We start from the raw sequence: 72089 nt of genomic DNA, 5'->3' as shown, positions 1-72089 counted from the left end.
TACCATATCTCGGAACCATCCCATAATCAGCTTCTAAATGCTGACACTATTGCATACACTAGCAAGATTTTGCTGAAAGGGCCCAGATATAGCTGTCCCTTGTGAGACTATGCAGGGGACTAGCAAACACAGAAGTGGATGCTCACAGTCAGCTATTGGATGGAACACAGGGCTCCCAATGGAGGAGCTAGAGAAAGTACCCAAGGAGCTAAAGGGGTCTGCAACCCTATAGGTGGAACAACAATATGAACTAACCAGTACCCCCCGGCCAGAGCTCGTGTCTCTAGCTGCATATGAATCAGAAGATGGCCTAGTCGGCCATCAGTGGAAAGAGAGGCCCATTGGTTGTGCAAACTTTATATGCCTCAATACAGGGGAACGCCAGGGCCAAGAAGTGGGAGTGGGTGTGTGTGGAAGTGGGTGGGGGAACATGTGGGGGACTCTTGGGATAGCATTAGAAATGTAAATGAAATAAATATCCAATAAAAAATATTTTTAAAAAAAGAAACACTCCTGGACAGTTTAGACTGACCCCCTATGGATTACTCTATGGGGAATCCCCTCCACTGGTAAAAAGAGCCACTGTACATAGTGCTGATTTGCTGTATCCCCAGGCTTTGTTCTCTTGGCTCAAGGTGCTCAAATGGATGAGACAGCAAGCATGGAAGTAGCTCCAAGAGGCCTACTCAAGAGAAGGAGACCTGAAAGCCCCACATCTCTTCCAAGTTAGAGATTCTGTCTATGTTAGATGTCTCTATGCAGAAAACCTTGAGACTTGGTGGAAAGGACCTTATTTTGTACTCTTGACCACCCTACTTTCTACTCTTATGGGACTCCTTTTCATTTTGCTTCTGCTTTTTAATTATGGGTCCATGTGTGTTAGATAGGCTAGTCGCCTTTATTAGAGCAAGACTTAGTACAGTGCAGATTTTAGTTTTGAGACAACAGTACCTTGCCCTAAAGGAAGAATGTTGCTTCTATATTGACCATTCAGGGGCAATTAGAGAGACTCTATGGCCAAATTCAGAGAAAGGTTAGAAAAATGAAAAGGAGAGTAAGAATCTAATGAAGGATTGCTTGAAGATTTGTTCACAAAATCCCCATGGATGACGACTTTACTATCTACCCTCATGGGCCCCTTATTAGTTTTGCTTCTTTTATTTACTATAGGCCCCTACATAATTAACAAGATAATTAGGCTTTCAACTGACAGCTGGTCAGTGCTGAACAGGTCCCTATGCTGTGCCAACAATATAAAAAATTAGAACAGGCTGATAAGGGCTGTACTGAGTCAGAGGTTTAATTTTTCTAGTTCTATGACAAAAGTGCTCAGAGAGTCTCTGATCTCCTCCTCCTCTGAGAGACCATCCCCCAGTTTGGTGTCCCAGCCTCTCTCTAATCATACAATGATCCTGAATTTACTTACCAAGTTTCTCAAATCATATCTAAGTCCCTAGACATCCCCTGGCATTTTCATATTTCCTAACACCCTCAATCTTCAGGTAAGGTATAAAGAACTAACTGCTCTTTAAAAAATACACTCCTGTTAAGCTGTCACAAGAACTTCACCTTTATTGGGTAAAACTCCAACCACTGGCTCTTTTTAAGCTATGAGCTCTCCACAAAGTCCAGAAGCTATGACTTCTCCTCATCTTACCCTTTGAACTCATGTATGGACATCCTTTCCTAATTCCTGGTCTTTCACCTAAATGTTCTCCACTCCCAGACCATCTATTCACCCCATACTTTTCCATCTCTGCTCTCTCCTATGAAACTTTGCTGACCACCATCTACTGTGGCCATACACTGTCTCCTGTCCACTTCTTGTCAACATTGAAGACCAAGTCCTTCTATCCCCTACAGATCATTGGCATCACATCACTCTCCCAAATGGCAGGGCCTTTTTAAGGTAATCCTTGTGACCCCTAGAGCTGCTAAACCCAAGGGTCTCTCTCATTGGATCCATTTGTCTCACCTCAAACCTTTCATTCCTCCACGTAAAAATGATCCTTTTTCATACACATTCACCCTAACAGGACCATGCTCTATTAAATTTCAGAGGACATCGAGACCACTCATCAGGCTCCCAGTCCCAGAAAATGAGACTCAACTCTGGCAGTCAAGCTTGACCTCACTGGATGAGACATGGGTTTCTTATCCTCCCCCTGATGTTAATTTCCATCCAGGGTAGCCCTGACATCTGGAGGGTCAAAGTCCAAGAAATCCCCACAGATAACAAACATTCTTTCCAAATAGGGTCAGGAAACTGCTCCATAGCTGGATGCCAAGAAATGATCCAAATTGCTATCATCCCTGTATCTGTTATCCCATCTAAATATTATGATCTCTATACTTGCTTTCATTTTGACCAGACAAAAGATTATTTTAGAACACTGCCAGATGAATATGGGGGCTGCCCATATTGGTCATGTCAGATACATATATTAGGATCAGGAACAAATCATTTCTTCTATCAACACCACAAGACAATCTTTTTCTACATATAAGACTCATGGGATTCCAGGTGGGAGGTAGGAGTTGTTGGTAAGCTCTACAGAAAAAAATCAACCCAGTTCCCTAGTAAGTACCATCCATATCCAAAGAAAATGTGTCTCAATTGCCCAACCCCTAGGTATTGGAAAAGTAGGGCAAAAGTTGTCATTTTGCCTTTTGCTTCAAACTTGACCTCAGCATACCAACACCTTAATGTCACCAGCCTCAACACTTTAAAGACTGTTGGTTATGTGTATCCCCTGGAGTTAACTCACAATTGTCACTTACAGCATCTCTGGTGATACTTCGAAGTAAGTTTACCTCAGCCTTTGTCAGCTGCCTTGACTCCAATGTTGCTGTGACTCCATACCTTACCTCTATCACTCTCTTTGGCATGGCAAACTGTTTTAAGACCTCCGGGACATGTCCTGTAGGAACACTAAGTTCCTTAGACTTCAATAAAACCATATCCCTCAATATATCATCCCTGCCACAATGCCATGTAGTCATGAACATGTCAATTCTTTGTGGAACTCAGGCATATCATTGCCTACCCATCAGCTGGTCAGGACTTTGCACATTGGTACTCCTTTCCCCTGAACAGGGCGTAATCCAGGGAAAGGAGCCCCTGCCAATCCCAGTTGAATATATGATAGCTGGTCAACATAAGAGGGCAGTTCAAGTCGTTTCACTCTTGGTTACTATGAGAAAAGCCATAGGTACTGGTACTGGAATTGCAGGGATAATGACTTCCATGACCCAATATAATACATTCACTTCCCAGTTAAAAAGTTATCCTCAAAAAATGTCTGAAAATGTGCTTAGTATCCAGAAACAGATAGATTCTTTGGCAGTTGTGGTGCTTCAGACTCTATGGGAGGCTAGATATTCTGAAGCTAAAGAAGGTGGTCTTTGCCAGTTCTTCCACTGTAGCCTCCCCCAGGCTTGAAGCAGGCTGATTCAGACTTTGCTGCCACTGAGAATGAGAACACCTGGGTGGAGCCTTCTCACCTAGATGGCTCTATTGTTCTGTCACCTGCCTGCTCTTCTCCAAGACACTGCTACCTGCTGAGAGGCCCTTGAGATATTCCAGAGACAGCAAACAATCCAGTAAATTACACCTACTTGCCAAACCAGTTCTGTCCAACAGATTGCCTACAGGCTGGCAACTGCATCAAGAATGGATTGGCAGGGGACAGGCCTCCCCTACCCCCTTTATAAGCACAGACTCTTACTAAACTTTCAGCCTTGATTAGAAAATATGACTGGTTCTCCATTACTTCTCTCACTGTTCTCTCCCATATAGCTCCGGCCTCCCACTCAGGAAGCCAGTTCGTGTGGGAGCAGGTGGCTACACTCCACGAAGAATGCTGTTTCTATGTCAACCAGTCCTGGATAGTGATAAATAAAATCCAGGAGCTACAGTATGACATCAAGAATTTCAGAGACCATGAGACCTCCAGTTCCAGGATTTTTGAAAATCCTATATGGAAGTGGATATTCCCTTTCATAACACCGTTCCTAGTTATCTTCTTGGCATTATTATTTTCTCCCTGCCTCATTCATCTTGTTTCCATATTTCTTCAACAACAAATACAGAAAGTTTCTAGCCAAACTATTAATCAGTTCATGTTAGAGGATTACCAGCCATTACCCACAGAAGAGCTGCTGTCCACAGAGGAACCTGATGTGAACGTTTACCTAGAGGATCTAGATGGTGAGAGTCAGCTACACCCCAAAATGAGCAACGCTCATAGACAGCAGGAAGCAGCTTAAGAGGCATGATGCCCTCATTTCCCTTTTCATCATTGCCTTTCCCTTTTTCTTTCATTTTCTTTATAATAACAAGAAGGGAGTTATGTTGGCATCAGGACCTCCCAAACCTATGAAATCACATAGGTGACAGAGCAAGGAACTGTTGCCAAGATGAAAGCTACCATGTTCGCAGAATACACTTGGATCACCTCCCACCTTTACCTGCATTACATCACTTTCCATATAAATAAGGGGAACACCCCTCCCTCTCTTTCCTTTCCCCTCTTCTCTGTTACCACCTTGTCTCTCCCTCTCAATAAAACCTCTTCCAGAATGCCATCGGTTCTGGCACATGACTTTAATCCCACCACTTGGGAGGTAGATGCAGGCAGATTTCTGATTTCAAGGCAAGCCTGGTCTACAGATCACTCTGGCACAGCCAAGTTGCCAAGTTTGACAAAAACCCTCTTCCATGTGAAATTGTCTTGGCCTAGTTTGTTGTTGAAATGAGACCTGCTATTCAAACACATAAAGTGTAAGAGACAAACATAGTAATTCTATAGTAATTCTAAACTCAATAATAAAAAAAAAATGAGTCTGGAACAGAGATATCAAGTGATGAAAATATGTCTATGAATAACTCAAAAAAATGTTCATTGTCCCTAGTTTATTGTCCCCAGTAATTAGGAAGTTATATATCAAAACTGTTGTGGGAAATATTTTTTAAAAATAAACCTGCCAACTCTCTGTGGTGCTGGACCACACTTCAGTGCTCCTGCAGGCCTGCCAACTTTCTTGGGCTTGCCTCTGCAGCATCTGGCTCATGTGCCCCTTGAGCCACTAGTTCCCTCTCTGCTATAATCCCTCTAGTCACAATCTCACATTCCAGTAACTAAATGGCACCGCCAACCTCACGGTTGCATCTCACAACACCCAGTAGCCTTGTAGAATCACGACTCTTAAAGCTTAATTAACCAAGCAGATTTATGTATCAATAATATCACAATTTACAAGGTACAATACAATAATTTCAGAAACAATTGATAATGATAAAACCTTTGTCCCAATATTTCTAAACTTGTGAAATCATAGCCACTTGTGGCTACTAAATGCCAGGCAGGTACACATATAAAGCCATCTTGGTTCTCCTCCCTACCCTCTAGGACTCTCCTCCTCTCCATAACTCCTAGCTCTGACCCCTTTTCCCTGTCCAATAACAGACCTCCTCTGTACTAATGTAGTTAGTTGGACAGGATAAAGATTCCATCTGTCTGAGTACTGTTAAAATGGCAAAGATAACCAAAACAACCAAAAATGGAGGCCTGGAGTTGGGGATGTCGAGTAAAGGTAATCCCAACATCTTATTGGGATTTCAAACTGGTGGGGTCATTCTAGAAATCAGTCTGGAGCATTCTGAAAGCTGTAAATGTTAGCAGCAGGACTCTCCAAGCTCCTGCCTAACTATGTGACCCTAGACCTATGTTGCCAGAACAATGGCCCTCAATCCCACAATCCACTTGGCTCAGTTCCCACCCTTACTGGTGTGACATTTTCCATATAAACTAGGGGATCACCCCCTCCTCACTCTCTCTTCTCTTTCTACTCTCCATCCTCTTTTTCTCTTTTTCCTCTTCTCTGCCCTTCTAACCGATTTGTTGCCCCCCATCCCTGCACAATAAACCTCTCCCACCTGGATCCATATTGGCCTCATCTGCTGTTTGGTTTATCTGCTCAAAATATATAGATTAATATTATCTGATGTTAATTAACATATCAATGGTACCGAGACTCAGATAAAGAGCCACCAGCCACCAGTGTCTGGTGTGCCTGAGGGGGCACCCCAGTGGACACAGTGGTGGGCACAGAGCCCAGCATCCATGGTAAGAATCCCACTGCCTTGCAGCCCTGCCCACTTTCACAGTGGTCTGCACTTCCCTTTCCCTCCTTGCTCTAAGCCAGAACTCTTAGGGACCCCACCTCCCGCTGTGTCTTTAAATCCCAGTCATAAGGGGAATAACCTCCTTTGCCTGAGAAATGGCTTGGCACTCACACAAAGACCAGCAGGGGAGGGGTGCCGCTGCCTGCCATTTCCACCACTGCCACAGAACCCACAAAATTTAAACTAAGTGAACTGTGCCACTTCCACACACCTTATAAGCCAGGCTTCCACGCTCCCATTTTACTGGTTTGCTAAAAATTCCCACGGAGACACCAGTATACCATCAGTAGGGCTCATCAGTGGGGAAGGGCCTCCAGTTCCTGGAATAGAGCCTGGCCAGTTCTGCCTGAGAACTAAGGGGCTAATGTTCCAGCTGACATAGAAGTGGAGACATTGCCCATCTGGATCTTGTTCTCCTGGAAGTTGCTCTCTCTCCTCAGGGCCCTAGCAGCTGGTTGAAATCCCTTGCCAGGATGAAGCAGTTTCCACAGTAAGTCCAGGACTTAACTGGGTAGCCACTAGAGGTCCTCATGAAGACTTGTGCACTCTAGCCTAGCTGATTTCCTTTTTGGTTTCTGAACTGTTCTCAGGACGCTGGTACGAACACCAGGAACCTCCAGAATATGGGCAACAATGTGTCTTCAAACGTATCCCCAGATAAAACACTGGGATGTCTCCTAGAAAAACCTTAAGTCTTTGAAGTTGATGCCTCCTTTAAAGGCATCAAAATTAAAATGATCTTAGTACATACTGCCAGCAAACCGGTAAATGGGAAGAGGTTATCTATGTAAAATCTTTCATTCATCTCCATTCCAATCACGCTATATTTTCTTCTTGCTCTCCAACTCAACTTCTGTTAACATAAATCCTGCACAACTTCCACTAAATGATACTACGATACTGGACCCAACATACGAACCGCCTCCTTTTCGCAGTAGGCCTGCTTCTGCGAGATTTATATCCCAAACTGCTGCCTCGGTTTTCCCCCTCCAAGACTCCCCAGGGCCTGCCACCCCAGCTCTCCTCCTTCTGATCCAACTGCAGGTTCCTCCAAATGTTCTACCTTAGCACCTACTTTCATACCACCTATTACTCGCTCTAAGGCTACGACCAAAACTCCAAGCTCTCCACCCCTAGAGGAATCTGACCCAGCAACTGTCCTTCCCTTAAGGGAGGTTGCAGGGGAAGATGCAACCTCCAGATGGTCAGAGTACACGTTTCTTTCTCACTGAGCAAACTTTCTTGGATAGAGAAGAGATTGGGCTCCTCTACTTCTAATTCTTCTAAGAATTTTAGTATATCACTCAGTCATACAGTTTGACTTTTCATGGTATACACATGATATGTACTAACAATTTGCTTCCAGAGGAAAATGGGCAAGTTTGGGAACTAGCGAGAGCATATGTAGATGAGATTCATCAAAAGATAGAGTATATCCAATCAGAGCAGAGACAGTACCTGGCCCAGATCATCAATGGAATTATAATTCTTTAGGTGTTATTCTAGCCAAGGACAAGTGTGTTACATGTCTTTTGGTGCGTCTGAGAAAAACAACTTTATTATTTTTTGTATTATTAGGTATTTATTTCATTTATATTCCCAATGCTACCCCCAAAATTCCCCACAACTTCCCTAACCACTCTCCCAGCCACCCATTCCCATTTCCTGACCCTGGCTTTCCCCTGTACTGAGCCATATAAAGTTTGCACAACCAATGGGCCTCTCTTTCCACTGATGGCTGACTAGGCCATCTTCTGATACATATGCATCTAGAGACATGAGCTCCAAGGGAGGGAGGTTTCTGGTTAGTTCATATTGTTGTTCCACCTATAGGGTTGCAGATCCCCCCAGCTCTTTGGGTACTTTCTCTAGCTCCTCCATTGGGGGCCCTGTGATCCATCCAACAGCTGACTGTGAGCATCCACTTCTGTGTTTGCTAGACCCCGGCACAGTTGCACAAGTGACAGCTATATCAGGGTCCTTTCAGCAAAATCTTGATAGTATATGCAATGGTTTCAGCGTTTGGAAGCTGATTATGGGATGGATTCCTGGATATGGTAGGCTCTAGATGGTCTATCCTTTCATCTCAGCTCCAAACTTTGTCTCTGTAACTCCTTCCATGTGTGTTTTGTTCCCAATTCTAAGAAGGGACAAAGTATCCACACTTTGGTCTTCATTCTTCTTGATTTTCTTGTGTTTCGCAAATTGTATCTTATATCTTCGGTATTCTAAGTTTCTGAGCTAATATCCACTTATCAGTGAGTACATATGTGAGTTCTTTTGTGCCTGAGTTACTTCACTCAGGATGATGCCCTCCAAGTCCATGCATTTGCCTAGGAATTTCATAAATTCATTCTTTTTAATAGCTGAGTTGTACTCCATTGTGTAAATGTACCACATTTTCTGTATACATTCTTCTGTTGAGGGGCATCTGGGTTCTTTCCAGCTTCTGGGTATTATAAGTAAGGCTGCTATGAACATAGTGGAGCATGCGTCCTTCTTACCGGTTGGAACATCTTCTGGATATATGCCCAGGAGAGGTATTGTGGGATGCTCCAGTAGTACTATATCCAATTTTTTGAGGAACCACCAGACTGATTTCCATAGTGGGTGTACAAGCGTGCAATCCCACCAATAATGGAGGAGTGTTCCTCTTTCTCCACATCCACACCAGCATCTGTTGTCACCTGAATTTTTGATCTTAGCCATTCTGACCGGTGTGAGATGGAATCTCAGGGTTGTTTTGATTTGCATTTCCCTGATGATTAAGGATGCTGAACATTTTTTCAGGTGCTTCTCAGCCATTCAGTATTCCTCGGGTGAGAATTCTTTGTTTACCTCTGAGCCCCATTTTTAATGGTGTTATTTGATGGATACTTCAATGCATCTTAGAAGCTGGGAACAAAAGAGCCATGGAAGCAGTTACAGAGACAAAATGTGGAGCGGAGACTGAAGAAATGACCATCCAGAGACTGATTCACCTGTGGATCCATCTGTGATGGTTTGTATATTCTTGGACCAGGGAGTGGCACCATTTGGAGGTGTGGCCTTGTTGGAATAGGTGTGACCTGGTTGGAGTAGGTGTGTCACTGTGGTGTGGGCATAAGATCCTCACCCTAGTTTCCTGGAAGTCAGTCTTCCACTAGTAGCCTTTGGATGAAGATGTAGAACTCTCAGCTCCTCCTGCACCATGCCTGCCTGAATGCTGCCATGCTCCTACTTTGATGGTAATGAATTGAACCTCTGAATCTATAAGCCAGCCCAAATTAAATGTTGGTTTTTTATAAGACTTGCCTTGGTCATGTTTTATGTTCATAGTCGTAAAACCCTAACTAATATACCATCTCATATACAATCAGCAAACCCAGGCACTGTTGTGGATGCCAACAACTGCTTACTGACAGGAGCCTGATATAGCTCTCTCCTGACAGGATCTGCCAGAACCTGACAAATACATAAGTGGATCCTCACAGCCATCCACTGGTCTGCGCATAGGGTCCCCATTAAAGGAGCTAGAGAAAGGACCTAAGAAAAGTAAGCTGAAGAGTTTGAAGACCCATAAGAGGAACAACAATACGAACTAGCCAGTACCCCCAGATCTCCCAGGCACTAAACCACCAACCAAAGAGCACATATGGTGGGACTCATGGTTCCAGCTGCATATACAGCACAGGATGGCCTAGTTAGACATCAATGTGGGGAGAGGCCCTTTGTCCTATGAATGTTCTATGACTCAATGTGGGGGGAATGCCAGGGCCAGGAAGCTGGAGTGGCTGGGTTGATAAGCAAGGGGGAGGGGGCATAAGGGGAGGGTTTTTTTCAGAGAGGGAACCAGGAAAGGGGACAACATTTGAAATGTATATAAAGAAAATATCCAATAAAAATATTAGAAAATTTTCATATTAGCACTTTAAAAGAACACCCATAAACTCTACAACAAAAAGAAAAACATGACACCCAAAAGAAGTGGTGGCAGGAAATAGTAAAACTCAGGGTGGAAATCAATAGAATAGAAAGAGAAAAATATTTTAAAAATCCATGAAATAAGTATTGGTTCTTTGGCAAGATCACTAAGATAAAAATCTCTTATCCAAATTAACTAAAAGACAAAGAAATAATATCCAAATTAGTAAAACCAGAAATCAAGAGCAGGACATAACAGACACCTGATAGTTTGGAAAGATTCCCAAAATGCTTTCATCTTACCATAAGGATACTTGCTCAACCATGTTAATTGCTGCTGTATTCATAATAGTCAGTAATTGGAAACAATCTGTGTGTCCATAAGCTGAAGAATTGGTAAAAATGTGGTATATTTATATAATGGAATATTACTCACCTGTTATGAAAAAATTGACATTAGGAATCTGCAGGCAAATGCATGGAAATAGAAAAAAAAAACTTCCTGAGTAAAATAACCTAGTCCAAGGAAGATAGATATGCTATGTATTGATTTATATGGTGATATTGACTGGGCTGTATTGTTTTTATCAACTTTCCACAAAGTAAACTCATCTGAGAGAAGGAAACCTCAATTGATAAAATGTGTCCAGAAGTCTTGCTGTTCAGGCAAGACTGCAGGGCATTTTCTTAATTATGATTGATGGAGAGGGATCCCACCCATTGTTGGTACTGCCATCAATGTGCTTGTGGTTATGAGTTACCTATGAGAAAGCAGACAGAGCAAATCATGTAGAACCAGCCACTAAGCAGAACCCATCCATGATCTTTGTATCAGTTCCAGCCTACAGGTTTCTGGCCCATTTCAGTTCCTGTTCTGTCTGTCTTCAATGATGAACAACAATGAAGAAGTGTAAGCCAAATAAGTCCTACCCTCTCCAACTTGCTCTTTGGTCATAGTGTTTTGTGACAACAATAGAAACACTAAGACATTCAACATTACATAAGTGATGACCAGTCTATAATTGGTAGATCCACAGAAGTTAGATATAGAGGAAGGGACTGGGGTGAACACATGGATGCCCATGGTATGGGGAAATAGAATGGTTTTATTAGTGGACCAAGGTGGACAAGAAAGAGATCAGAAGACATGGTGGAGGTAGATTGGGTTGAGGAAGGGAATGCAGGGGGAGATAGTTGAAAGAGAGGGGCACTTGATGAATGATGAGAGAAAGGAAGTAGATTTGGAAGGGAGGGCAAGTGGAAAAAGAACTATGGGGAGTAAAATTTGTGGGGACAGTAAGCAGGGTAATATTATATGAGAACTTACTTTACTTTAAATTTTAATAGAAAGAATAATAAATTAAACATGGCAGAGTGGCTCTCAGAACTGTACATTTTAACTCTGAACTACTGGGCTTTGATGGATTCTTGTTGAGGTGAACCATATAAAAATTGAAATGTACACATTCCATGGGTAACAGGGGCAATAGTGATGATATCATGTACATTTGGGAATAAGAGTTTACATAATCCTTTAAGTCCGTTTTACAACACAGTATTGGGACTGGTTAGATAGATAAGTGGTAATTGCAGCTATGCTAACTAATCTGTGTTTTATCCTCAAAATGTGTATGGTAGAAGGAAAGACAAGACATGATGACATGTACTTCTGAATTCCATATGTATGTTATACAACCTGAAGCAACATACTAGATAGATAGATGTTGGGTGCTATGCAAAAGGAACAGCAAAACCATTAGAACTTATGGAATGTTGCCCATCTGTTAGCTCAAACAAGGTGTACCTGAGAGAGGTAGATCACCAAGGACTGTGTCCTCAGGACTTCATGCTGTTGTGGAATTTTGTTCTGCTTGCTATGCTCACCATCACATCCCTTATAGTCTATGAGTTGTATAAAAACTCTAAGCAGGGGTTCCAGCCCCTTACTGGCCAGTGTCATTGTCACCCAAAGTGTCAGTGAGATTGAACATTTTCAAGCATTGCTGCTGGCGCAGATTAATAATTAAATCATTACACTTGGAAAGAATTACTATGAAAAAACATGCCTTTTTTGCAAAATCTGAGATGGTGATCAGGTGATGATTAATTTCTTGTACCCACTTTTCCCCCTCAGTTTCCTGATATGATTTAATAAAAACATGGTTAATGAATACATGTGCACTCTGAGGATTCAAAGTAGAAAGGGCTCATGGTTTTTTTATATAAATGTTTAGTTCTGTGGTTCTATTAAGATTTTTATAGCATTAATTTTTGAGATAAATAATAAAGTAATTGATCCTTTCTTTATAACAGCAAACTGCAGTCTACCAGTAAGAGTAACTGGATGAAAAAAAGTTCTCGATCTCTTGCTTGCTTACACATTGTTAATCTATAACAAGTTGCTTAGATATAAATATATGTATATTCTAGGGGGAAATTTGGTTTTTTTTATTCATAATTTATAAACAGCTTATTGTAGGAGTATATTTGAAAGATGCTTTTCCTTACATATACTCATAATTATTCACGAAAAGAAAATAAAAAGTAATCACCTTGCATTTTATACTACCTGAAAGATTTTGCACAGATAAGTAAGAAGTGTGAGAAAAGTAAAGTTGAAGCTATGTTCCATATCAAATATGAGTATATATGTAAAGTGGTTGAAGAAAGTGTTTGAAGCTTTGCTCTATCCATCAAATATATACATGTAAAATTGCTTGTGATTCTTAAAGCTTGCTTTTTTTTTACCAAGTGTCTAAATATATCAGAAACAAAATCACGGACACTGAAAACAGGGTTATATTTACATTATGCTTCATTAGGGAATTACAACTTCCAGAACTGGACATTGGCCTGGTAACCTCAGCTATCAGGATGACCACCAAGTATAAGGAAAACCCACCTGATACCTAAACCACAAAAAGACCCAACAAAGATAGAAAACTTCAGACCAATATCCCTTATGAATATCGATGCAAAAATCCTCAATAAAGTTCTTGCTAACCGAATCCAAGAACACATCAAAACAATCATCCATCCTGACCAAGTAGGTTTCATCCCAGGGATGCAGGGATGGTTCAATATACGGAAATCCATCAACGTAATCCAGTATATAAACAAACTCAAAGACAAAAACCACATGGTCATCTCGTTAGATGCAGAGAAAGCATTTGACAAAATCCAACACCCATTCATGATAAAAGTCTTGGAAAGATCAGGAATTCAAGGCCCATACCTAAGCATGATGAAAGCAATCTACAGAAAGCCAGTAGCCAACATCAAAGTAGATGGTTAAAAGTTGGAAGCAATCCCACTAAAATCAGGGACTAGACAAGGCTGCCCACTTTCTCCCTAACTATTCCACATTGTACTTGAAGTCCTAGCCAGAGCAATTCGAAAACAAAAGGAGATCAAGGGAAAACAAATTGGAAAAGAAGAAGACAAAATATCACTTTTTGCAGATGATATGATAGTATATATAAGTGACCCTAAAAGTTCCACCAGAGAGCTCCTAAACCTGATAAACAGCTTCGGTGAAGTAGCTGGATATAAAATTAACTCAAACAAGTCAATGGCCTTTCTGTACACAAAGAATAAACAAGCTGATAAAGAAATTAGGGAAACAACTCCCTTCTCAATAGTCACAAATAATATAAAATATCTTGGTGTGACTCTAACTAAGGAAGTGAAAGATCTGTATGATAAGAAATTCTAGTCTCTGTAGAAAGAAATTAAAGATCTCAGAAGATGGAAAGATCTCCCATGCTCATGGATTGGCAGGATCAACATTGTAAAAATGGATATCTTGCCAAAAGCAATCTACAGATTCAATGCAATCCCCATCAAAATTCAAACTCAATTCTGCAACGAATTAGAAAGAACAATCTGCAAATTCATCTGGAATAACAAAAAATTTAGGATAGCCAAAACTCTTCTCAAGGATAAAAGAACCTCTGGTGGAATCATCATGCCTGACCTAATTTTTACTACAGAGCAATTGTGATAAAAAAAACTGCATGGTACTGTTTATAACGACAGAAAACTAGACCAATGGAATAGAATTGAAGACCCAGAAATGAACCCACACTCCTATGGTCACTTTATCTTCGACAAGGGATCTAAAACTATCCAGTGGAAAAAAGACAGCATTTTCAACAAATGGTGCTGGCACAACTGGTGGATATGATATAGAAGAATGGAATTGATCCATTCCCTTCTCCTTGTACTAAGGCCAAATCTAAGTGGATCAAGGAGCTCCACATAAAACCAGAGACACTGAAACTTATAGAGGAGAAAGTGGGGAGAAGCCTGAAAGATATTGGCATAGGGGAAAAATTCCTGAATAGAACAGCAATGGCTTGTGCTTTAAGATAGAGAATTGACAAATGGGACCTCATGAAACTGCAAAGCTTCTTTAAGGCAAAAGACACTGTCAATAAGACAAAAAGGCCACCAACAGATTGGGAAAGGATCTTTACCTATCCTAAATCAGTTAGAGGACTAATATCTAATATATATAAAGAACTCAAGAAGGTGGACCCCAGAAAATCATATAACCCCATTAAAATATGGGGCTCAGAGCTAAACAAAGAATTCTCACCTGAGGAATACCGAATGGCTGAGAAAAACCTGAAAAAATGTTCAGCATCCTTAATCATCAGGTAAATGCAAATCAAAACAACCCTGAGATTCCATCTCACACCAGTCAGAATGGCTAAGATCAAAAATTCAGGTGACAGCAGATGCTGGCAAGGATGTGGAGAAAGAGAAACACTCCTCCACTGTTGGTGGAATTACAAGCTTGTACAACCACTCTGCAAATCAGTCTGGCAGTTTCTCAGAAAATTGGACATGGTACTACCGGAGGATCTCGCAATAACTCTCCTGCAGTTCTACTCAGTTATTAAAACGAAAGAATTTATGAAATTCCTAGGCAAATGGTTGGACCTGGAGGGCATTGTCCTGAGTGAGGTAACCCAATCACAAAAGAACTCAAATGATATGTACTCACTGATAAGTGGATATTAGCCCAGAAACTTAGGATACCCAAGATATAAGTTACAATTTGCAAAACATGAAACTCAAGAAGAACGAAGACCAAAATTTGGAAACTTTGCCCCTTCATAGAATTGGGAACAAAACACCCATGGAAGGAATTACAGAGACAAGTCTGGAGCTGAGACAAAAGGATGGACCAACTAGAGACTGCCATATCCAAGGATCCATCCCATAATCAGCCTCCAAACACCTTAGGAAGATTGTATCATAATACATTGTGACTGGTACAAAAGCTATAAGTGGAATTGGGCTTGGTATAAAATAAAAATAGAAGATAAAAAGACAGTAGGGAATAAAGACGGAGTATCCAAATACCACTCATGCATTTTGCTTACTGAGAGGTTAGACCATGATTGATAGAGATTACACATGGAATGTCAATCTTCTCCAATTGTTAAAAAAAAAAAAAACAGAAATAAGTAGGACTCAGTGGACTACTCATTGATAACCTCTGAGTTTGGAGATTTGATGAAATTCACTTTGGGAGTTGAATGTGTAGTGCACACATGCTAAGTGTATAGTTCCATGAGAGAGAAAACAAGTAATGCAAGAATTAAACCAAAGCTCCTGAAAAACAAACTATATTAACTATTCTGCTTCTAAGTAACTAACAAAGTACACAGGCTGGATCTAGGCCTCTCAGCTTAAAGGTAGTAGATGTACAGCTTTGCCTTCATGTGGATCCTGAAGAACTAGAGTGGGATTTATCTCAAAAGAAACAATTTGAAAATTCATTGATAATAACAAGAAACCTAGGATAGTGAAAACTATTCTCAACAATAAAAGAAGTTCTGGTGGAACCACATTCCCTGACCTCAAGTTGTATTACAGAGCAATTATAATAAAAAAAAAACCACAACCCTGCATGGTATTGGTACAGAGACAGGCATGTAGATCAGTGGAATGAGATTGAATAACCAGAAATGAATCAACACACATGTGGTCACGTGTTTATTGACAAAGGAGCTAAAAATAACCCAGTAGAAAAAAGACAGCATTTTCAACAGATGGTGCTGTTTCAACTAGAAGTTAGCTTGTAGAAAAATGCAAATTGATCCATTCTTATCTCCTTGAACAAAGCTCAATTCCAAATGGATCGAGGACATCCTCATAAAAACAGATACATTGAAACTAATAGAAAAGTACGTGGGGAAGAGCCTTGGGCACATGGGCACAGGGGACAATTTCCTGAACAACAGGAGTTAACAAATGGGACCTCATAAAATTGCAAAGCTTCTGTAAGGCAAAGGACATTGTCAATAGTACAAAATGGAAACCAACAGACTGGGAAAAGAATTTTAACAATCCTACATCCAATAGAAGGCTAATATCCAATATATACAAAGAACTAAAGAAGTTAGATGCCCGAGAAACAATGACCCTATTAAAAATGTGGTACAGAGCTAAACAAACAATTCTCACCTAAGGGATATCTAGTGGCTGAGAAGCGCCTAAAGAAATGTTCAACATCCTTAGTCATCAAGGAATTGGAAATCTAAACAACCCTGATATTCCACCTCACACCATTCATAGTGGCTAAGATCAAAAACTCAGGTGACAGCAGATGCTGGCAAGAATGTGGAGAAAGAGGAATACTCCTCAATTGCTGGTGGGGTTGCAAGCAGGTACAACCACTCTGGGAATCATTTTGGTAGTTCCTCAGAAAATTGGACATAGTACTACCTAAGGACCCAGATATACCACTCCTGGGCATAAACCCAGAAGATGTTCCCATTTGTAATAAGGTCACATGCTCCACTATGTTCATAGCTATCTTATTTGTAATAACCAGAAACTAGAAAGAACCCAGATGTCCTTCAACAGAGTAATGGATAAAGAAAATATGGTATATTTACACAATAGAGTACTACTCAGCTATTTAAAAATGAATTCATTAAATTCTTAGGAAAATGGATGGATCTGGAGGATAACATCTTGAGGGAGGTAACCCAATCACAAAACATATGATATGCACTCACTGATGAGTAGATATTAGCCCAGAAGCTCAGAATGCCCATGAAAAAATTCACAGACCACATAGGTGTAGATGAGAAGGAAGAATTTCAATGTAAAGGTCCAGAAAATATCTTTAACAAAATATATAAGAAAACTTCCCATACCTAAAGAAAGAGATGGCCACGACCATACAAGAAGCATACAAAATTCCAAATAGACTGGACCAGAATAGAAATTCCTCCTGACACATAATAATCAGAAAAACAATTGCACTAAAAAAGAAAAAATATTAAAAGCAGTTAGGGGAAAAGCTCAAGTAACATATACAGGCAGACCTATTAGAATTACTCCAGACTTCTCAGCAGAGACTATGAAAGCCAGAAGATCCTGGACAGATGTTATACAGACATTAAGAGAACACAAATGTCAGCCTAGTCTACTGTACCCAGCAAAACTATCAATTACCATAGATCTAGAAACTAAAGTATTCCATGACAAAAACAAATTCACACAATATCTTTCCACGAATCTAGCCCTTCAAAGGATAATAATGGGAAAACACCAACACAAAGATGGAAACTACACCCTAGAAAAAGCATGAAAGTAATCCTTCAACAAACCTAAAAGAAGACAGCCACAAGAACAAAATCCCAACTTTAACAACAAAAATAATAGGAAGCAATAATTATTTTTCTTTAATTTCTCTTAGCATCAATGGACTAAATTCCCCAATAGGAAGACATAGACTAATAGACTGGCTAAAAAACAGAACCCAACATTTTGCTGCTTGTAGGAAACCCATCTCAGGACAAAGACAGACAGTAATTCAGAGTAAAAGGCTGGAAAATAATTTTCCAAGCAAATGGTCCCAAGAAACATACTGGAGTAGCTATTCTAATATCGAATAAAATTGACTTTCAACCCAAAATTATCAAAAAAGACAAAGGGTGGAAATCATACTCATCAAAGGTAAAATCTACGAAGATGAAATCTCAATTCTGAACATCCATGCTCCAAATGCAAAGGCATCCACATTCATAAAAGAAATTTTAGTAAAGTTCAAAACACATATTGCACTGCACACTATAATAGGGGAAGACTTTAACACCCCTCTCTCATCAATGGATAGATTCTGGAAACAAAACTTAAACAAAGACACAGTGAAACTAACAGAAGTTATAAAACAAATGGATTTAGTTGATATCTATAGAACATTGTATGTTAAACCAAAAGGATATCCCTTCTTCTCAGCACCTCATGATGCCTTCTCCAAAACTGACCATATAATCAGTCACAAAACATGCCTCAACAGATATAAAAATATTGAAATAATTCCATGCATCCTATCAGATTACCACAGACTAAGGCCGATATTCAATAAAAATATAAATAACAGAAAACCCACATACACGTGAAAGGCGAAAAACAATCTACTCTATGATAACTCGGCCAAGGAGGAAATAAAGAATGAAATTAAAGACTTTTTAGAATTTAATGAAAATGAAGCTACAACATACCCAAACTTATGGGACACAATGAAAGCAGTCCTAAGAGGAAAACTCATAGCTTTGAATGCCTCCAAAAAGAAACTGGACAGAGGATACAGAAGCAGCTTGACAGCACAACTAAAAGCTCTAGAACAAAAGGAAGCAAATTCACCCAAGAGGAGTAGAAGGCAGGAAATAATCAAACTCAGGACTGAAATCAACCAAATGGAAACAAAAAGAACTATACAAAGAATCAACCAAACAAGGAGCTGGTGATTTGAGAAAATCAACAAGATAGATAAACCCTTAGCCAGGCTAACTACAGGGCACAGGGACAGTATCCAAATTATCAAAACCAGAAATGAAAAGGGAGACATAACAACAGAAAATTAGGAAATCCAAAAAAATCATCAGATCCTACTACAAAAGCCTATACTCAACAAAACTGGAAAATCTGGATGAATTAGACAAATATCTAGACAGATATCAGGTACCAAATTAAAACCAGGATCAGATAAACCCATGGAAATACACCCATAACCCCTAAAGCGATAGAAGCAGTAATTAATAGTCTCCCAATAACAACAACAACAAAGCCCAGGATCTGATGGGTTTAGTATAAAATTCTATGAGCTCTTCAAAGAAGACCTAATACCAATACTATTCAAAATATTATGCAAAATCAAAAGAGAAGGAACACTATTCAATTTGTTCTATGAAGCCAGAATTACAATTGTACTCAAACCATACAAAGACCCAATGAAAGGAAACTTCCCACCAATTTCCCTTATAAATATCAATGCAAAAATACTCAATAAAATTCATGCAAACTGAATCCAAGAATGTATCATGATCAAGTAGGCTTCATCCCTGAGATGCAGGAATGGTTAAGTATACATAAATCTATCAACTTAATCTACTATAGAAACAAACTCAAAGACAAAAACCACATGATCATCTCATTAGATGCTGAGAAAGCATTTGACAAAATACTACACCATTTATAATAAATGTTGAGGAAAGATCAGGAATTCAAGGCCCATATCTAAACATAATAAAAGCAAGAGACACCAAACCAGTAGCCAACATCAAACCAAATGGTGAGAAACTTGAAGCAATCCTATTAAAATCAGGGACTAAACAAGGCTGCCCACTTTCTCCCTACCTATTCAACATACTACTTGAAGTCCTAGCCAGAGCATTTCGATAACAAAAGGATAACAAATGAATACAAATTAGAAAGGAAGATGGCAAAATATCACTATTTCCAGAAGATATGATAGCATGTATCAGTGACCCCAAAAATTACACCAGAGAAATCCTAAACCTGATACACAACTCAGTGCAGTAGCTGAATATAAAATTAACTCAAACATGTCAGTGGCCTTTCTCTACAGAAAGAATAAAGAGAATGAGAAAGAAAATAGGGATACAACACCATTCACAATAGTCATAAATAATATAAAATACCTTGGTGTGACTGTAACTAAGGAAGTGAAAAATCTGTATGACAAGAACTTCAAGTCTCTGAAGAAAGAAATTGAAGAACTCAGAAGATAAAAAGATCTTCCATATTCATGGATTGGTAGGATTTATATAGTAAAAATGTCTATCTGCCTAAAACAATCTACAGATTCAATGCAATACCCATCAAAATTCTAACTCAATTTTGCACTGAGTTAGAAAGGGCAATTTGCAAATTCATCTGGAATAACAAAATCAAAAACAAAAACAAAAAACAAAAAACAAAAAACACCCAAAAACTAGGATAGCAAAAACTACTCTCAATAATAAAAGAACCTCTTTAGGAATCACCATGGCTGACCTCAAGCTGTACTACATGATAAAAACTGCATGTTACTTGTACTGCAACAGACAGGTAGATCAATGGATTAGAATTGAAGACATAGAAATGAACCCACCCTGAGATTCCAACTCACACAAGTCAGAATGGCTCAAAAATTCAGCTGGCAAGGATGTGGAGAAAGAGGAACACTCCTTCATTGTTGGTGGGATTGCAAGCTTGTGCGACCACTCTGGAAATCAGTCTGGTGGTTTCTCAGAAAATTGGACATAGTACTACCGGAGGATCCCGCAATACCTCTCCTGGGCATATATCAAGAAGATGTTCCAACCGGAAAGTAGGACACATGCTCCACTATGTACACAGGAGCCTTATTTAAAATAGCCAGAAGCTGGAAAGAACCCAGATGCCCCTCAACAGAGGAATGGATAGAGAAAATGTAGTACATTTGCACAATGGAGTACTACTCATCTATTAGAATAAATGAATTGATGAAATTCCTAGGCAAATGGATGGACCTGGAGGGCTTCATCCTGAGTGAGGTAACCCAATCACAAAAAAACTCACACAATATGTACTCACTGATAAGTGGATATTAGCCCAGAAACTTAGAATACCCAAAATATAAGATACAATTCGAGAAACACATGAAACTGAAGAACAAAGACCAAAGTGTGGACACTTTGCCCCTTTTTAGAATTGGGAAGAAAACACCCATGGAAGAAGTTACAGAGGAAAAGTTTGGAGCTGAGACGAAAGGATGGACCATCTAGAGACTGCCATATCCGGGGATCCATCCCATAATCAGCCTCCAAACACTGACACCATTGCATATACCATCAAGATTTTGCTGAAAGACTATGCCCGGGCCTAGCAAACACAGAAATGGATGCTCACAATCAGCTTTTGGATGGATCACAGGGCCCTCATTGGAGGAGCTAGAGAAAGTACACAAGGAGCTAAAGGGATCTGCAACCCTATAGGTGGAACAACAATATGAACTAAACAGTATCCCCCAGAACTCGTGTCTCTAGCTGCATATATATCAGAAGATGGCCTATTTGGCCATCAGTGGAAAGAGAGGCCCATTGGTCGTGTAAACTTTATATGTCTCAGTACAGGGGAATGCCAGGGCCAAGAAGTGGGAGTAGGGGGGTAGTAGGGGGAGCGTGGGGGGACTTTTGGTATAGCATTGGAAATTTAAATGAAATAAATACGTAATAAAATAACAAAATGAACCCACACACCTATGGTCACTTGATCTTTGACAAGGGAGCTAAAACCATCCAGTGGAAAAAAGACAGCATTTTCAACAAATGGTGCTGGCACAACAGGTGGTTATTATGTAGAAGAATGAGAACTGATCCATTCTTATCTCCTTGTACAAAGCTCAAGTCTAAGTGGATCAAAGACCTCCACATAAAATCAGAGACACTGAAATTTATAGAGGAGAAAGTGGGGAAAAGCCTTGAAGATATGGGCACAGGTGAAAATTTCCTGAACAGAACAGCAATGGCTTGTGCTGTAAGATCAAGTATCAACAAATGGGACCAGATAAAATTGCAAAGCTTCTGTAAGGCAAAAGACACTGTCAATAGGACAAAAAGGCCACCAACAGATTGGGAAAGAATTTTTACCAAACCTAAATCTGATTGGGGACTAATATCCAATATATACAAAGATCTCAAGAAGCTGGTTTCCAGACATTCAAATAACCCATTAAAAATGGGGTACAGAGCTAAAAAAGAATTCTCAAACGAGGAATACCGAAGGGTTGAGAAGCACTTGAAAGAAATTTTCAACATCTTTAACCATCAGGGAAATGCAAATCAAAACAACCCTGAGATTCTTCCTCACATCAGTCAGAATGGCTAAGATAAAAAATTCGGGTGACAGCAAATGCTGGCGAGGATGTGGAGAAAGAGGAACACTCCTCCATTGTTCGTGGGATTGCAAGCTTGTACAACCACTCTGGAAATCAGTCTGGCAGTTTCTCAAAAATTTCGATATAGTACTACCTGAAGATTCAGCAATTCCTTTCCTGGGCACATACCCAGAAGATGGTCACACTGGTAATAAGGACACATGCAGTAGTATGTTCATGTCAGCCTTATTTATAATGGAAAGAACCCAGATGTCCCTCAACAGGGGAATGGATACAGAAAATGTGGTACATTTATACAATGGAGTACTGCTCAGCTATTAAAACAATGGATTTATAAAATTCTTAGGCAGATAGATGTATCTGGAAGATATCATCCTGAGTGAGATAACCAAATCACAAAAGAAGTCACTTGAAATGCACTCACTGGTAAGTGGGTACTAACCCAGAAACTTACAATACCCAATATACAATTTGCAAAACACAAGAAAATCAAGAAGGAAAATCAAGGCGTGGATACTTCATATCTCCTTAGAAAAGGGAACAAAATACCCATGGAAAGAGTTACAAAGTTTGGAGCTAAGGTGAAAGGATGGACCATCCTTAGACTATCCCACCTGGGCTTCCATCCCATAATTAGCCACCAAAAGCAGATACTATTGCACATGCCAGCAAGATTTTGCTGAACAGACCCTGATATAGCTGTCTCAGGAGGATATGCCAGTGCCTTGCAAATACAGAAGTGGATGCTCACTGTCATTTATTGGATGGAACACAGGGCCCTAATGGAGGAGCTAGAGAAAGTATCCAAGGAGCAGAAGGAGTCTGCAACCCTATAGGTGGACCAACAATATGAACTAACCAGTATCTCCAGAGCTTGTGTCTCTAGCTTCATATGTAGCAGAAGACGGCCTAGTCGGACATTACTGGGAAGAGAGGCCCCTTGGTCTTGCAAACTTTATATGCTGCAGTACAGGGGCGTGCCAGAGCCAAGAAGTATGAGTGGATGGGTAGGGGAGCAGGACAGGGAGGGGGAGAATATCGGGGACTTTCATGGATAGCATTTGAAATGTACATGAAGAAAATATCTAGTAAAAAATTGAAAACAAACAAACAAAAAACAAAGAAAGAAAAGGAATACACCTCACAATGAAGTTGGACAAGGCATGAAATAGGACAAAAGGAGTTATAGAGAAATATGAAAATTAAAAATTTTCATTGTGTGTGTGTGTGTGTGTGTACAGTGTGTGTGTGTGGGTGTGTGTGGGGGTGTGTTGGTTCAACGTAAATTTAAACACACCAGATGCATGCCTGGTACCTGAAGAAGCCATAGGAGTGCAAATAAGTGCACAAAACAGTGCTTGGAAAAATGACTCAGCTGTTAAAAGCACCTGTTCTATGCAGATGACCGGGCACAAAACACCCATATCGTGGCTCACAATTTATTCACAGCTAGTTTCAGAGAATCAGTGCACACTTCCAGCCTCTGTAGGCAACAGAGGCATAAGTGAGAGAGAGGGCCAGAAGGGTCAGGCACATTCTTGTAATCAAGGTCAGTACTAGGAAGGTGGAGACAGGAGGGTACCAGGGGATATAGGGGGTCTAGATGCTCCCTTCTGATCTCTTAGGACAGAATAAACTATTGTGGTGTGCATATGTACATTCAGAAAAAGTCCACACACATTAAATGTTATGCACATAAATAAATAGAAACCAAAATTGCATACAAGAGCCTCTACAGTTGAAATTAAGTAGTGACGTTTGCAGTGTTTCTTATGTTTCACGTTTGTTCAAGTTTTTCAAGTCTGTATGGACTTATAAACCTAGAAATTGTCTTAAAGCCAGTAGTAGCTCATTCCCACCTCCTGAAAACTCCCTTTGAAGCAATAGTGCCTGGTACTCCATGTACGCATGCGCAGGATATATTCAGCCAATCAGTGCAGTCCCTGGGTGAGACCTGTTTACTCCAGCGTGCGTCACAAAAGGTCCTCAGAACCCTCTGTCCAGGCATCTCTGCTGACAACGGTTTTTTACCGTTGAGGAGCTGAGCACGGAAGGGTGCTGTTGGGAAGGTGTTCACCTCTGAGATAACCTGTAAGTGATAATCGGCTCTGATCAGGGTTGTTGGACAGTTAATCGAGGTGTGACAGGGTGGGGCATATCAGGCCCAGGTGGTCACTATGTGAGGAAAAGCCTCCTGGTCCCCATTTCCTATGGCTTCTGATTGTTAAATGAAAGTGGAGGACCATATTCATGGCAGAGGATTGAATAGGTCAGGGCCTTAGAGGATTGTGAACCCTTGGAGGACACAATCTTGGGGCCTGGGGATAGGATCAGCGAGCTGGCTGCAGGATTGGGGGTCGGGGGAGCATGGGGCTGTGAGTGAGGAGCCTTGGAGCTTGTCCTATGTGCTGTAAGGAGCCTTAGGGTCCAACTTGGCACTTGTCCTGTGTGCTGTCCGGGATCCCTTAGAAATACACTGAGGATTCCTCCCTCTTCATTATCTTCTCTATGGTGTGTTCCTTTGGTTTACACTGTATGGACTTTGCAGAGAAGGGAGTGGTAGAGGAAGAATGAATGAAAAGAAGAAGAGGAGACAAGAGATTAATAAGTAATCTCGGAAGGATTCTGAGCACGGATCCTCCTGTCTCAATTGCCCATGTATTGGGATTAAAGACTTGCATCACCAAGTTCAGCGTTTTCTCTCAGTTTTATTTCTGTAGAAAGGGATCTTCCTTTGTAGCTCAGGCAGGCCTGGCTTGGGCAGGCCTTGAACTTAAAATCTTCAGATGTTTGAAATCCTCGGCTTCCCCCAATCCCATGTTTCTCCAACATAAGGATTTTCTGTGTGGGTGGTGGTGGCGAGTGTTTGTTGTAGACTGAGCATTGGGTCTTCTTGACATGAATATATAGTTACCATGCTCGTTATCTTTCTGAATAGTACTGTGAATTTACTTTAAAACTGAGATACACTGAAAAACAGAATTGCTGATGTTTTGTTTAAAAAGAATCTTTGGGAGATAGGACCAAAATTCAAATGCCTCAAAGTTTAAATGCAAACACATTTGCTCATCATTTTTGGTGGGAAGGGGAGGACTCACATATTAAAGGCTGGCCTGTTTTTTCCTTTTTTTTTAAACTGAGAAATGGCAGATTGTTAACTTGGGCTCCAAAGAAGGTTTTGAAATAAGTAAGTTAAAGAAGATTTTAAAACAAAGTTGGGAGAGAGAGGGACATGATAAATGGGATACATGGAGGAAATTGTAAGGGAAAGCATATATATATGTGTGTGTGTGTGTGTGTGTGTGTGTGTGTGTGTATACATATATATATATATATATATATATATATATATATATAATGTCACTATATTGAATATGTATACAAAACTCTCTGATAAAGACAAATTATTAAAAATATAAGTGTTAAAAAACAAAAGAAACAATCTTTCAATGAGCTAATATAATTATTTGACTTTTTGACATTTTTAACTATTTAAATGATACCTTTGGATTCAGATAGCTATGTTTTTATTCTTTTTTCCTTTTTAATTTTTTAAATGAGAAGACAACTGAGTGCTTAAGGGAAAAATGGCAAAGAAAATGTGGGTGATACCAAAGGACGGTTACTTATTACTTCTTGACTATGATGAAGAAGATGATGACATAAATGTTTTGGAGGAGGCTCGTTCTGAAGGTATAGTATATCAAGTCTTCGTTATTGATTGTGTCCTGCAGTTCGTTAGACTTTTACCAACTCACCTGCAATGGAAGAAGTCTTTTCTAAGAGTTTTCATATACTTCATTTCTAATTTTACCTATATCTATATATTCCTATACCTGAGTTTTAGTAGTGTATATACCTACTCTTGGCACTGTAGTCACAATTTGTTGAGAAAAAATTACTTGCTATGATTTTACCCCAGGAAAAGACCTCAACATTGTTCCTATATGTTAGCAAAACATGAATTTATTTCATATAACCTGCAAATAAATTGTTTCATTCCTTTTTTTCTATTATATATTTTCTTTATTTACATTTCAAATATTATCCCCTTTTCTATTTCCTCTCTGAAAATCCCCTCTCCTCTCCCCTCTCCCCCTGCCCCCAACATGCCCACTCGCAATTCCTGGCCCAGACATTCCTTAATACTGGGCAGAGGACCTTTACAGTACCAAGGGTCTCTCCTCTCATTGATGACCTACTAGGACACCCTCTCCTACATATGCAACTGGAGCCATAAGTCCCACCATCTGTTTTATTTGATTGGTGTTTTAGTCCCAGGGAACTCTGGGGGTACTGCTTAGTTCATATTGTTCCTCCTCCTATGGGGATGCAAACCCCTTATGCTCCTTGGGTACTTTCTCTAGCTCCATCATTGGGGACCCTGTGCTCAGTACAATGGATGTCTGTGAGCATCCACTTCTGTATTTGTCAGGCATTGGGAGATCCTCGCAGGAGACAGCTCTATCAGTCTCCTGTCCCCAAGCTCTTGTTGGCATCTTCAACAGTGTCTGGGTTTGGTGGTTATTTATGGGATTTTTCCCTGAGTGAAGCAGTCTCTGGATTCATTCAGTCTCAGCTCTAATCTTTGCCTCTGTAACTCCTTCCATGGGTATTTTGTTTCCCATTCAAAAAAGGAGCAACATAGCTACAATTTAGTCTTCCTTCTTCTTGAGTTTCATGGGTTTTACAGATTGTATCTTGGTTATTCTGAGCTTCTGGGATAATATCCACTTATCAGTGAATGCATATCATGTGTGTTCTTTTGTGATTGGGTTATCCCCCTTAGGAAGATATCATCCAGATCCATCCATTTGTCTAAGAATTTCATGAATTCATTGTTTTTAATAGCTGTGTAGTAATTCATTATGTAAATGTACCACATTTTCTGTATCCATTCCACTGAAGAGGGACATCTGTGTTCTTTTCAGCTTCTTGCTATTATAAAAAAAGTATGCTATGAACATAGTGAAGCATGTCATTATTACAAGTTGGAATATCTTCTGAGAATATGCTCAGGAGGAGTATTGCTGGATCTTCCAGTAGAACTATGTCCAATTTTCTGAGGAAACACCAGACTGATTTCCAGAGTGGTTGTACCAGCTTGCAATACCACCAGCAATGGAGGAGTGTTCCTATTTCACCACATTCTTCCCAGCATCTGCTCTCATCTGAGTTTTAGATCTTAGCCATTCTGACTGGTGTGAGGTGGAATCGAAGGGTTATTTTGACTTGCACTTCCCTGGTAATTAAGGATGTTGAACCCTTTTTAGGTGCTTCTCAGCCATTTGGTTTTCCTTAGTTGAGAATTCTTTGTTTAGCTCTGTGCCCATTTTTTAATAGGGTTATTTGATTTTCTGGAGTCCAGATTCATGAGTTCTTTATATATATTGGATAATAGTCCCCTATCTTATTTAGGATTGGTAAAGATTTTTTTCCCCATCTATTGGTTGCTGTTTTCTCCTATTGACATTGTCCTTTGACTTACAGAAGCTTTGCAATTTTATAAGGTCACATTTGTCTATTCTTAATCTTACAGCACACGCCATTGCTGTTCTGTTAAGGAATTTTTCCCCTGTGCTCATGTCTTCGAAGCTCTTCCCCACTTCCTCCTCTATAAGTTTCACTGTCTCTAGTTTTACATGGAGTCCCTTGATCTACTCAGACTTGAGCATTGTACAAGGAGATGAAAATAGATCAATTTGCATTCTTCTACATGCTAACTGCCAATTGAGCCAGCACCATTTGTTGAAAATGCTGTCTTCTATCCACTGAATGGTTTTACCTCCTTTGTCAATGATCAAGTGACAGTAGATGTGTAGGTTCATTTATGTGTCTTCAGTTCTATTCCATTTATTTACCTGTCTATCAGTATACCTGTACCATGCAATTTTTATCACAGTTGCACTGTAGTACAGCTTGAGGTCAGGCATGGTGATTCCATGAGAGGTTCTTTTATTGTTGAGAATAGTTTTTGTATCCTAGGTTTTGTTTTTATTCCAGATGAATTTGAAAATTGTCCTTTCTAACTCAGTTAAGAATTGTGTTGGAATTTGATGAGCATTGCATTAAATCTGTAGATTGCTTTCAGCGAGATAGCCATTTTTACTACACTAATCCTGCCAATCCATGAGCATGGGAGATCTTTCCATCTTCTGAGATTTTCTTTGATTTTCCTTCAGAGACTTGACGTTTTTATCATACAGATCTTTCACTTACTCAGTTAGAGTCACACCAAGGTATTTTATATTATTTGTGACTATTGTTTCCCTAATTTCTTTTTCATCCTGTTTATCCTTTGTGTAGAGAAAGGCCACTGATAAGTTTGAGTTAATTTTATATCCAGCTACTGCACTAATGTCGTGTATCAGATTTAGGATTTCTCTGGTGTAATTTTTGGGGTCACTTATATATACTATCATATCTTCTGGAAATAGTGATATTTTTGCCTTCTTCCTTTCCAATTTGTATTCATTTGTTCTCTTTTTGTTGTCTAATTGCTTTGGCTAGAACTTCAAGTACTATGTTGAATAGGTTCAGAGAAAGTGGGCAGCCTTGTTTAGTCTCTGATTTTAGTTGGATTGCTTCAAGTTTCTCACCCTTTAGTTTGATGTTGGCTACTGGTTTGCTGTCTCTTGCTTTTATAATGTTTAGGTATGGGCCTGGAATTCCTGATTTATCCTGAACTTTTATTATGAATGGGTGTTGTATTTTGTCAAATGCTTTCTCAGCATCTAATGAGATGATCATGTGGTTTTTGTCTTTGAGTTTGTTTCTATAGTGGATTAAGTTGATGGATTTCTGTATATTAAACCATCCCTGCATCACAGGGATCAAGTGTACTTGATCATGATGGATGATCATTTTGATGTATTCTTGTATTCGGTTTGCAAGGCTTTTATTGAGTATTTTTGCATCGATTTTCATAAGGGAAATTGGTCTGAAGTTTCCTTTCTTCCTTGGGTCTTTGTATGGTCTGAGTATAATTGTAATTCTGGCTTCATAGAACAAATTGGATAATGTTCCATCTCTTTAGATTTTGCATAATGGTTTGAAGAGTATTGATATTAGGTCTTCATGAAGATCTGATAGAATTCTGTACTAAACCCATCAGATTCTGGGCTTTTTTTGTTTGGGAGACTATTAATGACTGCTTCTATTTCTTTAGGGGTTATGGGAGTATTTCCAGGGTTTATCTGATCCTGATTTATGTTTGGTACCTGATATATGTCTAGATAAGTGTCCATTTCATCCAGATTTTCCAGTGTTGTTGAGTATAGATATTTGTAGTAGGACCTGATAATTTTTTTGGATTTCCAAAGTTTTTGTTGTTATGTCTCCCTTTTCATTTCTGGTTTTGTTAATTAGGATGCTGCCCCTGTGCCCTGTAGTGAGTTTGGCTAAGGGTTTATCTATCTTGTTGATTTTCTCAAAGAACCAGCTCCTGATTTGGTTGATTCTTTGTATAGTTCCTTTGTTTCCACTTGGTTGATTGCAATCCTGAGTTTGATTGTTTCCTGCCTTCTACTCCTCTTGGGAGAATTTGCTTCTTTTTTTTCTAGAGCTTTTAGTTGTGCTGTCAAGCTGCTCCTGTATCCACTCTCCAGTTTCTTTTTAGAGTCATTAAGAGCTATGAATTTTTCTCTTATTACTGTTTTCATTGTGTACCATATTTTGGGTATGTTGTAGCTTCATTTTCATTAAACTCTAAAAAGTCTTTAATTTCCTTCTTTATTTCTTCCTTGACCGAGTTATCATTGAATAGGTTATTGTTTCCCTTCCACGTGTATGTGGCTTTTCTATTATTTATATTATTATTGAAATTCAGCCTTAGTCTGTGGTAATATGATAGGATGCATGGGATTATTTCAACAATTTTATTTCTGTTGAGGCATGTTTTGTGACTGATTATATGGTCAATTTTGGAGAAGGCCTCATGAGGTGCTGAGAAGAAGGGATATAGTTTTGATTTAGGATACAGTGTTCTATATATATCAACAAAATCCATTTGTTTTATAACTTATGCTAGTTTCACTGTGTATCCTTTTAGTTTTTGTTTCCAGGATGTGTCCGTTGATGAAAGTGTGGTGTTGAAATCTCCCACTATTATAATGTGAGGTGCAATGTGTGTTTAGAGGTTTACTAAAGTTTCTTTTATGAATGTGGATGCCCTTGCATTTGGAGCATAGATGTTCAGAATTGGGAGTTCATCTTGGTAAATTTAATTTTGATGAATATGAAGTGTTCCTCCTTGTCTTTTTTGATAACTTTGGGTTGAAATTCGATTTTATTCGATATTAGAATGGCTAATCCAGCCTGTTTCTTGCGACCATCTGCTTGGAAAATTGTTTTTCAGCCTTTTACTCTGAGATAATGTCTGTCTTTGTCTGTGAGGTTTGTTTCTTGCATGAAACAAAATGCTGGGTCTTGCTTACACTTTACGTCTATTAGTCTATGTCTTTTTATTGGGGATTTGAGTCCACTGATATTAAGAGATATTAAGGAAAAGTTGTTGTTGCTTCCTGTTATTTTTGTTTTTAGAGATGGAATTTTTGTTCATGTGGCTATCTTCTTTTAGGTTTGCTGCAAGATTATTTTCTTGCTTTTTCTAGAAAGTATTTTCCCTCCTTGTTTTGGTGTTTTCCCTTTATTATCCTTTGAAGGGCTGGATTTGTTGGAAGATATTGTGTAAAATTGGTTTTGTCATAGAATACCTTGGTTTTTCCATTTATGGTAAAAGAGTTTTACTGCATATAGTAGCTTTGGCTGGCACTTGTGCTCTCTTAGGGTCTATATGATCTTCTGACTTTCATAGTCTCTGGGGAGAAGTTAGTTGTAATTCTGATAGATCTGCCTTTATATATTACTTGACCTTTTTCCCTTACTGCTTTTAATATTCTCTTTGTTGTGTGCATTTGGTGTTTTGATTATTATGTGATAGCAGGAATTTCTTTTCTGGTCTATAGTATTTGGGGATCTGTAGGCTTCTTTTATGTTCATGGGCATCTCTTTCTTTAGGTTAGGGAAGTTTTCTTCTATAATTTTGTTGAAGATATTCACTGGCCCTTTAAGTTGGAAATCTTACTTCTCATCTATCCTTCACTTTTGTCTTCTCCTTGGGTCCTGAATTTCCTTGATGTAATTATTTCATTTATAAAAGCTGTTTCAAAAACTCACATGGGCAGTTTTTCCAGGGAAATGCAAATTGAAAATACTTTATTAACTATTACTTATATAGCATACTTTCAAATGTTTCCATTTTCTATTTTCAATACAGTAAAGAACCCAGCATTTAACAAAGATGAGAACATGTCGCCTCATGGAGAAGCAGATGAAGATATAGGGTAATATTTTCAATTTTTTCCAAGTTCAATACAGTACTTCAAAAGTAGTGTTTTTGATCCCTTCACTGGAGAAGTAGATTCAGGAAGATCAACAATTCATGGTCAGATGCAGCTATTTATTGATTTCAAGCCCAGCTTGGGGTCCTTAAGTCCTTGTCATCACAAACACATAGCAACTAGGACAATAGGACCACCTGCATGGTATCTTCCCAGATATACACACAAAGAAAAGAAAAAACATCATAAAAATAAGAGGGGGACCATCTGGGAAGAAGAAAGGTCTCAGCAAGAGTGGGAGAGTTATGAAGAAAGTACTGTGGGGTGTAAATGTATGAATTGTTAAAAGTAAATAATACAAGTTCAGTTCATTTTGGTTGTCTACCATGTACTTTATATGCATATGACATTTATTCCAAACCAACATTATATTTATTAAAAATAATTAAAAGAAGTTTCTGTGTAAAGTTTTTTGTGTGCTAGGCAAATGCTCTACCAGTCCACTATTTTCTGGCTTTAAAATTCTATGTCCTTTCTTCACAGAGATGAACAAGACAGTATGCTGGATAAATCTGGAGGTATGTGTTTTTGGAGATATTTGCCTATTGTTTGAAGATGACAGAAGAGGGCATCAGATCTCTATAGACCCTATAGCATAGGAGGATAATTTTAGGTTTCACAGTAATTGTAGTTTTCTTTAAAACACATACAGATGACTTCTCACCCAACATTCAGAACTAAAGATTTTCTGAAGATGTAGCTCATTGGTACAGCACCATGTAAAAGCTATGAGTTTCATCTTCAGTTGTGAAAAAAAAAAAAACCCAAGCAACATACCAAATTAACAAAACACCTACCAAATAAACAAAACACAGCAATAAGCCTCGCAAATGAAATATTAGTTTTTCCACATTGCCCAATTAACTGTAAATTTTAAAGTGAGCAAGAAACCCAATTTGCTGTTGTAAGGAAACAAACAAAGCCAGCATTAAGCATTTTAGGAACCTAAACTTAGGCATGGTTAGAGAAATACCAAAAAAAAAAAAAAAAAAAAGAAAACCAGTGGCTACAGCAACATAACAAACCTTGCAGAGGGGCTAGACAGATGCCTCTTTTGGTAAAGTGCTTTCCTTGAAAATATATGGACTTAAGGTGGGGGCCTAGAATCCACTTTAAAAATTCAGGCTGCAGCCCAGTGATGAGTAGGTAGAGACAGCTAGTTGGCTAGCCAGGCTAGTGACATTGGTGAGCTGCAGATTCAGAGAGACCCTGTCTCAAGATTTAAGTTGGGTCAGGCAGTGGTGGCACATGACTTTAATCCCAGCATTTAGGAGGCAGAAGCAGGGGGATTTCTGTGTTTGAGGCTACTCCGGTCTACAGGGGGAGTTCCAGGACAAACAGGGCTATACAGAGAAAACCTGTCTAGAAAAACAAACAAAAATAATGTAAGTTGGAATATGACTGAGAATGCAGACTTCTTATGCACACATATACTGAAATGTATACACATCATTTTTTCTGAATCTCTTTTTATGATTTACACAATCCTTTACAATTATGTTTTTTTTCTTTTTCTGAAAATAGACAATATTAGGAAAGTGTCATATTTCTATAATCTCCACTGTATAGTAAAAATAATCATCTGTCGAGAGAAATGATCCAGCATACCTTAAAACACACACAGGACAGGGATGGAAAGATAGCTTAGAAATTAAGAGCACTTGTTGCTCTTGGGGAGAACAAAGGTTTAGTTCCTAGGACCCACATAATGACTCTCAACCATTTGTAATTCTAGATCCAGGGGATTTGACATCCTATTCTAGTTTCTATGAGCACCAGACATGCATGTTGAACAAATACAAACATGCATTATTAGCATGTTCGTTAAATAAATAAAACAAATCCGATATGCACACAACAGCCCCTTCAACTGAAACAAAGTAGGAGAGTCTTGTTTGGGGTTCGTTTAATTTTAGCTTTCAAGTTAGTATTGCAAACTTGGAAAATGGAAAGCTTCTGGGTAGTAGTGGCAGCTAAAACACTACCTCTTTTCTGCTGCTTGGATGACAGATGATTGATAGAGCCTCTCTCACCCTTAGTACGCATGTGCAAACACGGCCAATCAGCAAGGGTCTTGGCTGAGATTGTTTTCCAGCTGTCCAAACCCTGTTACCCAGTTTGCTTTGTGGTGGCCACGAAGCTGAATTGTTGAGGAAGGGAAGTTCTTCAGGAAGCATGGTAGGGAGAAGTCTCTGTGGAGGTAGTCAGTGACCTGTTGACCGATGGTTAATAATGGTTCAGGTGGGGGTCCAGGTGGGGTGAAGGTGGAGCGGTGGAGGTTTTACTTCAGGAGTAAGGAGAGGAGGTGACCCTCACTGGACTCCTGACAGTACTGCTTCCGGGTTCACAGTCGACTTTACCCACCTGGGCCTCTGCTCAGAAAAATGAAGAACTTCGCTAAGGGCAGGACTACCACCTAGCAGAAAGCAGGAAGGCCAGGGAATTGGAGACTCTGAAAGTCTTCTAGGGCATGGGGATGTGAGGTGTGAGTAAACTGGAGGTCTCTTAGTGGCAGAAACAGACTAGAACCTTTTCTGTGCTGCTGCTACCCGCCAGAAATTCATAAAAACAAACTGAATACCAGTCTTCATTTTCCTCTACCTGGTGTTGAAAGGCAAGATTGCCGAAATTTGTCTATATAGGAACCAACAGCCTCAAAATCCTGAGGCTCCTCTCAGCCTCAGAAGAACTGGGACTTCAGACATAATTCAGGACAGGCTGTGTTTATTTGTGTGTTGTTTTGGTTTAGGGAAGTGAGCTCTACCTCTGTATCTCAGGAGTGTCTGAAACCTCATGTGCAGCTTGGACTCGCCTTGAAACTGAAGTCCTCAGCCTTACAAATATACTGGGGCCTGAGGAAATATGCCTGTTTTATTTTTTATTTTTAAATTTTGGTTTTTTTCATAGTTGAGGATTGAACTCAGAGCTTCTTGCTGTAGCAGTAAAATATATGTCCAGCCAGACAGTTTATAATTTAGATTCGTATTGTGATGAAAAAGATTAAGGAGCTTGGTTGTGATCATAGCAACTATGATTTTATTTGGAGATTGAGATGCAGACACATTTGCTCTAACTTATCAAAAACCTAGCAGGAATGGGACCAAAATGCAGATCCTCCTATGATTAGATATAAACCCACTTGAAGTCACAGTTAAAGCCATCATAGTGTGTGTGTGTGTGTGTCTGTGTGTGTGTGTGTGTGTGAAAGAGAGAGAGAGAGAGAGAGAGAGAGAGAGAGAGAGAGAGAGAGAGAGAGAGAGAGTTTTAAACTGAAAAATAAACTCTTAGTCTTTATAGTAAGGAAGCAAGATACTTTATTCAATTTAAATAATTCTTTTTTTAAATGTATATATATTAAAGTTAAAGTTATTAATGGCTATCTTTGAAGCCAACTATTCTGTTCCATATTTAAATACTTAAAGTCTTTAGTATTAAATCAGAGGGTAATAGAAATATGGTTTTATCTTTAAACCCTTCATGCAATTATGAAGTGCTGCTTTTGTAAAAATCATTCCTTAATGATATTTTATATTTCAATTTTATTAGTTTAAGTGATTTTTTGATTCAAATGGCTTGAGAAAATTTCTTTTTTTATTTTAAATCAGAAAACGTAAGTTTCTCAGTGGAATGGCAGCGTTTTGCACGTTCTGTAGAGACACCAATGCAAAACAGGAATTTGTTAAGTGGTGAACAGCAAGATGGGAATGCTTCAGAATTGGACCTGATGGAAGGTACCAGATATCTAATGTTGGGCATTGATGTTACACTTCCTTTTTTCTCAGTTATTCTTCTTAGGATTGTAATGAAGATCGAAAATCTCATATTGCATCTCTTGTCTTTAATCACAACGTGTAAATAAATAGCTTTAAACATATTTCTAGATGACAATTAGACATTACTTGATTTTGTTTAACTTCTAGACAAATCATAGATCTGCTTTAAAACCTAATGTTGGCACTATGCCTGAATGATCACAAAGTATTTCATTAAAATTTGCAAAATAACATAATTGTTTTAATATCTTGTTTTATTACCAACCCAGTACAGAATCCAGTAACTCATGATGATGGGAATGCAAATCCTGAAGGAATAGTTGGAGATACACGGTAATATGTTCAAACTTATTATTTCCTTCTTAGTGTAAGTACTTCCAGAAAAGTTTAATTGATTGTATAGCAAGTAATCTATATTAATAATTAGAATATGATATATATTATAAACAATATTTCCATAAGATTAATCCTTAATTTGAATGGTTTTCTTGGAGCGTGTAGTGCTGAAGCTCTTGTCGTCCTGCTTGTAGGACAAAAGCTGAGCCATCAAACAGTATCCCCAGCATCCTTACTTTTTAAAGCTTTAATTACTTTACAGATCTCCAGTAAAAATATTCTGGGAAAATTTGAAGGTACATTTTTTGGATATATAATTTATTTAAAACTATATAGTATTAACATAATTTATATATTAGGAAATATTAGTTAATATACTATATGACATCTTAATGAATTATTCCTATTTATATGTAGTATTTTTGAATATTTTTATTTTAATTTATTTATTATTTGATATTATCTTTATTTACATTTCAAATAACAGCCCTTTCCTGGTTTCACTCCAGAAACTGCCTATTCCATAACCCATCCCTGTGCTTCTATGAGGGTGTTCACCCCCCCACACACTCCCACCTCCCCACCCTGGCATTTGCCTACACTGGGGCAGTGAACCTTCACAGGACCAAGGACCTCACCTCCCACTGATGTCTGACAAGGTCATCCTCTGCTATATATGCAACTGGATCCATGGGACCCCCCTCTTTTGTTGTTGGCTTAGTCCCTGGGTGCTCTGGGGGGTCTGGTTCATTCATATTGTTGTTCTTCCTATAAGGTTGCAAATGCCTTCAGATCCTTCAGCCCTTCCTCTAACTCCTCCATTGGTGACACTATGATCAGTCTGATGGTTGGCTCTGAGCATCAGCCTTTGTTCTTGCCAAGCTCTGACAGAGCCTCTCAGGAGAAAGCCATATTAGGCTCCTATCAGCAAGCACTTTTTGGCATCCACAATCGTGACTGTTTTTGGTGTCAGTATATGGGATGTATCCACAGGTTGTGCAGACTCTAGATTTTCATTCCTTCAGTCTCTGCTCTGTACTTTGTCTCCATATTTCCTCCCAGGAGTATTTTGTTCCCCATTCTAAGAAGGACTGAAACACCTACACTTTCGTCTTCCTTCTATGGTCTATGAATTACATTTTGGGTATTCTGAGCTTTTAGGCTAATATCCACTTATCAGTGAGTGCATACCATGTTTGTTCTTTTGGGATTGGGTTACCTCACACAGGATGATAAATTTTAGATCCATCCATTTGCCTGTGAATTTCATGAAGTCATTGTATCTGTACCATTACCATACATTTTTATCATTATTTCTCTATAATACAGCTTGAGGTCGGGGATTATTCCCACTGAAGTTCTTTTATTGTTGAGAATCATTTTTTGATGTCCTGGATTTCTGTTATTCCAAATGATTTTTCAAAATGCTCTTTCTATCTCTAGGAAGAATTGAGTTTGAATTTTGATGGAGATAGCATTGAATCTGTAGATTGCTTTTGCCAATATGGCCATTTTTACTAAATTAATTGTGCCAAACTATGAGCATGGGAGATCTTTCCATCTTTTAAGATATTCAATTTCTTTCTTCAGAGACTTGAAGTTCTTGTCATACAGCTCTTTCGCTTGCTTGGTTCGAGTCACATCGAGGTATTATAACTTGTGACTATTGTGAAGGGTGTTGTTTCTATAATTTCTTTTTCAGCCTGTTTATCCTTTGAGTAGAGGAAAGCTACTGATTTGTTTGAGTTAATTTTATATAAGGCCACTTTGCTGAATTTGTTTATCAGGATTAAGTGTTCTCTGTTGGAATTTTTGGGGTCACTTACATATACTATCATGTCATCTGCAAATAGTGATATTTTGAATTCTTCCTTTCCAATTTTAATCCCTTTGACCTCTTTTCGTTGTCTAGTTGCTATGGATAGAACTTCTAGTACTATAGAATAGTACTATATTATATACTACTGTGAATAGTTAGGGTCAGCCTTATCTAGTCTTGTCTTGTCTGATATTAGTGGGATTGCATCAAGTTTCTCTACATTTATTTTTGATGTTGGATACTGGTTTGCAGTATATTGCATTTAGTATGTTTAGGTATAGGCCTTGAATTCTTGATCTTTCCAAGAATTTTATCATGAAGGGTTGTTGAATTTTTGGAAATGATTTCTCAGCATCTAATGAGATAATACTCTGGGTTTTTTCCTTGAGATTGTTTAAACAGTGGATTACATTGATGGATTTCCATATATTGAACCATCCCTGTATCCCTGGGATGAAGACCACTTGATCATGAAGGATGATCATTTTAACACGTTCTTGGATTGAGTTTACCAAAATTTTATTGAGTATTTTTGCATCAATATTCATAAGTGAAACTGGTCTCAAGTTTCCTTTCTTCATTTGGGTCTTTGTATGTTTTGGGTATAAGTGTAATTGTGGCTTCATATAACAAATTGAATAGTGTTCCTTCTCTTTTGATTTTGTATAATAGTTTGAAGAGTGTTGGTATTAGTTCTTCTTTGAAGGTCTGATAGAATTCTGTACTAAACCCATCAGATCCTGAGCTTTTATTTTTCATGAGGGGGTTGGGAGACTATTAATGACTGCTTCTATTGCTTTAGGGATTATGGTAGTGTACTGGCTATTTTTGTGTCAACTTGACACAGCTGGAGTTATCAGAGAGAAAGGAGCTTTAGTTGAGGAAATGCCTCCATGAGATCCAACTGTAAGGCATTTTCTCAATTAGTGATCAAGGGGGAAAGGCCCCTTGTGGGTGGAACCATCCCTGGGCTGGTAGTCTTGGGTTCTATAAGAGAGTAGGCTGAGCAAGCCAGGCAAGGCAAGCCAGTAAAGAACATTCCTCCATGGCCTCTGCATCAGCTCCTGCTTTCTGACCTGCTTGAGTTCCAGTCCTGACTTCCTTTGGTGATGAACAGCAGTATGGAAGTGTAAGCCGAATAAACCCTTTCCTCCCCAACTTGCTTCTTGGTCATGATGTTTGTGCAGGAATAGAAACCCTGACTAAGACAGTAGTATTTACAGGGTCTATCTGATCCTGATTTAAATTGGTACCTGATATCTGTCTAGATAATTGTCCATTTCATCCAAATTTTCCAGTTTTGTTGAGTATAGGCTTTTATAGTAGGACCTGATCATTTTTTTGGATTTCCTAAGTTTCTGTTGTTATGTCTCCCTTTTCATTTCTGGTTTTGTTAATTTGGATACTGACTCTGTGCCCTCTCTTTAGTCTGGCTAAGGGTTTATATATTTTGTTGATTTTCTCAAAGCACCAGCTCCTGGTTTGGTTGATTCTTTGTATAGTTCTTTTTTTCCACTTGTTTGATTTCAGCCCTGAGTTTGATTATTTCCTGCCTTCTACTCCCCTTGGGTGAATTTGCTTCCTTTTGTTCTAGAGCTTTTAATGGTGCTGTCAGACTGCTAGTGTATGCTCTCTCCAGTTTCTTTTTTTTTTTTTTTTTTTTTTTTTGGTGGCACTCAGGGCTATTAGTTTTTCTTTTAGGAATGCTTTCATTGTGTCCCATAAGTTTGGATATGTTGTAATTTCATTGTCATTAAACTCCAAAAAGTCTTTAATTTCTTTCTTTATTTCTTCCATGACCGAGTTATCACTGAGTAGACTGTTGTTCACCTTCCACGTGTATATGGGTTTTCTATTATTTATATTATTATTATTATTATTATTATTATTATTATTATTATTATTTGGTGGGCTTAAGACAGGGGTTTTCTGTGTATCCCTGGCTGTCGTGGAACTCACTTTGTAGACCAGGCTGGCCTTGAACTCAGAAATCTGCCTGCCTCTGCATCCCGAGTGCTGGAATTAAAGGCATGCGCCACCACGCCTGACTTATTTATATTATTGAAGATCACCCTTAGTCCGTGGTGATTTGATAGGATGCATGGGATTATTTAAATATTTTTATATCTGTTGAAGCCTGATTGTGACCCATTATATGGTCAGTATTGGAGAAGGCATCATGAGGTGTTGAGAAGAAGGGACATCCTTTTGTTTTATGATAAAATGTTCTATGATATCTATAGATATAGACATCTGTTAAATCCATTAGTTTCATAACTTCTGTTAGTTTCAAAGTGTCTCTGTTTTGTTTCTGTTTCCAGGATCTGTCTGTTTCTGAGAGTGGGGTGTTGAATTTTCCCCCTATTATTATAGGGTACAATATGTTCTTTCAGCTTTAGTAAAGTTTCTTTTATGAATTTGGGTGACCTTGCATTTGGGGCATAGATGTTGAGAATTGTGAGTTCATCTTTGTTGACTCATCCTTTGACAAGTAAAGTGACAGTCCTTATTTAAAAAACAAAACCAAAAAAACAAAAACAAAAAAACCTTTTGGTTGTAAATTGAATTTATTCCATAGTAGAATGGCTATTCCAGCTTGTTTCCTGGGAATATTTGCTTGGAAAATTTTTTTCCAGCCTTTTCCTCTGAGGTAGTGTCTGTCTTTGTCACTAAGGTGGGTTTCCTGTATGCAGGAAAATCCTGGGTTCTGTTTATGTATCAAGTCTATTACTCTATGTCTTTTTATTGGGGAATTGAATCCATTGCTATTAAGAAATATTAAACACCAGTGACTGTTGGTTGTTTCCTGTTACTTTTGTTGTTTGAGGTGGAATTATGTTTACGTTGCTATCTTCTTTGGGGTTTGTTGAAAGAAGATTTCTTTCTTGATTTTTGTATGTTGTAGTGTTTCCCTCCTTGTGTTGTAGTTTTCCATCTATTTTTTGAAGGTTTGGATTCATGGAAAGATATTGTGTGAATTTGGTTTTATCGTGGAATACTTTGGTTTCTCCATCTATGGTAATTGAGAGTTTTGCTGGGTATCATAGCCTGGGCTGCATTTGTGTTCTCTCAGGGTCTGTATAACATCTGTCAAGAATCTTCTGGCTTTTATAGTCTCTGGTGAGAAGTCTTGTGTATGTCTAATAAGTAAGTCTGCCTTTTTATGTTATTTGACCTTTTCCATTCTTGCTTTTAATATTCTATCTTTATTTAGTGCATTTGTTGTTCTGATTATTATGTGTCGGCAGGAATTTCTATTCTGGTCCAGTTTATTTGGAGTTCTCTAGGCTTCTTGTATGTTCATATGCATCTCTTTCTTTAGGTTTGGAAAGTTTTCTTCTATTATTTTGTTGAAGATATTTGCTGGCCCTTTGACTTGGGAATCTTTTCTCTTTTCTATACCTATTTTCCTTAGGTTTTGTCATCTCATTGTGTCCTGGATTTCCTGGAAGTTTGGGGTTAGGAGATTTTTGCATTTTGCATTTTCTTTGACTGTTGTGTCAATGTTTTCTATTGTATATTCTGTACCTGAGATTCTCTATTCTATCTCTTGTATTCTGTTGGAGATGCTTGCATCTATGTCTCCTAGGTTTTCTTTCTCCAGGTTCATATCTCTTTGTGAGTTTTTATTCTCTACTTCCATTTTTAGATCCTAGAGGTTTTTTTCAATTCCTTCACCTGTTTGATTGTGTTTTCCTGTAACTCTTTAAGGGATTTTTATGTTTCCTCTTTAAGGGATTCTAGCTGTTTACCTGTGTTCTCCTGTATTTCTTTAAGGGAGGTATTTTTGTTCTTAAAGTCCTCTATCATCATCATGAGATGTGATTTTGAATCTGAATCTTTCCTTTCCAATGTGTTGGGGTATCCAAGACTTGCTGTGGTGGCCAAACTGGGTTCTGATGATGCCTACTAGTTTTGGTTTCTATTGTTTATATTCTTACACTTACCTCTTGCCATCTCGTTTTCTTTGGTGCTACCTTCCCTTGCTGTCTCTGACTGGAGACTGTCCCTCCTGTAATCCTGGTGTGTCAGAACTCATCGGAGTCCAGCTGTCTCTGTGATCCAGCAATCCTGGTTTCCTGATATTCTGGGTGTGTCTGAACTCCTGGAAGTCATGCTGACCCTTGGATCCTGAAATCCTGGTTTGACCAATCTCCTGAGATCCTGCTGTGTCAGAGCTCCTGGGATTTAAGCTTTTTCTTGGTGTTGCAAGATTTGGTGGGGTGCCAGAGCCCTAGGTTTTCTCTAGACACAGTTGTATGTTGCAAGGAACGCGTGCCTCTGACTGGGAAGATGATTTTCTTTCTTGTGGGGGTCCCAGATACACAGGGTGTTGGGAAAGATGTTGTACCCTCAGCTGTGATCTTCTGTCAGAACTCCAGTGTTCCTGGGTGTGTCTGATCTCTTGGGCGTTGAGCTTCCTTTGTGATCCTGTGATCTTGGGTGTTTCAGAATACCTGGGAGTCATGCTCCCACCGGGTGTTTTAAGAGTGCTTGCAGAGCCAGTACGCAGGTCTGATCCAGGTGCAGTTTCAGACCAGAAGGAATCCATGGCACTGGCAAGGCAGGGGTTCCTGTGTCCCCTTACTCCTGATGGTGGGCCCATTCCTATGATCCTGGGAGTGTTAGAGCACCTGGGAGTTGAGCTTCCTCTGGGTATTGTGGGACTTGGTGCAGAGTCAGCACCCAAGGTCTACTCATGACACAGACTCTTGCAAATATTTTTGATTTAGCATCATGGACTTATTTTTTTTCCTGTGGTACAGAAGTGAAAATGGTGCTTTTTGAACAGGTATGACCTTAATGAAACTTAATTTTTATTTTTTCATATGTTTGTGTCTGTGGTGCATATATACAAATGTGGAGGGCAGAGGAGGATGTTGGGTTTTGCTCTATTACTTTCCACCTTATTCTCTTAAGACAGATTCTTTCACTGAACATGCAGCTAGACAAGCAGCCAGCAAGTCCTAGCAATTCTCACTCTACCTACCACAGTGCTGCTATAGTAGAAGCAACCACCCATGTTTGGTTTTCTAGATGGGTACTAGATTCAAATTTGCGAACCTCTTCCTTTCACAGTAAACCCTCTTAACTACTGATGCATCTTCATAATTGCTTTGAAGGGATTTTTAGAGGAAAAAATGATGTAAACATTTTTTTTTTACAATTCCATGTATTCAAAGCTAAGTGATATATATACAAAATTCTGTACATGCAACAGTTTTTCATTGACCCAGTATTAATTTTATATTAAGTCAGTTTCTTTTCTAGGACTCCTCTGTGCTTCTTTCTTTATTTGGCACAGTGCAAAACTGAATTCTTTAATGTAACCCTTATTACTTTTTAAAATTTTTTATTTTATGGATATGTTTGTTTTGCTTGCATGTGTATATGCACACAGCTAGTATGTCTGGTACCTGAGGAGGCCAGATGAAGGCATTGATTACCCTGGAAATGGAGTTATAGGTTGTGAGCCACCTTGGAGATGCTGGGAATCCAATCTTAGATCTCTGGAAGGGAACCACTGCTCTTAACTGATGAATCATCTCTCCAATCCCCTCACTGTTTTTTGCTTTTGCTTTTGTTTTGTTTTGTTATAAAATGAATTAGGTAATTGAAAGTAAAAGACAACTTTAATAATCAGTGAGAGAATGATACTCAGATCCCAAAGAATCTGTTTTAAATTATATGCAATTGAATGTTACATGAGCTTTCTTAGAAGACAATAATTTGTCTTTGAGATATGGTCTCACTATGTAGTTCAGGCTGGCCTGAATTTTGCTATGTAACCTATGTTGTCCTTTACACTGGAAATCTCCTGCTTAAGCTTCCGAGACTAGGATCATATACCCAAAATGTCTTACATGGCTTAGGAAACAATGCTCTTAATACTTATTTTTCAGACATATTTGTGCATTAGTGTTTTGCTTACAGGTATATATATGTACACCACATATGTGTCTGTTACCCATAGATATCAGATGATTATTTCAGATACCTTGGACCTAGAGTCACATAAAGAGAAAACACATGGAAACTTATATCAAAGATTCTTTCAACGAAAGCAACCAGAAATTAGAATGACTTTGGCAAACGAACAAATGGGAGAGGTAGAATTTTTAGTTTTGTAGGGTCACATTTGTATCATTTAAAAAATTATATGTGGCTGAGTTTTTTTTTTTTTTTTTTAAAAAGCCATGTCTGAGCTTTTAGTAAAAATGTGTGGCTTTGATTTTGTGTAAGCAGTTAACACTATACCTTGATGCCTTCAAGGATACTAAATCTAATTCTTAGAAATCTGTAAAAATTTTTATTTTCTACTTTAAGTACCTGTTAATGAGATTTTAAAATTTGATTTACATTCATTGTGGAAACACAGAAGTCTTGCACAAAATCTTAGAAATGTAATTTATGGTTTATTATAACAATATGGAAAAGGATCAATTACATATGCAGACAAATTGTATATTTTAATTGACTTATGTTTTGCACTAAGTCTTAACTGAATCAATATAAGAAAATAAATTAGACCTTATATTTGGTAGAAAATAATGAAAATACTTTGAAATACAATTAATTTTCTAAAATAAGATATATATGTATTAAAACTTCTTTAATTTTGAAAAGCTAAAACATAAAAGAAGTCTTCTCTAATAATCTGTTAGAGAAAAATCTATAATGATTTCCCATTAGATGATTTTGTACTGCTGTTTTTCTTTTTATAGTATGAAATGGTCAATTTAATTTGTTTTGAGTGTTCTTTTTCATATTGGTATGAAATGTGACTGCTTTCATTATTTTGCTTTACAGTGAGATGATCAACAACAAATTGTGTGAGCAGTATAAAACTACATTTCAGAAGTTTGACATGGATACACAGAAATTCAATGAAGAACAAGAAAAATCAGTGGTTGGTATCACAACTAACTTTATAATTAACCTAGTATAACTAAGTATCAAGTAGGAATGGAGAAACTAGCCCTGTGTTGGGGACATGAAACTAAATTAAGTTTCATTATCTATCTATCCTTGGTTCTGTTCTAGACCTACTAAATTGTAAACCAGAGAAGTATGATCACATACTATATCAATGAAAAGCACTAGGTATTTTATGGTAGACCAGATCATAAATTTTCAAGAGACAGACTTTTGCTGAAAGATGAAGAGAGGATTACCAGTTTCTACAATATGTCAGCCTCAGATACAGTTGAAAGGAGAGAGAAAGCTTACTTACTGGTGTCATCTGGACTCTGTTGTTAACATTAGAAAGCCAACTCAAACTGGCAAATCAGTTCTTACAATCATAACTTAGTACAAATTTAGTAACAACAGTGGATGGAAACAACCTGTTTCCATCAGGCTGTTTCAACAGCCCTAGCAGAATATTCCTGTGGAAGAATATCACCAAACTATCTTAGATAATCTCCCCATTTCTGTACCAATGACTGTAGTCATCACATGGTTTCCTAGTAAGATCTGAGATGATGACCATATTAACTAATTTTTTATTTGATTGGTTAATAGTTTGGGAAGTATTAAATTTGAAAGGAACAGGAGATCCATTCCTTCCTGGGAAGGCATTGAGGAAGCTGCCATTATGAGTCAGTTCAGGAAAGAGATAGGGACTAAAGATAAAATAAATAAATAAATACTCCAATTGAAGACAATTTTTAAACCTTGAACTCTGGATGAAATTTCAAGGGGGAGTAATCATCTGTGTAAATGAGGAGTCTAAAGACAGACCCCCAGAGTACTTCAATATTTGTAATTCTGCATGGGGCAAGGGCAGGGTGAGAGGTAACCAGTAAGGGAAAAGAACAATTGGTACAAAGGAAACTACCATGAGTGAAGGAAAACTTTTAAGGAAGAAAAGTTCCCTAACTGAGTCATATGCTGCTAATGGGCCAAATAAGATAGATTTGCAGGGCTGGAAGATGGTTTAGTTTTAATCTTTCTCCTGTGTAGGCATGGAGACCCGAGCTTATATTCCCTGTGCAGGCATGCACGCACACACCACCACCAACAACAACAACACTAGCCCCACCAACAAACTAGCAAAACTAAAACCAAACCACTGCAACAATAAAAGTTCATGTGGTGGTGAGCATTTTAGAACCACCATACTCAGGTTTAGTTCAGAGATAAGATGATTCCCAGAGCTTCCTAGCCACCAGGTGTAGCCTAATGGATGAGCTCTAGGTTCAGTCAGATCCTGTCTCCCAAACAGTAGGGTGCAACCAAAGAAGACACCCAATATTAATCCTTTGTCTCCATATATATGCACGTGTACGTTTTTTAAAGGGGAACTTCGCAAAGTGGATATCATTGTACTTAATCAGGATGATTTGAGTGGAAATGTGAGGTACAAAACTGATCACAATGAATAAAGGACAAAATAGGAATGTAGTAGCCCAAGGAGAAAAGGTGTAAAGGGCTTGCCTTAATTTTTGAAAAATGCAAATTACTATGGTTGTGTGCCAACGTAAAGAATACAAAGAGAAATTTATATTACTATTTCCTGTGTTACTTGAGATTGGAACCTAGAGAAAACCAATCTACCACTAAACTTTGTTCCCAGACATCTGTTTACACTTTATTTTGAGGTAGGATGTCTTTAAGTGATCAAGACTATTCATGATCTTGTGATTATTCTAACTCAAACTTTATAAAAGTTAGTTTTATAGGCATTACACTGATGGTCAGCTAGACTCATAAATTTAAAATAACAGTTACAAATGCTGAAACTCTTGACAATAGTTGAGACAAGTGAAGATGTTGGACTTAGTAAAGAATAAGTATAAGGCACCCTTAAGAAAGGAAGAGAAAGTAGAAGACGTGGCACATACACCTTAGGTGGGGGTAGATACAGAGATGAGGTAGTTAACCACCTCCTGGGATTGCTTCTGCTATTTAGTAAAAGGAGGTCATCGTATGATAAAAACATTAACACTAGCTAGAGTTAAGCTTCCAGGGCTAGGATTTTACCAAGTTCATGTTTACATGGTGCATGCCTATAAACATAAGTACTTGAAAAGCTAAGTCCAGTCTGTGCAGTATGACAAAAACTTTCTCATAAAAAAAAAAAGGTTTATTAACCCACAATTGGTAGTATAATTGCATTTCATGTTACTTAAAAATATAAGTATATTTAGTCATAATAGTTTTTAAAATGTTAAATCACTTGGAAAACTATTCCTTTTAAGTTTCTTATGGAATTATTTTTGTCCACGTAAACATTTTAGTATTGGAGATACATTTAGTGGTTGACTGTTAGCCTAGCATTCATGCTGCATGGCAGTAACAACAAAATAAACAGAATTGTTATAGTAATGCTTTCCTTTTATATTTGTCAAACAATTATCAAAATGAACAACAAGCATTTAAACTGTCCAAATGTAGTCAGAGCCAGACCCTGGAAGCAATTAAATACATGTATGAGAAGTCCATGGAGGTATGTTGCACATGGTGCATAAAATGTCCTTAGGAAACTAAATATGTTTTAGGAATCAAAAAGTTTACGTGCTATTTTGAATTATTTCTGACTGAAGTGACTGATATTATCTGTAAAATCCTAATGACTTTGTAGGAATTACTCAAGACATGAAATGATAAATTGGGAATTTGACCTCAGATGTACCTCATAGTTTATTAACACTATAATTATCCAGCTTAACTAAACATAGCACGTCTATACACCATTTGCACAGAATCTTTCATGTTTGTATGTTTCGGAGTTTGTTTAGTAAGAAGTGCTTTTCTGTTTCAGGGCTTGATGAACTTGGAGACCAACAACTACGATAAGCTTTTTGATGTAGATGGTGAACAGAGAAAATAAACGTCTGTGTTTAAAAGAGACATTATGAAGCATACTCTGAAGTACTCATCTACTTTCCCATCTTCAGACTAATGAAGCATACATATTTTTCACTTGCTGGTACATTTGTAACCAAATTAAAAATTCGCTAACTTTTCTGTCTCCTATGAAACAGGGTTTGAAAGGCTCATTTATCCTTGTTATTCTGATGATTCTAAGAAGGAAGTTAAACCCCACTGATGTGATTATAAAGTCAACTAGGAGGTGTACCTCTAGAATCAAAATAGAACTCCTTTATTTTTAAACATCTTTAATTATTTTCTTGTTTAAGTGTAAAAGCCTCTTTATATTAACTTCCAAACAAAATCTAAATGAATAAGTGAGTGGCAAATAATCCTTTGTACCGAACTTTCACACACTAATGTAGTGAATTATTTAAAATTTATTCTTTAATCTTTTTTTAAAGTCCAGACTTTATCCCCCTCCTTGTTTGCCCTCTGATTGTTCCACATCCCATACCTCCTTCCCCCATGCCCCCATGCCCCCACTCCCCATCTCCACGAGGATGTCCACACCATCCTAACCCCACCCCACCAGACCTCCCTACTCCCTGTGGCCTCAAGTCTCTTGAGGGTTAGATGCACCTTCTCTAACTGTGTCCAAACCCGGCAGTCCTCTGCTGTATATGTGTTGGGGGCTTCATATCAGCTGGTGTATGCTGCCTGGTTGGTGGCTAGGTGTCTGAGAGATCCTGGGAGGTCCAGGTTATTTGAGACTGTTGGTCCTCCTACAGGGTCGCCCTCTTCCTCAGCTTCTTCTAGCTTTTCCCTAATTCAACCACAGGGCCAGCTTCTGTCCATTGGTTGCATGTAAATTTCTGCATCTGACTCTTTCACCTGCTGATTGGGTCTTTCAGAGAGCAGTCATGATAAGCCCATTGTTGTGGTCACACCATAGCATCAGTAATAGCGTCAGGCCTTGATGCCTCTCCTTGAGCTGGATCCCAATTTGGACCTGTCACTGGATCTCCTTTTCTTCTGGCTTTTCTCCATTTTTGTCCCTGTACTTCTTTCAGACAGGAACAATTCTGGGTTAGATCTTTTCACTGTGGGATGGCAACCCCATCTTTCTACTTGATGTCCTGTCTCTCCACTGGAGGAAGACTCTACAAGTTCCCTCTCCCCACTGCAGAGCATTTCATCTAAGGTCCCTCCCTTTGAGTCCTGAGAATCTCTCACCTCCCAGGTCTCTGGTACATTGTAGAGGATTTTCTAACCTCCTACCTATCAAAGATGCCTGTTTCCATTCTTTTTGCTGGTCCTCAGCACTTCAGTCCTGTTCCCCACCCCCACAATACCTGATCATGTTCCTCTCTTCCCCTCCTCATCCCCTTTTCCACCCAGGTCCCTCCCCCCTCCCTGTATTGATTTTTTAACCTTCTTAACATTTCTAATTATTTTTATTCATAAAAATAATTGAAATTTATTTTTTTGATTCATTATCTTATTAGTTCCCGAATGTATGAGATACAAATATAGAAGGTTCATTGGTATGATTTTATTTCATTTCATTTTTGAGATAGGCACTTAGTATGTTATGTATTGTCCAGAAATGTCTAGAATGTTTAGGTTCAAGGTGATCTCAGCATTCCATGTAGGTGCTATCACAGCTATGTGACAACATACCATGCTTACATTGTTCTAAAGATGATAGTCCCACAAAAATCTGCGATAAACACTATAAAATTAACATTGTCAGCTCTGAGAGATGAGAATATTTCCTGTTCACTTACAAAATTCATTGAAAGAAAATACATTTGTTTCTTGAAACAAACTAAACTGCTAACTGTGAGGCAGGATAAAAGGACTGATTAGCCATCTCTCACTGTTCCAGGCCCAGCCCCTTCTCTCTGTTCCCAATGTTCTTGTTTCTGAGCTATCTGTCTGTCTTTGTATCCAGCTTCCCCTCTATCTGTTCTGACCCACTTTTTCTGACCTAATGGCTTTGCTTCTGTCTGTCTGCCTCTTTCCCTTCCCCAGTTCCCCACTCCTCTCCCCTCACCTAAAAAATCCATTTTATACCAGGTCTGTTGCATGGTATAATTTCTCAGGGGCACACTTTGCATGAGCCCACCAAAGGTACTCCTGTGCCATGTTATATTTCATAACACTAACACATTAAATGCAACTGACAAAAATCTATAATTATTAGTTTGAGACATGGATTTTTGTATTCTCAAAAAGGCATCAAAACATTATTTCATTGTGCTTGGCCTTCAGATAAATGACACCTAACCTTACCTAATGATTGAGAATGCTTCACATGTGTCTCAAACATAAATGATCAAGAATGCCTTCTATTTTGATGTTCAGCAAACATATAGACGTTTGACTTTTAGATTCATTATTTTTTTTTAGTATTAGTATTTTATTTATTCAGGCAGATTCAACATATATATTATCCATCATACTATTCTGTGTTTATTGAAAATATATCATAATTAAAACTCACAAATATGCACACTCTGTGTCAGTGGCCTGTTCAATGTGTTTAGATTCATTTTTAAGCTGTTAATCTTTATTCCTCATTATTTCAAATATTCATTTATAGATAGAAAGAATTGAAATATTTGTTTTATCAAATATTCAGGAAACATTTCTTTTAAATCAATCATACTGTTTTTCTAAACTTACTTAAATGAATTAATCATTCCAGATAAGCTGTTGAGTAACTTCCTCTATTTCTGTCCATCTTATTTTGAGATAGTTGTTCTCTTTGAATCTGAAGCTGGCCCTTTCAGCTACACTGATACTTCAGCAAGCCCTGGCATCTATCTCTCTCCACTCCTCCAGGGCTGGGTTACAGACAAGTGCTGGTACACTTAGCATTTACTGTGAGTGTAAACACTTTACCCAGTTAGCCAATTTCCTAGCCCCTATCTAACTATTTTTAATTAACATTAAACAGTTTTTATATCAAAGTAATACCCTACTTTGTGCACTGAATTACGGAATTCTTTTTCTCCTTGCAACAATGTATATCTATCATTGCCCTTTGACACACATAAATCTACAAGCTTGCTCCAGTGGCTAGAGCACTGTTCATTTAATCCAGCGATAACAAAAGCAGATGCAGCAGGAGCAGCAGCTGCCCCAGGTCCTCTCAGGAGCTCTTGCATTTATATCCTCTCAAGAGTCCCTAGAATTTCAAACATAAACTATGTGCAGCTGGGGCACACGTGAGATTAAAACAAATCAAAACAACAAAAAAAGTACTCATATAACATTACTGGGTTTTTAAAGAAAGCAAAATTCTCACACATTCTTTCCTATAAGGAGGATGGAGGATCCTACAACTCAGAACTAAATAAAACTTGCAAGTTTTAGGAAGCTCAGAAAGCTGTAAGGTTTGCTGGGCCCCCCAGAAGGCTGGGGAAGATTAAAACAGTTGCTGGGGAAATAGATTATATCTTTGGTATATCTGCCTGCTGGTTGAGAAGGGAGCTCCTGGGGCCAAAGGTCACATGAGTTAGTACTCATGATGGGATTGCTTCTCTGTGATGCAGCTGCATTTAGAATCAGCCATGTTCCTGTAAAGAAATGCCCCCCCAACACCAAAAAACAAAAAGAAAACCAAAAAAAAAAAAACCCTCACTGTTTCACAAGGTAATATACTTAGGTAGAACTATTTCTGTCATTGTTGCACTACCAGGAGTAAATAGGCAGCTAAGTGGACCTGTTGTGAAAGTTTCTATTAGCATTTCTTTACCTTCTATGGACAGGATACATAGCCACTACTTGCTAGGTCTGACCTGACCCTGCTTTGTGGGCCCAGCCTGCTTATTCTATTATCTACTGTATTTGTCTGACTCAGTTGGGTCAAGGAGTTACTTGGACCCTGCTTTATTTACCACATCCATTTCAAGTGTAACAAAATCACCTACTCCATCTATCAACATGGGAGACACTATGTTTTGATACACAGTGCTCCCCAACAGTGGAATGACAAGAAGACCAAAGCTGTCCCTTAGGACAGGGACAAATGATCCAAACGATTCTATTCTCTAACCTAGGACAACCAGTGTCAATACTTTTATATGTCTGTGCAACCATAGATTATGGCTGATCAACTTCATTGAGCCATTGGCAGGACTCAGAGTGGGAATACAGGCTAAATGATAACTGCATGTCTGAACATCCTTCAACTCTGGACAGATGCACCCCTAAAGCCCTTTTTTTACTGTTCCTACTGGGAGCACATCTTATGAGCCACCTGGCAGGAAAAGTGCAAAAATGGCGCTCCGTCAAAAGGAGCCTGCTGCATCAGACTGTCAACTAAGGACCTGGTAACCTTCTAATTTCAGTATCCCTAACTTAAGAAACCCCTGATGGAAAACTGGCTAGCAGATTGGAAAGGGCATGAACACAGGGACTGTGTTTTATTTCAAGAGAGTTTCTATCATGCACTAAGCCACATCCAGGCCTTCCATTTTTTTTTATGAGAAAATAAAAAGTAGGCCACGTCTCATTGCTACCATAGAAAGAAATCTGTTTTTGGTCCTGGTAGACACTAGAGCCCAGAAGCTAAGGGTCTATTTTGGCCATGTATGTGAAGAAACTAATATGGAAGATCAGTGGCTTAGAGAGACAAAAAAGAACTGGATTCCTGTAATCCTTTGTATGAGACAAGATGCCCCAGTCCTGCTACAAAGGTTTAACTCCCTAAAACTTCAGTTATTGGGGATAGGTGTGCTAGTAGCACTTGCCTTTAAACCTAGCTCCACAGAGTCAGAGGCCTCTGTGAGTTTGAGGCTAGCCTGGTCTACACAGTGTGTTCCAGGTTACTCTGAGCTACATAATGAGACCCTGTCCAAAACTAAAACCAAAACCGAAATAATACTTCAGTTGTTGGGGAAATCTGACCTACCTAGTGGAAGTGTGATTTAAACTTCTGCTGGAAGTCCCACATGCCTGGGCCAACGATTCTATAATGTAGTCACTTAGGAGATCCAAATGTGTGGATCCCCAAACCACTTTGCACAAAACATCTATCCCTTGTCTAGTTTCTCTCATCTCTGACTGGCCTGAAACAGTGTCAATGCAGATATCAGGTACAATGCCCTCTGTAGATTATACTGGATATGTGGGGGACACAGCCTAGATTATACTTCTGCTCAATTCATCAGGATTGTGTGTGTCGGGGTCTAGCTGTACAATTTTCTTCCTGTTCCAACTTACCAGAGGGGACCATTTAGAAATCTTTGATACACAATATTTGCATTTCATGTGTGGTCCCCAGATGAAACTTAATTGCATCAACACACATGGCATAGCATGGAACAGGTATGACTAATATTAAAACAGTAAACAGCTGAATGCAAGAAGTATGCAATACAGAGTTACTAAGTCTTTGGTGGAATACTTTATTTACATGCTCACAACTTACATTAGTGAAAAACTCCTGCTGCAGTAACTTTGCACAAGACTTATTGTCAAACTTGTACTTTTTGTCTGGTGGTCGGTGGTTGGTTACACAAGTTGGTTGTGGTTTGTTAGTAGCCATAATGAAAGAAGAAGATTTTCTAATTCCTTTCTCTAGTCTACCCTTATTTCTGTCCTATCTAGTGTTAGGGGGTATAAAAAGAAGAACCGAGAAAGTATTAAAGACCAGCTATTAAAATGAATCCTTCCTTACCCTCCACAAGAATCCATCAACTGTGAAGAAATACACTTCAGCATTTTTATCATAAATTTTAAGGACACTCTTTAATAGCTTCCTGACTGGACTGTTTCATTTTTTCTGTGTGTGTGTGTGTGTGTGTGTGTCTGTGTCTTTTGGTGTGTGTGTGTGTGTGTGGCTTCCTGTGCATAATACCTTCCTGTGTTGTTATCCATTCATGTTTCTCTGTGGATTTTGTCACAACAAAGCAGATACAGTGCATTATGAGTGTCTTTTATTTTTGTTTTGTTTTTGCTTTTCTGGTGGTGGGGAGTGAATCTATGCTCTTGAAGTTGCAAATCAAACACTACCATTGAGTCACAGTTCTTGCTGAGATAGGGTTTTGAAGTCTTTAACACTAGTTATTTCTCTCCATATTACTATGAAGTTCTAATCTTTTTTTGAATGTACTCATGATCTGTTACTGAAATTTTAGTTCCATTGCTTCCAAATTTATGCAGACACTAAGCAATGTCAGCCCATTGCTGATATTTTTTGTTGATACTGCAGTCTGATCAATAAACAAGTTCTTGTTTCTGCCGTGTGTCAGATTGTGTTTCTTGAAGACTTGTACCTTATGGTTCAGAACAAAAACATGTAATGTACACTTGAGTAGGGTGGTCTGGGGACTCAGAGGGGATTTCCTTGTATTAAATGCATGCCAGGTGCCTGGTGTTCTATCAGGGTAATGGTGCTCCTTAGGCTACTGCTCATCTTTTTGTTCTCATACACGTTTGGGAACAATATTTTTCAGTACCACAGAGCAAATGTTACAGGTGCTTAGCTTTTAAACTGTCAGTTAACACCAAAGTCGCAATTTTGGACCTCAGAGCAGACTGTTCTCTCAAAGCTAGTCAGAGAATGCTTAGCCCTGTGTGCTCAATCCTTGCTTTTTATTCTGAGAGTGGAGGGAAACTGTTCTTTCCTGTAAGGGTTTTGCAGTTAGAGATTCTGGTGTCACCCTATTGAGGTTGCTCATCTGTAATAGCAAGGGAAAGGGGGGAAATCAGTACCCTGATGGCTCAAAAGAAGTCTAGAACACCACTTCATTCTGCCCCCTTGTGGGTGCTATCCCTGTCACATTTTGAAGAGAAGCAGTGCTCCTCCAGGAACTTCTAGGCAATTGGACTGCATTCTTCTTGAACCTCCAGTTCTGGACTGACTGTCCTTAAGGACAGTCACTCACCTTCCAATCCCCAGTCCCTGCTTCTCTCTGTTCTCCACAAAACAGGAGACTCTCTTTAGTTTTGTGCCAAGTGATGTCAGCCCTGCTTCTCATATACTGATAAACTAGACTGATTGGGACTTAGAAGAATTTCTTTCTCTCATCTAGCTGTTTACCAGATAAACTGTCAGTGAGAATGGCTGAGACATCTAGTCTGATCAAGGTTAAGGGCAGGGAATATGAAGATAAGGCAGACTTATCAATATATTTGAAAAGTCTACCTTTAATTGACATCTCTAATGCTGTGCACAAGAAACAGGAGATTGTGAGGTGACTTCAAAGAGTAACATATGAGGTTCATCTAGAAAATCAGGAGATGTCTATTGAGAGCAGCACTGGACTTTAAATAATTTGGTCCTCCATATCTTTCTCACTATGTCCCCATCTTGACAAGTAAGGTATGAAGGAAGGAGGTGGTGGAAGAGTGCTGTCATCAGAGGCTAGATCTCCAGGGATGCTTGTCCACTCTGTGACTTCAAGATATCTGTGTCACAGTGGCACCTGGTTAGCAAAGAAGCCTTTGTAGTGCCTCAAAGCAGGAAGAAGGAGGGATGACCATGGTCCTCCTTTCAGCATTTACACATTAAAGCTGAGACACAATGTAAAAACTCATGTCATTCTGACATATACACCATGGAATGTCCAGAGAATGTCTCAGTCCCTTGCTGTCATGGTTTTAGACATGACTGGACATGCTTTTATGTTAATCTGAGTGTGTTAGTAAGCTTTTGTCAACTTGTCACAAACCTAGAGTCATATAGGTAGAGGGAACCTCAAATAGGATCTGCCTATATTAGATGGGGCTATAGGCATGCTTGTTGGGATTATTTAAAAAAATATTCATTTAATTTTTTTTTCATATATCATGGTTTGAACATATTCTTTCCCTTCTTTATTTCCCTAACATTCAACTCAGAGACACAGTGAAACTTATAGAAATTATGGACCAAATGGATTTAACAGATACCTATATTACATCTCACCCTAAAACATGAACACACATGTTATGTACTCACTGTTAAGTGGATATTTGACAATTAACATGGAATACCCATGATATAACTTATTGGTACTATCCATCACCTCCACCTCTGGTTAGTATTGTCTTTCTGACTCATCTTTGCATAGATTCCTGAACCTTGAAGGGGAGAGCTTGATAAATACATCCTCTTCAAGCCCTAGTGCTCCAAGTCTCTCACTTTCTGTGCATTATTTGGTTGTGGCTCTCTGTGTTTATTACCACCTTCTGTAGGAAAGTCACCTGTGATGAAGGCTGAGTGATATACATTGACATATGAGTAGAGAAATTAGGAGTCATTAGAAGTCATTTTACTGCTGTGTTAATTTAATACAATTGATAATAGCAGATTTTCATCTAGGGTTTTATGTCTTGTCTAGTCTCAGAATCTTGGCCTGAGATCCCCTCCCCATTTAACCCTTCTATATTAGTTTCTTCTTTATTCCTTTATACCACTATATTCTATTTCCCCTTCCTTGGAAGATCTACTCCTCCTTCATAGTCCCTTACTAGATAGCTCCTCTCTGTTATTCTAAATGAAACACACACATATATAATGTTTACAAGCTAACTCCATACATAGATGAAAGAATGCAATTTGCATTTTTCTGGGTCTGGTTTGCCTGTTGGGAATTTTCCTGATTAACAATTGATGAGAGAGGATCCAGTACACAGTGAGTGGTACTATCCCTGCAAAGATGGTGATAAAATATATAATGAAGCAAGCTTAGGGTGGGACTTAAATGAAGACTCAGTGTTTAAGAGGACTGGCTGCTCTTTTAGAATGCCAGGGTGTGAATCCCAGAACTCAGGTGGCAGTTCATAGTCATATATAGTTCCAATATCAAGGGACCAAGTGCCCTCTTCTGTCCTCTGTGAACCCTGGACAAACAAGACCCACAGGCATCCATCTGAGCAAAACACTCTTATAATGTATAACACATATATACATATATATATATATGTATATATATAATGAATGAATATATGTTATTAAAATAAAAGGTAAAAGAAGTTTTAAAATTTTGTAAGACGAAAAGCTGAGAAAACTGCTGAGAAAGCACGCCAATAAGCAGCCTTTCTCCATGTACCCTGCCTATGATCCTACATTGGTTCCTGCCCTGATTTGACTCAGTGATGGAGTGTGATGTGGAAGTATAAAACAAACTATGTCTTTTCCAAGGGGAAGGCAGGAGATGGGGGATGAGATGGGGATTTGGTGAAGGGAAACTGGGAAGGGAGCTATCATTTAAAATGTAAATAAATCCCAAAATGAATGATAAAAAAATATAAGTCCTGTCCAGAACTCCAATGTGACAACATGAAACTGCTCACCTACAATCTCCTAAGCTCACATGGGCAGGGCATGGGCCTGCTTGTCTTCCCATGGCGCCTGCAGGCCACCGAAATCTGCATCAACCCTGTGGAGTTCAACCCTGACTTCAGAGCACAGATGATCCCCAAAGGGAAATGTGCAGCCAGCAGACAACTCAATCTTGGCCAAGGTACCTAAAGAGTGAAGTGACGGCTATGAACAGGACAAGATCTTTTTGAGGAAGATGCACCCACATGTGGCTTGAGATTGATGTACTAGAGGGTAACCTGCAATGCCCAGAATCTGGTTATCTTTTCCCCATCATCAGCAGGATCCCCAATATGCTGTTGAATGATAAGGAGACTGAGATGTAACCTTGGTAGCCATTACACTGGGAGGTGGGAGTGGGTGCTCAGGTCGAGGAACACCCTCATGGATACAGGGAGAGAGGGAATGGGATATGGGGATTCTGGGAGGGTGAGAAACTGTGAAAATGGACATTTGAAATATAAATAAAGAAAATATCCAACAAATAAAAGACCAACCAAAGAGTACACAGGGAGGGACCCATAGCTCCAGCCTAATATGTGGCAAAGGATGGCCTAGGTGAACACCAGTGAGAGGAAAGGCTCCTAGTCCTGAGAAAGCTGGATGCCCCAGTGTAAGGAAATGCCAGGACAGGGAAGCAGGAGTGGGTATGTTGGTGAGTAGGGGGAGGAGAGATGGGATAGGCGCTTTTTGGAGGGGAAACCAGGAAAGGGGATAACATTTGAAATCTAAATAAAGAAATTATCTAATAAAATAAAATAAACCAACTGGGGAACAATAAGTTAATACCAGAATAAAAAAATCCAAGAAGCCATGCGTGGTGGCACATGCCGTTAATTCCCGAATTTGTTAGGCAGAGGCAGGCAAATTTCTGAGTTTGAGGCCAGCCTGGTCTACAGAATAAATTCCATGACAGCCAGGGCTATACAGAGAAACCCTGCCTGGAAAAACCAAAAGAAAAAAAAAAAAAGGAATCAAAGCACACACAGGCATGCAGAAGAACATTGGTCTCAAAGACAGTAGTGTCCTAAAGATACTACTACACATGTTTCACAAAACGGATTCTGAACATGTCCTCACATAAGGCCTTTGACTATACTCTCTAGGTTATCCCCATATGATCACAAGAAACAAAAGGAAGCAAGATGACCAGTGTCAGAAGCAGATCTTAGACTGATGCCAAGACCAGGCTGGGAGGCACACCAGGCTTTCTGTTTTCAAGCTTCCAGTATGTGTTTCTCCACCTTCCTAATGCTGCAAGTCCTTCATATATATACTTCCTTATGCTGTGGGGAGCTCCAACCATAGATTATTTTTTTGCTACTTCATAACTGTAATTTCCTACTGTTATGAATTGTAACATAAATATATGACATATATAGATAGTCTTAGAGAACTTCTGTGAAAGTGTCACAAGGACTCACAACCTACAAGTTGCCAACCAATGTGCCAGGCACTAGTAAAACTAGCCAGCCCCTTGATTTTCACACTTTCTGCCTTCTGGAACTGTACTAGAATAGATGTGCTCTATTTTAGTTGTCTAAGCATGTGATCACCTGTAACACTAACTGGAAACACACCCACCTAAGTGGATGAATGGGTCTATTTTTCCTGCCCTGGGATCATGGCAGATTTGAGTCAGGTCTAATCAAATAGAAGAGAAAGGATGCTGGATGAATCCTTACTCAAAGTCTTTGGAGACAACAGGGATTCCATTGTGTTCTCATGGAAAATGGGGGAGGATTTGTGCTCCATTTAAAAGGTCCTTACATTCACTAATTTGATGGCTGCAGGTCGATCTGAGTGTGTTATGTACTTTCGTTTGCTGTGTATTGTGTTCTGTGTCCTTGATTATTAACTCTAGGGTCCTTACCATATGCCAAAATGAAACTCTTCTCATTTTGAAAACCTTTCATATTTTTCCTCTGTATACAATATGATTCTTTTAAAAAATCAGTTTATGAGTCCTTTGTACCAACATCTACATTTTTGGGAAAATACTTTTTATTGAAAATGCATCTTTTCATTCAGGTCAGAGATAAGTGAGTAAAGTTTTCCAACCTGTTGTAAAGGGGCCCTAGGGATTTAAGGAGATCTGTCCATTTCCCTTCCATAAAGAGGAACACAGTGTCAGCTCACCATGTGTGCTAAAGTCCATTATGGTTCAAAATGGCCACTTTTGAAGTTGTTAGCAAACTAAAGAACTCCTTGATTATACCTTCAATTCTGGAGAAAAAAAAAAAAAGGTGGGGGGCGGGGCGCTGGAAAATATTTACAGGTGGAAAGAAGGGCTAAAAATATTAGATCTTCCCCACCGGAATTTTCTATTGGAGGGCTCCTTTTAAAAATATAATCAACCAATAGTAAAGAAAATTTTAGAGAAGTAATAGCAAAGCACAAATTTGATGAAAATATGAAAAGGTTTTTCCCGAGGCCACTGTGTGTGTACCTTCATCTTTCTGAGATGAAAACACCATCAGACAGTTAGGGGCTTAGAAAGGCTGAGTCTGACCTTTCGTTGACCCCACTAGCTCAGTCCCCTTCAGTGGACATTCACAAGGTTACTTCGGCTACAGAAGACGCATGCGCAATGAGTGACTCCTGAAGTTACGCGGGCTCACTTTTCGCTTCAAATGGCAAGAGAAGCTGAGGAAGCCACATGGAACTCAGTCCAAGCCCGCTTGGATGAGAGCCAGTCACCTTTAAGTAAGTGCAAAGCAGAGATCTGGATGGCTGGATGGCTGGTGGCTGGGAGAGGGACTTCTTTCTATCCTCAGGTGGTAGATCCTTATCAGGAGAGGCTAGGTGATTTTTATTGCTGTACCATAGCTCTGAGCAGACTCAGATTCACACAGGAAAGCTGTTAAGTCTGTGTGACTATTGGGCCAGACCCTTCTCAGCTCCAGGACTCGGACCCCTTTACTGGTGGCGAGGGGAGATATTTCTGGAGAAGTCTTCAAAACCTAATTACTTAATTAGTTTGCCTAGGGGTTAGCTGAAGCCAGCTGGTATATGCCTGGTCTGAGGATCTCTGATGTTCCAGAGCGGAAGGTGACGCACGGGACCAGTCAGGTCTAGGAGGAAAGAAACTAGTTTTTAGCGCCCCACCCCCAGGTGGCCTCAGCTCCTGAGGTGCCCGAGACAGGAGAGTCCCTGTCAGAGTTGAAGCTGGAAGAAGGCTGGGAAGCTGGTGGCTCCTGCCTCTTCCTCATTGCTGAGGACTGAGTGGCGGCGACTGGATGGTGGACAGCGGGTAGGTGTGGTTGCTTCTGGGATTTGGGAAGGAGACTGAGTCGGGAGGCGATGTGTCTAGAGTGGAGTGGAGCGGGTGGAGCGGGTGGAGCGGTGGGGTCGTTTTTTAGTCAGAGAAGGAGCCTAGTAAGCAGGCGGACAGTACTGCGGCATTAAGGTAAACACAGACTTTGACTTAAATGAAGCCTGTGACTTTACTAACTTTAGGATTCAACCTGCACTGTTTCGTAGGTTGAGGTTGCCCAGTAGCCTGGAGATGTCCCAGAGCGTAAAAGCGGCACCTAGGAGAGCCTGACACGAGAACTTCTCTCCCTGGAACCCACCATAGCAGGAAAGAACAAACTGTCTTAGGTAAGTTGTACCCTGATCTCCATGGACACAAGGCTCACCCTTGACAGTGTGGACACACAAGATAACTAAAAATAAAACAAATGGCTAGATCGGGAACACGGAGTGGGCATTAAAAAAATAAAACAAAAACAAAAGGTGCGTGGCCTGGGTGCGAGGTAGCCAAGCTGACCAGCTGCATAAAGATGGGCCAGTTACTTTGTGACTGTGGTTTAGGTGGCCTCAGATCCTAGGTGGGAAGGATCTGGATTTATCACTCTTAACAATCTGATGATTTATAGTTCGTCCAGTTTATTTTTCATATTTTAATTGATTATTTGGAAATTTCATGTCACGAACCCTAAGTAAAGTCTCTTTCTAGTACTCCTAGGTCTGCCCCCACCAATCTGTAGCCTACCCTCCCAAAAAAAGAAAAAAAAAAAAAAGTCCAGTTTGCGTTGCTTGTGTACTTTCTCACTGGAGCATGGTCAAACTCTCGGTGGCCAAACATAAGGACTCAGTGCCATCCAGTTTAATGAAAATTTTATTTCTTTATAGCTGCATGAAACTCCATAGTTTATACATGTGGTGTGTATGTATAAATAGTGAAGAAAATTTATGTATAAATTCACCGGTGTGCCTATTTCTTATGGTAGTTCTAACAGTTTTAAATTTAATATTATTACCTTTTGGTTACTTTTTTAAAAATTTAACCTCCAAAAGAGCAATTTCTATAGCGACTGTACTAGTTTGGTTTCCTTTGGTTGTCTTTTTCTCCTTCTTCCTTTCTTCCTTGAGGCAGGGTTTCTCCTAGTAGCCCTGGCTGTCCAGAACTTTCTCTGTAGGACAGGCTGGCCTGGAACTCACAGAGAGCTAACGGCCTCTGCCTCCCTAGTGGGAGATTAAAGGCATGCGCCACCACTGACCAGAAGTAGTTTGGTTTTTAATCCAGCAATTTATAATGTTTTTCCCACATACTCACCAGTACTTGTTGCTATTTGTTTGATAGTAACTGTTCTGACTGGTGTTAGATCTCAATTTAGCTTTAATTTGTCTCCCTCTGATAGCTAAGGATGTTGAATGTTTTTCATGTATTTATTGGTGACTTATATGTGTCGTTTTGAGTACTATCTATTAACTCATTAATTAATTAGCTCAGTGATTAGATAATTGTCCTTAAGTTTTGAGGTTCGTTATAAATTGTACAGATTAATATTTTTATAAATGTGGTTGGCAAAGTTATTCTTTTTATTTTTTTAATTTTTTCCTCTCCTGTAGGCTGCCTCTTCATTCTCCTTTGCCACTTGTTTCCTTTGGAGACAGGAACCTTTTAATATCATATAATTTCATTTGTCAATTCTTGAATTATTTGTTGAGCTATATGAGACTAATTTAAAGACAGTAAAGAACTAAGCTAACTTCACTTAACATGACCTCCCTCCCTCTCCATCTAGTTTACTGATATGTGGTCCTTTACAGAAACTCCTTGCTTGTGCTTAGTGGGATATTGTAATTTTATTTTCCTCTAGCAGTTTGGGTTTCAAGTGTCATCTTAAGGCCATGGATCCATTTTGACTAGTTTTGGGCAGAGTGAGGGACACAGTTTTAGTTTTGTTCTTCTTTATATAAATACCCATTTTTTTTCCAGCACCATTTATATTTCCACTTTAGTTTGTTTACTTTCCTGTTTGGGGTTTGGGTTTTTGGGACAGGCTATGTATCCAAGAATGATCTTGAATCCCCCTTTCTCCTGCCTCTACCTCCTAAAGTACTGGGATTATCCACATCAACATTTCTGGTTTTATTTTCATTTCTTGAAGAGATTTTCTTTTTCTTCAAAGAATATTTTTAACAGCGATGTCAAAACAAAATGGCTGTAGCTGTGTGAGTTCATCTCTGCATCCTTTATTCTGTTCATGGATTTTTGTGTGTGTGTGTCAGCACATGACTGTTACTATAGCTCTTACTGGATTTGTTGTTGTTGTTGTTCTTTTGTTGTTTTCGAGACAGGGTTTCTCTGTGTAGCCTTGGTTGTCCTGGCACTCACTCTGTAGACCAGGCAGGCCTCGGACTGAGAAATGCACTGGCATCTAACTCCCAAGTGCAGGATTGAAGACATGCACCACCACTGTCTGGGATTTTAGTGGGATTTTAAACTGAGTATTGTGATCCATCTATGCATTGTTTCTCTGTTCAGAATTGCTTTAGAAAATCAGGGATCTTTTGTATTTAAATATCAATTTTGAGTTTTTTCTTTCTAGTTCTGTGAAGAATGGCATTGGAATTTTTGATGGGGATTATATTAACCTTGCAGACTGCTTCTGTCAAAAGTACCATTTTTACAATCTTAATGTGCTAATCTAAGAAGTAGGAAATGTTCCCGTTTTCATGTGTTTGGTTTCTTTTTGCAGTGTTTTTCAGTTTTCATCACCTTGGTTAGATTTATTCTCCGGTATTTTATTTTTAAGACTGGATGGCTTGGTATTCACAATGCAGCCCAGGTTGGCTTCCAAGTCACAGCAGTTTTCCATGTATTGGCTTTCTGAATGCTTCAATTATCACAGCACAAAGCACCATGCCCTGCTCTTCCTTTACCTTTAAGAATCTGGAATGAATGGGGTTATCCCCTCCTGATTTACTTGTCCATTATCATAATATATTTCTGTAATATATTATTAATTATATTATTGGTATAGAAAAACCACTAGTTCTTGCATGCTGACTATACATCCTATTACTTTGTTGAATTTAGACATCAGATCTAAGAGCTTTCTAGAAGGTCTCTAGGGTTTTTGGTTTCAGGATATGCTATCTATGACTAAAATCATGTGACTTCTTCCTTCCCTATTTGTATCATTTTTATTATTTTTTCTTGCCTTACTCTCTAGGCAAGATTCTAATCACTGTATTAAATTCTATTGGAAAGAGTACATAACCTTGTTTTTTATTTTAGAAGAAATGATTTAAGTTTTCCCCCATTTATTATAATTGGCTATAGGTTTGTTACATATAGCCTATATGGAGATTTTATATGGTTTATTATAATATTCTTATATATTATAATTATATTATTAATATATATAATCACACATTTTGATTGTATTATCAATTAATTATTAATTATATATTAATATATTGTAATTTATGTGATTTATTAGAATTGGCTATAGGTTTGCTACATAGCCTATATGGAAATTTTTATATGGTTTATTATAATAGATTTATATATTATAATTATTAATTACATCATCACTATATTATATATCACATATCATAATTATATTATCAATCAATTATTAATTATATATTATCAATATATAAATAGATAATATATAAATATATTGTGATTTATATAATTTATTATAATTGGCTATAGGTTTGTTACATATAGCCTATATGGACATTTTTGTATGGATTATTATAATATGCTTATATATTATTATATTATTAATATATTTTATTATAATCACACTTTATAATTATATCATCAATTAATTATTAAGTTCATGTTATTAATATATTAATATATGATATATTAAATATATTGTGTTTTATATGATTTATTATAATTGGCTATAGGTTTGCTACATATAGCCTATATGGAGATTTTTATATGATTTATCATAATATTATATTATTATTATATTGTTAATTATATTATTAATATATTACATTCTAATCATATAAGTATATAGTCAATTAATCATTATTAATTATGCATTATTAATATATAAATATAATATACATATATTTTAATTTATATGATTTATTTTAATTGGCTATAGGTTTGCTACATATAGCTTATATGGAGATGTTTATGTGAAGATTGTTTTTTCTATCCACATTTTTTTCCAGTGCTCTTACCAAGAAGGGATGTTGAACTTTGTAAAGACATTTACTTCAGCTATTGAGATAATCACAGGATTTCTGTCCCTGGTGTATCTGCTCTAGAAGTATGCTGTTTGGCATCCCTGGGTTAAAGTCAACTTGATAATGGGGCAGGGTGTTTTAATGTGTTCTAAAATTTGGTTATTATATGTTTTGTAGATTATTTTTGCATTTATGTTTATCAGGAAAAATGGTCTAGCTTTTGTTCTGTCCCCTGATTTTTGGTATCATAGTAATACCAGCTTTATACAATGTATTTGGTAGTGGTTCTTTTTTTTCTAGTTTTTGGAAATAGTTTGAGAAGTATTGCTGTTGGTTCTTTAATGGTTTAAGATACTGATAGTGAATCTGTCTGATCTTGTACTTATACACAAACACATACACAAACGCACACGTATACACACACAAACAAACCTCACACATATGCACACACACTCTTATATTTTATATAATATACAACATATATTTAATACATTATTATATATTATTTTATATATAAAATATATATAATATATATTATATATGTGTATATATGTATATGTATGTATATACGTATATATGTATATATGTATGTGTGTATGTATATGTATATATGTATATATCTATATATATGTGTGCATGTGTATATTTGAACACTCTTTTAGTTTAACATAAGCACGCAGAGCTGCCAATGATCATCTTGATTTATGTCTTAGGTTCAAAAACATAAGTGCTTTGATTTTCATTTGGTTCTTAGAGTTTTAAAATTTTTACCCCAATTTCTTTAAAACTATGCAGATTATTCAAGACAGTGTTCAATGCCAGTATAATCGTACAGTATTTTGGGAGGAGTTGAGGAACACTGTAGAAGTCTACATGGGAAGAGTTATCAGGAAGCTTTAACTTTGAATTTATTTTTATTGGTTTTTTTTTTTAGGTATTTTCCTCAATTACATTTCCAATGCTATCCAAAAAGTCCCCAATACACTCCCCCCCAGTCCCCCACCCACCCACCCCAACCCCTTGGCCCTGGCATTCCCCTGTACTGGGGCATATAAAGTTGGCAAGTCCAATGGGCATCTCTTTCCAGTGATGGCCGACTAGGCCATCTTTTGAAACAAATGCAGCTAGAGTCAAGAGCTCTGGGGTACTGGTTAGTTCATAATAATGTTCCACCTATGGGGTTGCAGTTCCCTTTAGCTCCTTGGGTACTTTCTCTAGCTACTCCATTGGGGGCCCTATGATCCATCCAATAGCTGACTGTGAGCATCCACTTCTGTGTTTGCTAGGCCCCAGCATTATCTCACAAGAGACAGCTATATCTGGGTCCTTTCAGCAAAATCTTGCTAGTGTATGCAATGGTGTCAGCGTTTGGAAGCTGATTATGGGATGGATCCCTGGATATGGCAGTCTTTAGATGGTCCATCCTTTCTTCACAGCTCCAAACTTTATCTCTGTAACTCTTTCCATGGGTGTTTTGTTCCCAATTCCAAGAAGGGGCACAGTGTCCACACTTTGGTCTTTGTTCTTCTTGAGTTTCATGCTTTTAACAAATTGTATCTTATATCTTGGGTATCCTAAGTTTTTGGGCTAATATCCACTTATCAGTGAGTACATATTGAGTGAGTTCCTTTGTGAATATGTTACCTCACACAGGATGATGCCCTCCAGATCCATCCATTTGCCTAGGAATTTCATAAATTCATTCCTAATAATAGCTGAGTAGTATTCCATTGTGTAAATATACCACATTTTCTGTATCCATTCCTCTGTTGAGGGACATCTGGGTTCTTTCCAGCTTCTGGCTATTATAAATAAGGCTGCTATGAACATAGTGGAGCATGTGTCCTTCTTACCGGTTGGAACATCTTCTGGATATATGCCCAGGAGAGGTATTGCTGGATCCTCTGGTAGTATTATGTCCAATTTTCTGAGGAACCGCCAGACTGATTTCCAGAGTGGTTGTACAAGCTTGCAATCCCACCAACAATGGAGGAGTGTTCCTCTTTCTCCACATCCTCGCCAGCATCTGCTGTCACCTGAATTTTTGATCTTAGCCATTCTGACTGGTGTGAGGTGGAATCTCAGGGTTGTTTTGAGTTGCATTTCCCTGATGATTAAGGATGTTGAACATTTTTCAGGTGCTTCTCTGCCATTTGGTATTCCTCAGGTGAGAATTCTTTGTTCAGATCTGAGCCCCATTTTTTAATGGGGTTATTTGATTTTCTGGAGTCCGCCTTCTTGAGTTCTTTATATATATTGGATATTAGTCCCCTATCTGATTTAGGATAGGTAAAGATTCTTTCCCAATCTGTTGGTGGTCTTTTTCTCTTATTGACGGTGTCTTTTGCCTTGCAGAAGCTTTGCAACTTTATGAGGTCCCATTTATCGATTCTCGATCTTACAGCACAAGCCTTTGCTGTTCTATTCAGGAATTTTTTCCCAGAACCGATATCTTTGGGGCTTTTCCCTACTTTCTCCTGTATAAGTTTCAGTGTCTCTGGTTTTATGTGGAGTTCCTTAATCCACTTAGATTTGACCTTGGTACAAGGAGATAGGAATGGATCAGTTCGCATTCTTCTACTTGATAACCGCCAGTTGTGCCAGCACCATTTGTTGAAAATGCTGTCTTTTTTCCACTGGGTGGTTTTTGATCCCTTGTCAAAGATCAAGTGACCATAGGTATGTGGGTTGATCTCAGAGTCTTCAATTCTGTTCCATTGGTCTACTTGTCTGTCTTTATACCAGTACCATGCAGTTTTTATCACTATTGCTCTGTAGTACAGCTTTAGGTCAGGCATGGTGATTCCACCAGAGGTTCTTTTATCCTTGAGAAGAGTTTTTGCTATCCTAGGTTTTTTGTTGTTCCAGATGAATTTGCTGATTGCCCTTTCTAATTCGTTGAAGAATTGAGTTGGAATTTTGATGGGGATTGCATTGAATCTGTAGATTGCTTTTGGTAAGATAGCCATTTTTACAATGTTGATCCTGCCAATCCATGAGCATGGGAGGTCTTTCCACCTTCTGAGATCTTCTTTAATTTCTTTTTTCAGGGACTTGAAGTTCTTGTCATACAGATCTTTCACTTCCTTAGTTAGAGTCATGCCAAGGTATTTTTTATTGTTTGTGACTATTGAAAAGGGTGTTGTTTCCCTAATTTCCTTCTCTGCCTGTTTATCCTTTGTGTACAGAAAGGCCATTGACTTGCTTGAGTTAATTATATATCCAGCTACTTCACCAAAGCTATTTATCAGGCTTAGGAGTTCTCTGGTGGAATTTTTAGGGTCACTTATGTATACTATCATATCATCTGCAAAAAGCGATAGTTTGACTTCTTCTTTTCAGATTTGTATCCCCTTGATCTCCTTTTGTTGTCTAATTTCTCTGGCTAGGACTTCAAGTACAATGTTGAATAGGTAGGGAGAGAGTGGGCAGCCTTGTCTAGTCCCTGATTTTTGTGGGATTTCTTCCAGCTTCTCACCATTTACTTTGATGTTGGCTACTGGTTTTCTGTATATTGCTTTTATCATGGTTAGGTATGGGCCTTGAATTCCTGATCTTTCCAAGACTTTTATCATGAATGGGTGTTGGATTTTGTCAAATGTTTTTCAGCATCTAACGAGATGATCATGTGGTTTTTGTCTTTGAGTTTGTTTATATAATGGATTACATTGATGGATTTTCGTATATTGAACCATCCTTGCATCCCTGGGATGAAACCTACTTGGTCAGGATGAATGATTGTTTTGATGTGTTCTTGAATTCGGTTAGCGAGAACTTTATTGAGGATTTTTGCATCAATATTCCTAAGGGAAATTGGTCTGAAGTTCTCTATTTTTGTTGGGTCTTTATGTGGTTTAGGTATCAGAGTAATTGTGGCTTCATAGAATGAGTTGGGTAGAGTACCTTCTGATTCTATTTTGTGGAATAGTTTGTGAAGAACTGGGATTAGATCTTCTTTGAAGGTTTGATAGAACTCTGCACTAAACCCATCTGGTCCTGGGCTTTTTTTGGTTGGGATACTATTAATGACTGCTTCTATTTCTTTGGGGGATATAGGGCTGTTTAGATCATTAACCTGATCTTGATTCAACTTTGGTACCTGGTATCTGTCTAGGAACTTCTCCATTTCATCCAGGTTCTCCAGTTTTGTTGAGTATAGCCTTTGGTAGAAGGATCTGATGGTGTTTTTGATTTCTTCAGGGTCTGTTGTTATGTCTCCCTTTTCATTTCTGATTTTGTTAATTAGAATACTTTCCCTATGCCCTCTAGTGTGTCTGGCTAAGGGTTTATCTATCTTGTTGATTTTCTCAAAGAACCAGCTCCTTGATTGGTTGATTCTTTGAATTGTTCTTCTTGTTTCCACTTGGTTGATTTCACCCCTGAGTTTGATTATTTCTTGCTGTCTACTCCTCTTGGGTGAATTTGCTTCCTTTCGTTCTAGAGCTTTTAGGTGTGTTGTCAAGCTGCTAATGTGTGCTCTCTCTAGTTTCTTTTTGGAGGCACTCAGAGCTATGAGTTTTCCTCTTAGAAATGCTTTCAATGTGTCCCATAAGTTTGGGGATGTTGTGGCTTCATTTTCATTAAACTCCAGATAGTCCTTAATTTCTGTCTTTATTCCTTCTTTGACCAAGGCATCATTGAGAAGAGTGTTGTTTAGTTTCCACGTGTGTTGGCTTTCTATTATTTATTTTGTTATTGAAGATCAGTCTTAGTCCATGCTGATCTGATAGGATGCATGGGACAATTTCAATATTTTTGTATATGTTGAGGCTTGTTTTGTGACCAATTATGTGGTCAATTTTGGAGAAGGTACTGTGAGGTGCTGAGAAGAAGGTATATCCTTTTGTTTTAGGATAAAATGTTCTGTAGATATCTGTCAGATCCATTTGTTTCATAACCTCTGTTAGTTTCACTGTGTCCCTGTTTAGTTTCTGCTTCCATGATCTGTCCATTGGTGAAAGTGGTGTGTTGAAGTCTCCCACTATTGTTGTGTGAGGTGCAGTGTGTGCTTTGAGCTTTACTAAAGTATCTTTAATGAATGTGGCTGCCCTTGTATTTGGAGCATAGTTATTGAGAATTGATGGTTCCTCTTGGAGGATTTTACCTTTGATGAGAATGAAGTGCCCTTCCTTGTCTTTTTTGATGACTTTGGGTTGGAAGTCAATCTTATCAGATATTATAATGACTACTCCAGCTTGTTTCTTCCTACCATTTGCTTGGAAAATTGTTTTCCAGCCTTTCATTCTGAGGTAGTGTCTATCTTTTTCTCTGAGATGAGTTTCCTGTAAGCAGCAAAATGTTGGGTCCTGTTTCTGTAGCCAGTCTGTTAGTCTATGTCTTTTTACTGGGGAGTTGAGTCCATTGATATTAAGAGATATTAGGGAGAAGTAATTGTTGCTAACTTTTATTTTTGTTGTTAGAGTTGGTGTTCTGTTCATGTGGCTGTCTTCTTTTAGGTTTGTTGAGGGATTACCTTCTTGCTTTTTCTAGGACGTGGTTTCCGGTCCTTGTATTGGTTTTTTTCTGTTATTATCCTTTGAAGGGCTGGATTCGTGGAAAGATAATGTGTGAGTTTGGTTTTGTCGTGAAATACTTTGGTTTCTCCATCTATGGTAATTGAGAGTTTGGCTGGGTATAGTAGCCTGGGCTGGAAATTGTGTTCTCTTAGTTTCTGTATAACATCTGTCCAGGCCCTTCTGACTTTCATAGTCTCTGGTGAAATATCCGGTGTAATTCTGATAGGCTTGCCTTTATATGTTACTTGACCTTTTTCCCTTACTGCTTTTAGTATTCTATCTTTATTTAGTGCATTTGTTGTTCTGATTATTATGTGTCGGAAGGAATTTCTTTTCTGGTCCAGTCTATTTGGAGTTCTGTAAGCTTCTTGTATGTTCATGGGCATCTCTTTCTTTAGGTTTGGGAAGTTTTCTTCTATAATTTTGTTGACGATGTTTGCTGGTCCTTTGAGTTGAAAATCTTCATTCTCATCTACTCCTATTATCCGTAGATTTGGTCTTCTCATTTTGTCCTGGATTTCCTGGATATTTTGAGTTAGGAACTTTTTGGATTTTGTATTTTCTTTGATTGTCGTGTCGATGTTCTCTATGGAGTCTTCTGCACCTTCTGCTCTTTTAGAAGGCCAGGGTTTGACTCCCAGAACTCAGGTGGCAGCTCACAGCCACATGTAGCTTCATATCAAGGTATCAAGCTCCCTCTTCTGGCCTCTGTGAACACTGGACAAACAGAGCCCACAGACATCCATCCAAGCAAAACACTCTTATAATGTATATGATGCTTACATATAATAAATGTTATTAAAATAAAAGTTAAAAGAAGTTTTTAAGTTTTTGTAAGAAAAAAAGCTGAGAAAACTGAGCTGAAGAAGCATGTCAATAAGCAGCCTTTCTCCATGTACCCTGCCTATGATCTTACATGGCTTCCTGCCATGACTTCCCTCAGTGATAGAGAGCAATGTGGAAGTATAACACAAACTAAGCCTTTTCCAAAAGGAAGGGAGGAGATGGGATTGGGATTTCTTGAAGGATAACTGGGAAAGGAGCTATCATTGAAAATGTAAATAAATACCCAAATGAATGATAAATATATATATATATATATATATATATATATATGTATATATATATATACATATACATATATACATATATATATTTATCATATATCATACATTATATATATGTATATATATAATGTATATATATATACATTATATATATATGTATGTATGTGTATATATACATATATATATATATATATATATATATATATATATATATATATATACACACACATATATATATCCTGTCTGGAACTCTGATGTGACAATGTGAAACTGCTCATCCACAGTTTCCTAAGCTCCCATATGCGGGACATAGGCATGAGTGTCTTCTGGCTGTGCCTGCAGGCCACTGAGATCCGCATCAACCCTACGGAGTGCAACCCTGACTTCTTGGCACAGATGATCCCCAAAGTGAAGTGGGCAGTGCTTGTGCAGGCAGCAGACACCTCAATCTTGGCCGAGGTACCCAAAACGCAAACTGACAGCTATGAACAGGATGAGATGTTTTTGAGGAAGATGTACCCATGTGTGGCTTGAGATTGATGTACTGGAGGGTGTTCTGCAATGCCCAGAATCTGGTCATATTTTCCCCTTCATCCGCAGGATCCCAATATGGTGTTGAATGATAAGGAGACTGAGAGGTAACCTTGCTAGCAATCACTCTGGGAGGTGGGAGGGGTTGCGTGGGTGGAGGAACAGCCTCATAGAAGCAGGGGGAGAGGGGATGGGATAGGGGGCTTCTGGGAGGGTGGGAAACTGTGAAAATGGACAACATTTGAAATGTAAATAAAGAAAATATCCAATTAAAAAAAAAGACCAACCAAAGAGTACACAGGGAGGGGCCCATGGCTCCAGCTGCATATGTAGCAGAGGATGACCTAGTTGGACACTAGTGAGAGGTGAGGCTCCTGGTTCTGAGAAGTCTGGATGCCCCAGTGTAAGAGAATGCCAGGACAGGGAAGCAGGAGTGGGTAGGTTGGTGAGTAGGGGGAGGAGGGATGGGATAGGGGTTTTTTGGAGGGGAAACCAGGAAAGGGGATAACATTTAAAATGTAAATAAAGAAATTATCTAATAAAATCAAACAAACCAACTGGGGAAGAATAAGTTAGTAGCAGAAAAAAATCAAAGAAAGCAAAGCTCACACAGGCATACAGAAGAGCATTGGTCCCAAAGACAGCCCTCTCCTAATGGTACTACAGCACGTTGTTTCACAAAACCGATTCTGACCATGTCCTCAGATAGGGCCTTAGACTATACTATCTAGGTTATCCCTATATGATCACAAGAAGTAAAAGGAAACAAGAAGATGAGT

At 38.6% G+C, this 72089-nt stretch overlaps 1 protein-coding gene and 2 pseudogenes across 1 annotated transcript; all 3 read left to right on the top strand.

The window, feature by feature from the left end:
* The first annotated feature begins 24310 nt into the window (after window positions 1-24310).
* Window positions 24311-47537, top strand: LOC147004816 (X-linked lymphocyte-regulated protein PM1-like). Its single transcript, XM_085838232.1, has 8 exons — window positions 24311-24371; window positions 25845-25973; window positions 31558-31624; window positions 32165-32199; window positions 35287-35412; window positions 35724-35787; window positions 44420-44519; window positions 47376-47537. Exons 2-8 carry the CDS (start codon window positions 25868-25870, stop codon window positions 47442-47444), a joined length of 567 nt encoding a protein of 188 aa, XP_085694358.1. The 5' UTR covers window positions 24311-24371; window positions 25845-25867; the 3' UTR covers window positions 47445-47537.
* A 9168-nt stretch (window positions 47538-56705) lies between these two features.
* On the top strand, window positions 56706-57073 carry LOC110287621 (multifunctional methyltransferase subunit TRM112-like protein pseudogene; annotated as a pseudogene).
* A 13961-nt stretch (window positions 57074-71034) lies between these two features.
* On the top strand, window positions 71035-71421 carry LOC147004815 (multifunctional methyltransferase subunit TRM112-like protein pseudogene; annotated as a pseudogene).
* The last annotated feature ends 668 nt before the right edge of the window (window positions 71422-72089 follow it).

This window comes from Mus caroli, unplaced genomic scaffold (assembly GCF_978045245.1).
Source record: "Mus caroli unplaced genomic scaffold, Mus_caroli_1 scaffold_5, whole genome shotgun sequence".
NCBI lineage: Eukaryota > Metazoa > Chordata > Mammalia > Rodentia > Muridae > Mus > Mus caroli.
The sequence above is the reverse complement of the archived record's forward strand: the minus strand, read 5'-3'. Positions and strand labels throughout refer to the sequence as shown.

Bases quoted from the DNA above. Each gene is read 5' to 3' on its own strand.
- LOC147004816 (XM_085838232.1), top strand. From the start codon at position 25,868: ATGGCAAAGAAAATGTGGGTGATACCAAAGGACGGTTACTTATTACTT. The intron at 35,413-35,723 runs GTACCAGATATC...TTACCAACCCAG, and splicing joins AGAATTGGACCTGATGGAAG to TACAGAATCCAGTAACTCAT. The intron at 44,520-47,375 runs GTTGGTATCACA...TTTCTGTTTCAG, and splicing joins AAGAACAAGAAAAATCAGTG to GGCTTGATGAACTTGGAGAC.